The sequence below is a fragment of the Zingiber officinale genome, chromosome 1A (assembly GCF_018446385.1).
Source record: "Zingiber officinale cultivar Zhangliang chromosome 1A, Zo_v1.1, whole genome shotgun sequence".
Classification (NCBI taxonomy): Eukaryota; Viridiplantae; Streptophyta; class Magnoliopsida; order Zingiberales; family Zingiberaceae; genus Zingiber; species Zingiber officinale.
Window position 1 is genome coordinate 12,967,049 of NC_055987.1, and position 51,796 is coordinate 13,018,844.

Consider the following 51,796-nt stretch of genomic DNA (forward strand, 5'->3'; position numbering starts at 1 on the left):
TACCAGTTGAGTTTGAGATGCATCGAAGAACAATTGGGTTGTAGAAAAATGATAGAAAAAATCATCAACTGCTCTAAACAATAGGAATACTAAGCTTGATAGCCCCAAACACGTGATCCACAAAACATACAGCTAGATCATAATCAATTGTAAAGCATGCATAGACTTGGTAAGTTTACAATAAAGTTATATAAGAATTTTGTAATTATTAATAAACTTATTTTAATTTATAAAAATATTGTGTTTGCAGGTAGATACTTTAAACAGATCTCCCATTCATTGAGACATATTTCACAATACATACCAAAAACAGAATGACATTTTTGTTGATGCTTGATCAAAGACCATAGATGTAAAAATATAAACTTTATTACCGCTCACATTTAACCATGACTAACTTTATTAATTATATATTAGAAATTAATAATATGTTTTTATATAGGATGACTGATTGAGTTGCATAATTGTCTCGGGCTCCTATAAGGAAGAGGAGTTATAGACTCTATCACACGATGCTATAAATAATATATGATCCGGTGGTAAAGACGGGGGACCCTCATTGGCGGGAGGTCAACGACACGTGGAGGTCAATGGTCAAGAGGATCAACCCCAAGGTCGTGCCGAATGGACAAAGGTCGTGCCGAGCGGAGTAGCGGGCCGACCGAGCATCCAGCCGACCTGACATCCGGCCAGGAGTTTCCCGGACCGGACGAGAGACAGCCCGACCAGGGGTCGGGTTTCCGATGCTCAGGTAAAAAGAGTCTATGGGCCGAGCGGACAGGCCGCTCGGCCGAGCCGCAGGTCGATAAGGCGCAATTCCATCCGAGCACATAAGTAGGGATTCCCCACCTGGGGCGAGGTATGCACATTCCCGGAGGCCATGAGCGCCGAGCAGCTTGTCCGCTTGGCCCGGGAACAGGCAAGAGCACTAGGAGGCAAAAAGGACAACTGGTAACTTCATCCTCGAGACACCTGCCGCCGACAAACAGCATGGTCGGCGGTCGGAGCGGACAGAGTATCGTACGGTGGAAGTTTCCACCGTCACATCCGGGATATGCTCAGATGATTGCGGAATGGCGTCAGACATGCTTTTCTGACACAACCCTACTGAGGTATATTTGGGGAAGCGTGCACGCATCGAGAAGCGTGCTCGCACCTCCCCGGGGGTCCTATATAAGGACCCCCAGACTTCGACGAAGGTATGCAATCTTGATCACTGTAGCCACAGTAACGTTGCCTTCTTCTTCTTCTTCGCTGCCTGACTTGAGCGTCGGAGGGTCGTCGTTGGGAAACCCCTCCCGGCTCAGCTTCTTTGCAGGTTCGCCGGAGATCTACATCACCAGTCGAAGACAGCGGAGAGCGCCACGTCCCCAGTGTCCATCGACTCAGCGCTCGGACAGGATCAATATATATTATGAGGTTGTCGGTGGAAATAAAAAAAACTCCCTCTATGGCTTTAGTTCCAAGTCAAAAGTTGTATATGATTATGTGCTAACTCCTAGACTCAAGGATCATCCCAGTTCTTCATCTACTGAAGTGCAAGCGTTAAGACAAGAAATCAAGAATTAAAGCATTATGTGATGGCATTAGAGAAGTTGATAGAAGATCGAGTCAGTCAGTACTCGATGAAAGATCGGGCCAAGACTGTAGTAGAGTGGCAAATGCAAGAATTCATATCTCGATAGAGTTCTGCTTTTCTAACAGCGCATGGTTTTGACTCACAAGAGATTCGAGATCCGAACATTACTGATAACTAGCTCATAATAATAACATTTCTTCTAAGGTGCATTGACCTTCAAATTTGTTTTTTTTTGTTTATCACTCATAAAACATAAAAATTAGTTTTGTTAATTTTTGATACTATATGCATCTTTAATTGTATTACATCTTTTTAGAAATAATATAATAAAAGATCAACACTTGAACATCTAGATTTGAGACTATATTCTATCACAATGAGTGGATATCCAAACTCTCATTAAGATATATTTTTTAAAAAAAAATATGTTAAACTTGTGTTTATCAATTTGTGCATTTTTCTAATAAGTAGTTTTGCCCTTGAGTAATCTATGTTATCCAACTAATATGTAGCTTAACTTTAAATTCATATATAAGGTTGTCTCAAAATAGAAAATATAGTGTTAAACCTATCATGTTATTTTTGTTTAACTAAATTTGAACCATGCATGTGCTTATTTTTGTTAAACTTATCCTATTGTACTTACTGTAGGATGAGATAATTAAAAAGATGAAGCTAAAGAAGTGAGGAGTGTATTTGTTGTTTAATAGAATGTGATGTGACGAAACAAAAATGATTTAATTATTTTTGTGATGAATAAGTGTATTTGAATGTTAAATGTTGTTTTGTCTTGTTAAATGTTATTTTCTAATGTTGAACAAATGTTGTTGTGCGATGAATATGTTAAATGTTGAATGTTGTTAGCATTATAAGATTTGAATCAATTTTAGGAGGTTTTATGTCAAAATTTTTGGTAAATTTAATGATGGGAATTTATTTCCATCGATAAAATTTAGCAATGTAATTTTGATTTCCATCACTAGGTGGAATTTTGAGTTGTCGCTAATCTAATGACAAAAATCAAAATTACGTTGCTAAATGAATTCGTGATGAAAATTGTGACGATCGAATATTTTTGTTATTAATCAGTTACTAAATGTATTTAGCGACCGATTAGTGGATGGAAATTTTGGTGGCCAATAGTTGTATTTCTTGTGGTGATATTTGAAAAAGTGAAGCTTAATTTGAATAGAATATTATTACCATGTTGAATTGCAACATTTTGTGAACTTCGCCCCAATTTCCAAATCTCACCCACACTTTTTTGAATTTTAAAAGGCAGAAAATGGTCTTTTCTCTCGTATGTTACATTAGACCCAAAATATTCTTAGCCTTCCAAAATTAATATATCCTTTGTCTAATCTATTAAAGCTAAAATTTAATATTTTAGACCATGAAAGATACTAATAAATTTAAGACTACCCATTAATTGATGCTGTGAACGACTAATAGATCAGATGGATAAATCTAATTTGAAACTAACCAATCAAGCTAAACTAATTTTTTAATTTTATAAATTTTTTTTCAAGTTATTGATTTGGTTTGAAGCTTTCATAATTGATCCACCCTGAGATTGCCAAATTAATCCTTCTCAAGTAATACTTAAAACTTCAAATTACTTTATCATTTATATTCGTAAAGCATTATGCTTCGGAACATATATAGATTTGCACGCTATTACAGATCCGGCTTATTCCACTGTGGCCACGCAGATAATACTACGACGACATGCATATAAATTTGACATAGTTTTTGGATCTACTGAACCAACTTGAAAACAGAGGGGGTGAGATTGGTGATCCCACCAAGAATTCCACCGAGAAATCCGTTGTTGGAGAGCAGTTGCAGGGGCGATTGAAGGAACCCGGTGGACGGCAACATCGGGCTACAAGCGGAGAGTGGCGTCGGGACGACGAGCTTGCAAACTTCCAACAACGAGGACAGCAACTGCGTCAACGGGTTGGTGCCCGTCAGGATCGAGAATGCTCCATTGCTGTTAGTGACCGTGCTGGCGATGATGGATTGACCGCATTGCAGTAACACAGTGGCATCTGCGAGACAAACCGAGATAATTTGTTAGATATATATAGAGACCACTGCATGTCAGAGTATTTAATTTGTGGTTACAATACTTGGAAAAACTGATGTTGTTGGGGTGATAGCAGTGGTGTCGGTGGTGCATGGCACAGTGCCGCTGATCAAGATGTTGCTGATCAGCCCCCCAAGCAGCTGGGCGGCCGCTGGCGGCGCAGCTACTGTGACAATCAACAGCGCCATCACAGCAAGAACGGTCGTCAGAGCCATGCTAGTTCTGGTGGATGCTTAGCTTGTTGAATTTGCGTCCGGTTTGGATGGAATTTATAGGCAACAGTAACGTGGAGAGTGATGCACTATCGTCGGAGTGTAGGATATGGACCAAGCGAGCAGAAGCCTACTGCATGCGCCGTGGTTGCGTTTCTAGACGATGGACCAAGCAAGCAGAGCCCTACCTACGTAAAGAAGTTTTGCACAATTTTTCTTTTGACCTTATTTTAAAAAGATTAGTTTGTCGTTATCAATTTGTTCCGGCTTGGGCAATAATTAAATAGTAAGAGACCAATTCAGAATGGAATTTTGGCACATACATGCATGCAAAGGCTCTCTTCTTCGCATGCTCTGTTTCTTGTCAGTCTACAACTTGCAACTGAAAGTAACACAATTCAAACAAATGCACGCACTCTTGATCATCAACTTGTAGAAGAAAGCATGCTTATTTGTTTGTTTGTTGGCTTGTGTTTGTTTTTTAAACAAGAGGGTAAAAAAAGAGGATTATTTGCTCTTCAATGTCCTCTAGCGCCAATGCAAGTAAACATTATTTTCCATTTTGTGGATTGAACTTGTTTTGAGCATATGTTGCAGTCTTGTAGATCCTCACGCTGTTGAAATATCTCTCACATTGAACGGATTACCGTTCTGAAAAATACTTTGGGTTCTTTTAATTAAAACCCTGCCAAGTCAGTCCTGGACCAGAAAAACTCTTTATCTGTTTGAAGTGGAACACCATCATGAGATTCTTAATGAACATCTAAGATATATAAAAAATGTGGAGATTAGTTGGAGGAAAAAATTGATGAAATGACATCCAATCTTACAGGACAATAATATGTGACTAAACGCTTATTGTACTTCTAAGCGTGGCTTGAATCCTAGTAATAGCAATGATGACTTAGGATTCATAATTGATCATCGAAGCCAATAATGGTCGACTACCTCAGTGCTGATGTTGAATCTGAGATAGTAACCGCCTTGATAACTCTCGGGCAACTGTTAGTCACATAAGGGGCTAAATTTCAATACAGACGCATGCACAAAAGCATTAGATTAAATAATATTGTAGAACAATAGAAGTAAACAGGATCCCATCAAAATGACAACATGGGATGGATCATGATCCACTATAGAATAAATTACTAATATGTTCCTTTCCGGTGCAAAAGCCATTAATTCCATGCGCACCGTTGAAATTACAAGCAGCGACTAGTCTTGACTAAGAATTTTAACCCTTTGGCTGAAACAACTCTCGGATGCATAGTTGATAATATAAATACTGGTGTCAATCTACAGAAGCCAAAACAGCTGTGCCTGTAAAATTAATCAATATCTAAAACAAATAACAGTTGCGTGAAACCAAAAGAGAGCTTGGTGCCCCACCCTTAGGTCGAGGTTGCATTTGAATTGCAGATGCAAAGCAGAGTTAGGGTAGAGCAGCAGTGCAAGCACTGCTGGGTGCAGCTTGGACCATTTTCGTTGCAGAGCTGCACTTCATGGTGACAAACCTGACAATGAATTGAAACAATGTTTCATTCTGAAAAGATAACCTTCAACAGCATAGTAGAAGCATATTCAGGGTTCATGGGACAACAAATAAATTTCAAGCAGGTTTTTAAAGTATTGCTATTTTGAAACATTAAGGAGTAACATGTTTATACAATTTGATAAAGGCTTAAACAGCTCAGCGAGGTAGAATCTTTTGATCATGAGAGAAACTTTCTGAATAGCTTGGATGAATAAAAAGGAGGTGAGGGGAGGGGAAGGGAAGAAAGAAACACATGGATAAACATATTCTCTTATCCTTCACTTCCCTCCTATTCATCCACCACCCAAGTAAACGAGGTCATAAGCTTGAAAAAAATTTGTATCACCATGTTTATCTAAGATTAGAAATCAATTGTAAGAATTTAAAAGAAATGAAGGCAAATCTATTTGGATAGGAACAACTTATGCATACATACCTAATACATATTCAGTAACTTAATCAATATATGTTCTGTAGTAAAAGAAGAAATTCATTACAGTGAAAGGTGTCAACAGTGGAGGAGATCAAACAAAATTAGTTCGTATGATTAAAAATGATTCAAAAGTTTTAAGATTACTAATGAAATAGTGTTGAATAGAGTTCAATGAAAAAAATAAGATTTATATAGACTATGTCAAATAGTAGGGAGAATCAAGCTTGATCATGATACCTAAAACAGCCCAGATAAGTGTAAATAAAAGGAATATTTTCAGATGTGTACTACCTGAAGAAATCCCTCCATAACAGTTCGAACATCAACCAGTTCCCACCTCCATCTGCTGAATCAGGACTATTATTCCGTGATGAAGCAGCAGAAATAGTCCTGTAAGCCAAACAGATATCACATCTATTACACAAAGTGCACAAGAAAAGACATTGCAAATATCTACATATTTATTCTTAGATTTCATTTGCCTGCTTAGTATGGTAGCAAAGAGAGAGTCTTTTTTATCCAACACAATATTACCTACTCTTCAACTCCTCAAATATAAAGCGCGGAGAAAGGCATCCTGTTGATAGCCATGGTGAGATTTTGCATGAGAAATTAGCACCATATATACTATCTATGTTGGAAATCTTTGCTTTTCTCGGTTGTGCTTGCCATTCAGAAGCAAACTTCTTCAATCTCTCTAGTGCTTCAGTTTCCCCGCCAACAGGAGTGCTGAAGCAAGGCTTGCTATCCTGTGATACACGAAAAATAGAATTTGATAACCTGCTACAAAAATGTAGATATATGATTTAATCGCCAATTGCTTCATATCCTATCAAAAGAGCGCAGAACACTGTCTAATATTGAAACAATACCAAATGTAATTACACCCTCATATGATATCAAAAGATCTCAGCTTTAGTTCTGATATTTTATGGTACTTTCATGTTGAAGATTGCTTTTATGAATGGTGCTAACTAACCTTGGATTGCTTTCAAAACAAATGAATAATCACAAAAGGAGGAAATATATACCCTTAAGATACTCTGATCACTATCAAAACAAATGCATAAAGAAAAAAAAAATCCAATAAAATAATTGACTCATCAAAGAGTAGGGAAAAATTACACAGATTCAGCAAAACCAACTCATTCAATACATTCTATATGTTGAAAGTTCCAAATGCTTCATAATCTAAACCATCCTGTCTTGTCAACAATCTCTAGTATAAGAATTAGGATTGAAGATATAAGGGAAAGCCTCCTCAAATTACACATGGAGCTCCATCATTTATTTACATCTTTTAGACATCCAAATAATTGGACTCCTAGTGAACAAGACTCACTGAGAAAGGAAATAGTTTAATTTACTACAGATCACATCCCAGTCTATATTAAAGTTCTATAAATATTAGGATGGACGACCAGTTAATATTTTGTCCTAACAAAATCAATTAAAGTTTCTTAACAGGTCTTACAACACAAGGTTGGATAATCTAAATGATTCCACATAAATTGGTTGAAGTCGAGTAAAATGAATAGTCTTAAACTTAATATATGTCAATCTGTCTATAAAAATGTAGCATTATCTAAGATGGCAGATTACATGAGAATTTTTTTTTAAAAGAAAGGAAAAACGAATGAAGAAGAGTGAGAAAAGAAAAAGAAGAAAGATTCACTGTTCCCTTCAACTATGAGCCTAAAAAGGAACAGTCATGTACCTGTTGATTGTTCTGAAAGAAGAGTTAATCTTCAGAGGGATAAGATCTATTTAGCCAACCCAAAATAATTGGCATCTAACACAAATTGATGGTGGCAGTGATGACAGCAGCAGAAGTGGTAGAAAAAGACAATCCCATTGCCACTTTAGTCTTATTTGGGGGATTTTTGCAAATGCAAGAAGGTCAAATTGAAAAAAATCAGTACATGAACCTGGATTAAAGATAGAGGAACAAGGACTTAAAAGCAGAAAGTGCATGCTAGTCCAGTCTTACTAAACAGATAAGCAAATCATATCCAATCAAGTATAGGAATTTGTCTTTATCAACTATATTTGTACAGGAGCCAATCAAACTTCTTAACAAATTACAAAGAGATCCACATAAGGTGTCCAAGGTATGAAAAAAAAAATGGAAAAGTGAGTGTACCCCATAGGTTGCACAGGTTACAAACACATTAGACTATACTTGCTAAGAAAAAGACTTGTTGGAGCATAGTAGTATACTAAACCATCGGATCCAGCCAATCACAGCAAAAATAAGGTCACTTGGTCAGATATAAATGACATAATAAAGTTTCTGTGAGAATTTGGTAACAGTTTGGACAACATGACAACTCCTGAATTACCACCCAACTAAGATGTGTAAAATAAAAAATGTAGCTTACTTTTAATCAATTTCTAGAATCTTACTTTCCAGAAGAATTATATCACAATTTGAAATAAAAACAAAATTTGTCGGAGCTCTATTGTTGACACCTTAAGAAATCATCTCAAAAGCTTTTAAATCTTTTTTTATATCTTTTTATTATTTCACCAATTGAATAAAAATATCCATGTAGCTTTAGAGGTTTATACAACATTTGTTCATTTGTTTGGTTCATTCTCAATGGTTAATTGGAAGGTAGCAGCAATACAGAACCAAGTCTGAACATGATAGATGCCAAAAATGATGGAAATGGTAGGCTAAGAAAGGAGATTATACTTTGGTTAAAGAACAAGGAACAAGAGAAAGCATGAATGATTTTTTGGTTGTCAACTAATCTTTGTTGAAATGAAAGATGAGTGCTTTCTATAAAATAAGAATAGAATATCCAAGGTATTAAGGCAAGTAAGGCATCTTTTATCTGTCCATCTACTTTTTGATGACCAATTTGCATAATCTCGAAAATACAATCTTTTATATGTCAGAAGGCTTGCACACAAAGAAACTTGAAACATTCTCAATTTTAAACAAATGGAAAAAAAAAATGATAAAAACTTATAATCTGAAATGACATGTTATGTAACCCAAACTTTTCACTTTTGGCAAGAGCAAAAACCATCTCAATGAGGAAAAACTGAGAGAATTTAAAAAAAAAAACTTAATAACAAATAACATGTATTCTTTTTCCACGAGGTATAGTGATGTCCAAGGTTTTAAATCTTGTACCATGTCAAGTGATATAGTGGAAACATACTGTTCCAATAATTAGCAAGAGTAAATACTACTTGTCACCGGTAATCTATTATATGTCATTGTGTCAATCATGTCGATGAGTATTGTGTCATACTACATTGAATACCCTTCAACATGCTACAAAATGAATGAAGATGAATAAAAATATTGTTTGATATTTTTTTATAGCTTATGTCGATAAAATACAATTTTAAAACTGCATCATTCTAGATGGACCATGATTCCAAAGTTAGATACATAATTGTATTCTCTTTTTGTGTTCATCTTTTTTCTCTTTCCCACTCCAATTCTCTACCGGCATCATATGTTGAAACGTGGGCATAGTACTAAAATGGTATCATTGCAGTCAAAGTCCGAAATTCTGGCACGGCTTGATATTTTGTACCCTAGTGATGCAAATTTAAAATTGTTGTTGAATTTCATGAAGACAGACTTCTTCATGCAAGGGCTTTTGATGATCACAGGAAGACTTCTTACCAATTTTTCAGAAACAAAATATAAATTGTTCAAGTAGTAGATCATGATTCAGTGATAGAGTATAAATGAACACCAATGATGAATATTCCACCTTATGAACGTTTACCAAAAAAACAAATACTGTTTTCTCCCCAGAATTAAAATGTTGCTATTGGAAGCACTAAGCACGGACATTTATCCTTAGAAATTAGTAGCAGTTGTTTGTTTAGGATGGCAAAGCCAGATAAATCAGCTAAGGTAAAACTATCTCATTAGCATTTTTTAGCTACCGTTGGCTCATGAAATTCCAGTTCTCTTTACAACAATCCTTTTCCCTTGTTTAAGCCATGTAAAATTTCCTTTAGGATTCAAAAGATTATTAATTTCTTTTGTAAGAGTAAAAAAACTATGATCTTGGCTGATATGGACGACTATAGGTCTTAGAACAGTGAAAATTCAGAGATGACCTGTGACATGGTTGGTGCCTGATTGAACCCAAGGTCTTGCAAGCTAGGGATCTCCCCAGGCTCGACACCTCCTCTTGATGGCATTCTATTAAGCTTCTCCGGTGCCTCAATCGCTTTCCTTACCTTCACGCCCGTCACCTTCTCCCTAAACCCTCCATAACTGGTGGGCAGTTGCTCCAGCTGGAACGGTAAATCCTCAATGTGGTGCAACGTGCTCCCCCAAAAATACTTCACCTCGATCCCCTCGTCCTCCATCGCCTTTCCAACTCGCTCCTCCGCGCGCACCTCATCATGGGAGACCTCCCGGTGAGCGTACACCGCATCGGCGCCCACTCCGCGCGCGAGCTCCAGCAGCACCACCTCTGGGCAGCCGATCCTCACCACGAGATCGGATCCGAGGCGGCGCAGCCCGGCACGGAGGTCAGCCACAGAGTCGAGAAGGAAGCGAGCGCGGCGGAGGCCGGTCCGATCGAATCCGCCCGCGGAGCGCCCGAAATCCCGGGAGTCGAAGACGAAGACCGGGAGGAGGGAGAGGGAGTCGTCGTTTGCGGCCGAAAGGACTTCGTGGTCGTGGAGGCGGAGATCAGCGCGGAACCAGACGATGGCGCAGCGGCGGGCGCCGGCGGCTACGAGGGGGTCGGCGGGGCGGCTGCGGAAGAGGGAGAAGCGGGAAAGAGAGAGAGAGCTGGAGAATTTCGACGGGGTGGAGAGGGAGGAAAAGGAGGGGGAGTGAAAGAGGGCGAGGGAGAGTGAGGTGATCTGAGAAGGGATCTTGAGGCGGAAAGGGATGGGAGCGAGCAAAGAGGAGGGAGAGGAAGAAGAAGAGAGATGAGGGGAGAAGAGAGAGAGAGAAAAGGAGGCAAATGGGAGTGGAGTTTGGTTGCCATCTTGTTGGGAGGAAGAAGAGGGCGAGCGTTGGTGGTCTTCCATTGGGGGTGAAGGAAGGGAGGACGTGAAGGAAAGTGGGAGCGAGACTGAAAGACAACCGTAGCAGGGTTTTAAAAATATGGAACCCCAAAATCAGCGGGCCCTGGAATCGATATTATAAATATTGAAGGAGATAAATATAAAAAATGTATGATAAAGATATTAGTAAATAATAATTCTTAAACTAACTCGTGAAATTTAAGAAAGGGTAATGTTAAATGATCAGAACAAGTTAGAATTCATGTATGCATATATAAAAATATTTGTATATATTAATTATATGTATGTATTATAATTAAAAGATAAAAAATTTTAACTGATCAGATTTTAACCAACAAGATTTACTCTATTATCAATCTCGTCTATTGTTTACCACGAGTTAGATCCACCTACTACCAACACCAATGCACCACCAACCCCCTACCCTGCTTATGTTTTCATGGATGCAGCAATAAGAAGACAAGTGACGATTGCTTTCATTATCATCAGTGAGGTTTCAAATCCTCTCCTGGAAACTTCCCCTTGATTTCCTTGCATGCATTAGAAACTTCATTTTGGCATCCAATATAAAACTTCTTTCATTCTTCTTCTTGAGAAGAATATGGAGTGAGAAGGAAAAATGGAACTCACATGTTTCGAACGTTAATTAGTCTGGTATTTTATGGACATAATATTTAGTTTTTACTCATCAATTGATAGATAAAAATCCCCTTCGCCCGTTTACTCAGACAGCGCATTGGTGCTGAAGTTCCGCCGGAGCTTCCGCAGCTCCGCTTGCGCACCTGTGCAGCTCTGCCATTGTGACATTTGATTCGCCTTAATGTCACTGTTGTCTGTTCAGATTTGACTGACGCCAACTTGATAGTCAAAATGGAAGTCGATTAGGTCTATTGATAAACCTCCCAATCCTCCTTTCCGTCCATGTATCACGATGAAGATGAGAAATGATCCTCTGAGAAAGGGGCAGCAGCTCTGAATAATAAATTTTCCATTTCTTTTGTTGATTCACCCAAACATGGGCGTCGCCCGTTGCTTGAAACTTTTAGTGGCTAAACAAATAATAACTCGTACCGCAGAACAAGTTCCATCGTGCAAAATGTTTTCAGGCCTGAATAGGGCACCATCTCAGAGGATCTAATGACACTCATCCATTATCCTACCATTGATAAACAGACCTCTAGCAGCAAAACCCATAAGCTCAGATGGATCCATAAAACCGCGAATTCTTGAGACAATCCCACCTTCATCAACCAGCTTAATACTCCGAGAAAAATTGGACTTAGGAGACTGCTCAAGAACTTGTATTGGATGATTATGTGTTGCCCTACTAGTTGTCCCTGCTGGTTCCTCTAGTATGTTTTGCATGCCAAATGCTTCCCAATCAACCTGCTGCCAAATTCTAGTTGCGCAATCTCTATTATCTACATCCCTGATTTCTAATTCTTGTTCAGCTGCTAATCGATCAACTTGAGCTTTTAGCTCCTGGAGTTGTTGTTCAATCCTGGTCGAGACAGCATCGTATAGGATGCCAGTGGAGACATGTTGGGAATCATCCTTATACACGACCAAATCGTCCAGGAAAAGTGGATCCCCTATGAGCACTGTGACCTGCTTGTAAATCGAGTTATGTAATAAATACAATAAAGCATTCAAATAGGTAGTGAACTGTAAAAGGATATGAAAACAATGAACGGTAAGTGTTGCATAAAGGAAACAGAAACGTACATTTTTCCCTATCTTTGGGAAATGTGTTCCTATAGGCATAATTTCTTGCATTCCAGCGTGAACAAAGGGAATAACGATAGGAGTTGTATCTGCATCTATCACTAATCTGTGAAAACAGGAATATAAGCAAGGTTAAATCGACAAATTGCTGAATCAACTGGACCACAGGTTAAATCAACAAATCAGCACATGAATGAATACAGTATATCATTGAATCTCTTTTTGAATTCTTTTTAGTGTTCTCTCTGCCACTTGGTCCCTGGCTTGGGCCATTGAAAATATAAGGTGCAACAATTGGCCCTCCAGGAAATTGAATTGCTTTCGTGGAGACCAACAAAATTAGGCAAAGTAAGCAGGTTTTATTATAATCTCTTCAACTCATCTAACTACAAAACTCATGTTCATATGATCATATAATCCTAATCTACTTTCTCTCTTTATAAGAACCATTAGATTTACATTTATTTACTCTGATAGCAATTTTTCTAATAATCTCACATACCTTTCTTAGTTTTTTCATTTCTGGTACACTAACAGAAAAAAATAATTGGTCAACGCCGCTATCAGAAATATTATGGTATGTCATGTGGCACTCAGGTTCAATTTATTATTCATTAACTTTGATCTTCCATATCCATGTTGCCATAACACAACCATAGTAAGAATATATTCACACTTGAGATCTTATCCAAACCATGTTCAAATGTTTGAGTTCAACAACAATATAATACCCATGTTTCACACTCAAACTTGAGTTCAAATAACATGGCGTGTAGTCCTGGGATAATTTAGCTACAATGTCCATATGCTCCAGCCTTGTGATTGATTATTCAGACTCACATCAAGATTAAAAAAAAAAAATCTTCATTCATATCTTACCTTCCAACCCCTCTCTTAGCAGCAGCCATAGTTCTACCTCCATCCCGAGAGCGACTTCCTTCAGGAAATATATGGACCCATCCACCATTGTTCAGCTTGGATAGAGCACTATCCATTCCCTAGGAAAAACAAATACAAGTGTTAACTTTGTGGAATAAAATTGAAGAGCATAAAAGAGCATAAAAAGCAATAACTCATACATGACATGAAAATATTATAAAGATTAAGCAAGAATCCAGATCTAATAGAGTTGTGTGTGTGTGTGAGAGAGAGAGAGAGGGAGAGAGAGAGAGATCTAATGTCAATGAAGCGAGAAACCTGCTAGCTAGAGTAAAGAACCTTTTAAAGTAGTAGTGGTGGAAAATAATCAAATATGTTTGAAAAGACTTTGCATATTGGATTAAGCATGCAATGCATAAGACATAATGAAGTATCAACCAACAACGGAACCAAGGGAAATATCCAAAACAACAAAGTAGGCCCTTCTCACACTTCCATGCCCATGAAAAATTAGATCAAAGAAATAAGTCATAGCACCGGTAAAACCAAGTTTCATAAAGATTGCCTATAATCCACCTTTGAGTTATTTTGAGGTTCTTGATTTTAACTAAAGCAATTGCAAATTTGAAATTTCATCTTGCTGTTGTGGTCGATTTGTGAATAAGAAAATATACTTCAATAACAAAAGTGTTATTTAAACAACGGAATTATGACCAGTAACATCCAGGTGGGCATTGAGGGTGAAATGTTTAGATTAAGATATACACATACACACAATACAAGTTCCTTCCAATTTAAATAAACCTTAATTCATAGTTAAACAATCTGATGGAAGCAATAATGGCATTGTACCTTCTGGTAAACACCATCACCACGTGAAACTGGTAGAACCTTGAGACAATGGAAAAATGCAGACAGCAACGGATTCCTAAAACAACGATCAGTTGCACAGAGAGTCCATCTTAGATCATGAGCATTCAACAAACTACTTGGTGGAAGCAAAGAAGCTATCACAAGTGGGTCATCAACAGCTGCAACATGATTACTAACCTGGGAAGAATGAAAAGTTAAGATGACAACTACAACTGAATCCTAATATTCACATATAAACTAATTGACAAGGCTCAATGATGGCTATGACATACAACAATCAATTTGAAAACACATTAAAAAAAACAATGGTGGTAACCACTGAAAAGTCAATCAAAGTGTTTTGAAAAAAATAAATCTGGTAATGATCTTTTAATGGTGAAAGTCAAAAATTAAAGAACATGAATGGATTCCTAGGATCATCATGAATACAATGGCCATCTCATATTGTCATTTTAACCATTGGAAAGGTGATCAAGATGATTTTGAGATAACACCTTTATGTTTTCTTATATACAAATATATTGATGGTCTTGCAGTGGTCAAAATGAAAATTTGCATTTGCAAAACAATAAGAGCACTGATAATATAGAACAAGGTTCATCACAGGGAGGTCTACAATAGGAATATCATAAAAGGACAGTCCGATGCACAAAGCTCCAGCCAATGTGGCGTCCTGGAAAGTGTCTATTGTACATAAATGAGTCAAAACGTAGCAAGTTCATTAAGGTGGATTTAGAAATTGATTAAGGCATACCGTTAGTAAGGGCTTGCCTTCAGGTCTTTGCTTAAAAGCCTGGTGTAATTTTTCCACACCATATATCTGCATCCCAGGAGACAAAAGACCATGTAAGATAAATGATTATAAGGTTTCAGGAAAAAATTAATCAAGCTAAACCATACCTGGACATGATTAAGGCCATGCATAAATACATAACAAGCATTACCAATAACAGGGACAGCCAAAGCTTGAACCATACGAACTAAGATTGATTCATCATTTATGGCTTTGCCAACTGCAGTTGAATTGGAGAACAAGCTAGTAATTGTTCCCTTATCTTTGCTCTCAACAAGCCATATCATGTTTTGAGAAGAATACATAACAAATGAAAGAGAAGTATGTAAGACAAATAATATCCACGAGTTGGTTAAATGTAGTACAAAGTACTAACAAGACGCAAAACTTTACCTAGGCTTTGTTTAACTGAGAGGCCAGAAAGGAGGACGGAGAAGATACAAAAAAGAAAGAAAGTGCCAACCATTGATCGAGTTTAATTTTTCCAACATGTGGTTTACCTTGTGATGATGGGAAACTACTTTAGTGTCCAGAATAATCCTGTATACTTGGGGGGAGATTAGAGGGATAGAAACATAAATTTACTATAATTGCATCAACAATCTTAATCCAATGAAAGATGACAATAGTCCAATCAACACCTAGGAGAAGATGTATGAGGAGAACTCAAGGTGCCACTCGGAAAGAACAAAAGTGTTTGTGGCATGGCAGGAAGTTGTATATGCCTAAAGTAATCCTATCCATATGTGGTGTAGTTCAACCCAAACAGAAGGGCAGTTTAATCTTTTGATTCATGCCTTCAATTCACTTCATTTCTTTCAACGAAATTAAAACCTAAAAGCATGTGGTTATTCCACACATTATCGCAATATTCGACTTGGTTTTCCATTCCAGATATCTCCCTAACTTATATTAACATTTTTTTAATGGTAGCCCTATTTGAGGGAGAAAGAACTTGTCATAAACATGAAGGACAATTTGTCTATTCTAGCACTAGAAATCAGACAGAATGAAAATGTAAGCATCTCCAAATCTTTTTACAATTTCATACTAGAGTACATAGATAATTTCCACACTAATTGAGCATGACACATCAGTTAAAATAACTATAATAGAGGAAATAGTTAAGAAAATTGTAGCCTTAATGGATTGGAAAACTAACAAAGATCAAAAATTGAACTTGGATGCAACAGTCCTTATGTCATTTTTATCCAAACATTCTAGAGAAAAGGATTTTACATTTACGGTCCATGAGAGGGCGATCATGTTAAGAAATCATTGCTCCATTTATGAAAGTCTTTATTTTACCTCAAAACTAGTGAATAGTAACTAAAATTAATAGTTCAACAATGACAAAACAAGCAGCAGTCATTAAAAACCTCTATGCCTTGGTGCAAGAAGAACAATTTACTCACAGTTGAGTTAGTTTCAAAATACAGTCTTAATATAAATTATACCTCTACTTCTTTCAAGCATGTCATGATTAACAAAACAAACAATACCTTTTACTAAATGGCATGGCATGGCATGGCATGGACATTTAAAAACTTGTCTTCTGTTACTAAAATTATATCCATCAACAATATGATTGAAGGAACAAGAATATATATATATATATATATATATATATATATATATATATGAGCAATGATATGCTCAAGTAAAAAAACTCAAGGAAAAGCTCAAAGATAGACACATAAAGTCATTGCCCGCCATTTCACTTTTTGTGAGCCCCATCACTTTATGTGTCTATCCTTGAGCTTTTACTTGAGTTTTTTTCCTTGAACATATCATTTTTCTATATATATATATCGGGTTAGGAACACCAGGTTCAAGATTTTCTTTTTTTTTCCCTTTTTGTGATATCACAAATAGCTTCACAAACAATGTCGACAAACAAGAACTAAAAATCTCAGGAAACAGAACCGCAAAAAAGAATAATAATAATAATGATACACATTAAAGAAGGTTGCAAACTTACAAAAGCAAACCTTTTTTACGATAGAACCTCATCGACGAGGTTGGAGTGTCAGGAGCCGGATTCACAACCCACATGTTCCGGAGGCGGTGGAGCCAGCGCTTCACGGGGCTCGAGTAGTCCGACTCCACAAGACGGTGCCGTCGGCGAACGACCGCCACACGGAATCGGTTCCGAATGCGCAGTTGCAGCTCCCGAACTTGGTCCCTCCAGGGACCAGCCCCGCGCTCCATCCACTCCCCCGCCCTCATAGATAATCGTCCCGATCGGAAGAACAAAGACAGGCAGCCTGTATTTCACTTTTCAATTGCTGATCCATAAACGTTCCAAAGGCCAAAAAGGGGAAGGACGAAGGCTGGCTCCTTAAGACTAGGGTTCGAGCGTATCAAGGCAACGAGGAACAGATACAGAAGATTGAAGGCGAGGAGGGGAGAAGGCGCCGTGGAGCTCGGGATCGGACCGGGATCGAGCGTGATCTCCGGCTCATCAAATGACAAATAGAGGCGTGGCGGTATGGCAGGCCGCGAGTGGGTAGTTGATTTTGAGGGTTCGATAGGACGATGACGATTGGGGCATCCAAATGAATTTTTAAAAAATAAAATAAAATTCTTCAAAGCAAAATAAACAGAGGATCAACGGGTAATAAAAGAAACATTAATATTGTCGTTCCAGAGCAATAATTTATAAAATAAATTCTCTTTTTTTTCAAAAATAATTAAGTTTCAGATGAACGTGATTACGTGAATTAGATTGTTGTTTATAATTTATCGACTAGCACTGTGGTACTTAGTAGATCATTAAATTAATGGACACTGAAACAACGAGACTAATTATAAGTCTCAACAAATTGTTATCTCAATATAAATTTAATAAACCTTCTACGAACATTATTATGATTTTAAAATTGCAATTTTGCTAGATAGCGAAGGGTCGAAGAATAAGAAATTCAAAAGTTGAATTGACGAAATTTAAAAAAAAATAGAATTAGCTATTCTAGTCCTACTCCTATTTTCTACTAAGAATATTTTAATTTCTTTTAAATTAGATCGTGTTTTTTCAATTCTTACTCTGTTTTTTCAAAATATATATATATATATAAATAATACCCTACATAATGATGCATAATGGTGGGCAACCCCATATGTGGATCATATGATGTGACCAAAATTTTTTTATTTTATTTTCTCTCTCATCTGCCTGTAATGTTTGTCTCTCTCATGCATGCAAGATGATGATGGTCTTTAAAGATTATCACCAACATTGATTTGAAACTAGCTAGCACTATGTTGGTGCTAGTCTTGAAAGACCGTAACCGCCCCGAAGGCATAATGTAAACGGTGGATGCATGACATCTCTAGTGTAATGGTCAAGGGTTGATTCTCAGATACTAACGATTGAGATTTACCTCACCATGCGCCTAACGCATGTGTATTTGCATGTACTTCCCTCCAGTCTTGCGACCGTGAGTGCGCCTGTGGCAGGAGCACCCAGGGCACCACCTAACGAGGGAGATTCTGGGATTTATTTGTGATGTGATTTGTGGTTACACAACGAGGACGTTGTGTCTTTAAGTGAGGGTAATTGTAATACCTCGGTTCTAAGATTCTGGTTAAGTATGGCTTAAAAGGTTAGATGGTAGTATCCATATCACCAAGGTGCACCTTCCTTTTCGGAAGCCCAAACTTAAGAACTCCAAAGTTAAGCGTGCTTGGCTTGGAGAAATCTGAGGATGAGTGACCTCCTGGGAAATTTTCCAGGGTGCGTGCGAGTGAGAACAAAACACGCTGAAAGGACCTCCGGTGGTCTGTGTTGGAGCAATCTAGTGACCCTAGGTTTTGATGTTTGGGCAAAGGTTTAAGTTAGTTTTATTGTTGTATTTGATATGCATTGTGAGTGTGCAGGATACAAGTACAACAAGGAAGTCCAAGTGTGATCTTGGCAAAGGAGGAAAGTCCAAGGATGAGTCTTGGCGGTGTAAGTCCAAGCATGTAGTCTTGGCAACGTAAGTCCAAGTGTAACTTGGCAATGGATGAAGTCCCGGAGGCGCGACCTCTTGGCAAAGGAAGACCCGACAACAATGACAAGGCCGATGGAAGCTCTAGAAGGCAAGACGTGAAGGATGGGGAGACATCCGAGGGACGCAAGGCTGATGGAGGAGGCTAGAATGCTAGGTCTAGGTTGGTCGGGCAGGGACGAGTGCTGAGAGATTGTACTCAGAGTAAAATATAAGAATTAGGGTTTACTGTAGCAGTACTGTAGCGTTACTGTAGCAGTACTGTAGCAATCGACTGCATGTTTTCGCTAGAATGTGTGAAATCGAGCCGTTGGGGTGTAACGGTCGAATTTCCACAGAGGGCAGTCGACTGCATGTTTTAGCAGTCGACTGGTAGGCGGGGTTTTCAACCCGCGGGCTATAAAACCAAAGCTTGGGAGCTTGGTTTGAGTTGACGAAATTAGACTTGGTTAAGGTCTAATTAGTAGTCTACAAGCGCTCAAGAGTTTTCCTTGTGTCCAAGAGGTCTTGGTGAGTTTGTGGTGAGGTTTCTCCACCCACAAGGAGTTTGAGCTAGCTGAAGGTCTTCCGGGGAGTAATCCACCGACGGATAGGGATCGTCCACCTTACGGACACGCCGTGGAGTAGGAGCTTTATCTCCGAACCACGTAAATGATCGTGTAGCTTGGTTTGCATTCTTTCTTGTCTTGTATTTTGTTTAGCTTGTTTATTTTTGTATTATTCCGCTGCGCAAGCTAACAACGTAGGAAGCAAACGATTTGGGTGAGCCGCTATTCACCCCCCTCTAGCGGACGTCAAGGTCCCAACAGTCTGTGGAGCTAATCATCAAACCGATAGGTAATTCTGGTGTCGTTCCTGGTTCGGTCCGGGTGAGGCCCGCCGGTTGACACTAGGAGGGGTAGTTAATGTAGCGGATATATATTTTTTTTTTGAAAGATCATAACCAACGTGGTGCTGGTTTCAAGCCAGCATTAGTGTTAGTCTTTAAAGACTAACACCAACGTTAAAGATCAACACCAACACTAGTTTAAAATTAGCACCAGCCAGAACCACATTGGTGGTGGTCTTGAAAAACCAATATCAGCGCTAATTTAAAATCAGCACCAAACAGTTGGTGCTAGTCTTCAAGCATCTTGGTGTTGGTCTTCAAGACCAGCATCGTGTTGGTATTGGTCTATCAAAATCAGCACCAACGTGATGTTGGCTGGTGCTGATTTCAAACTAGCATTGGTGCTTGTCTGTAAAGACCAGTACCAACGTGGTACTGGCTAATGATGATTTAAAACTAGTGTAAGTACTTAAAGACTAGCACCAACAAAGTGCTAGTTTCAAACCAACGTTGGTATTGGTCTTTAAAGACCGGCACCAATATGATGCTAGTCTTTAACGTTAGTACTGGTCTTTAAAGACTAGTAACAATACTGGTTTAAAATCAACACCAGGCAATATCACATTGGTATTGGTCTTTCAAGATCAGCACCAACTGGTGCTGTTTCAAACTAGCGCTAGTGCTATTCTTGAAAGAGCAACACCTAAACCAGCATTGGTGCTAGGTGTTGATCTTTAAAGATTAGCGCCACCTTACATGTAGGAGAGAGACTTGTATGTAGGAGAGAGAAAAGTGTTGCATGCAGATAAAGGAGTGAATAGAAAACATGAGTTTTGGTCATATTAAATGATCAACGTCTACTGTCACCCATCGTTGTATAGAGTAAGTTGTGTAAGGTATTATTTTTATATAGAGAGAGGGGAGAGGGAAGAATAATATATTGCTCATTTTATGTTGCACATTCTATGCACACTTAGGGCATGCTTGGTAGAGTGGAATGGGGTGGGAATGGAATAGGCATTCTCAACCCCATTCTAATTCTAATACTTGTTTCTATAAAAATGAAAATTCCCATTCATATGGAGTGTTGATTCCTAATTGAATGGGAATAGTGATTCTCTTGGAGATACGAAGTAATCACCATTTCATTTCATGCTCTATCTTCCTTTTTTGATATTTGTTAAAATTATCCCCTATATTCATTTTTTTTTTTTACATGATAAAACCAAATCTTCTCCCTTTTCATCTCTATCGTTTTTGCGCCATCTTGCCTCTCCACTCGATTTTCAGTCTCTTTCCTCCACTCTATTTGTCCTCACATCCTACAAAAGTATTTTCATATAGCCAAATCCCATAAGTAAATTGAAGTGTTTTTTAGCATGACTAGAGAAGAAAAAGTGCTTTTCGTTAAAGTTATTATCAATGGTGATGTCTAAAGTTTTTGAATAAGTAAAAAAATAATAGTTTGATTAATATTGTTGGTCATATTTGGATGACGATTAAAATTATTTAAAATTTATATTTTTTTTTAGAAGTCAACACTATATTATATTGGTTATTTGATATATAATTTGAATTGTTTGGATTATTATCGAATTGAATATTTATTTAAACACATTTTGAGAATATATTTTACCATTTGTTATTAAAAAAATTAATAAAATTAGAATAAAGTAAATATTTATTTATTTTTATTTAAAGGATAATTTTATAATACAAATAATATCATTTCATTCCTATTGTTTATTTTAGAATTACCAATCATAAGATTAGAATCAAATGAGTAAATAAGCATTACATTCTCAACCCGATATCAACCATTGGAATGAAATATCTATTTCATTTCATTCCACGTATGATTTCATTCCCACCATATTCCATTCATGTCTATCAAGTGTCCCTTAGTTTTTTTTTTTTTTTTTACTTCGTAAACGCTAAATATTACCATAAATTTTAAACCCAAAGTTTTTTTTATACTAGAAGTGCGGCATAAGATGGATAACATATTAAAATCTTAGATATATAGAGAGAGTTGATATGCTCCCCGATTCACTGTTTACATCATTGGTCCAATTGAGGTCAAGGCGTCCGAAAGTAATTCGGGCGTACTGAGTGCATTCACTTTGGGCGCGTAAATCACTTATAGGCATCCCAACCTCTCAGTCACGGATGAATGATATAGACAACAAATCAAGGAGCATATCATCACTGTGTATATATATACAAAGATGATATGTTGTTTGATGCCTCCTGTGCAATCATGAGTGTCGTGCTTACATAGCATTGCAAGCTCGATTTCTTTACATTACTATTTTTTTTTTATTCTCTCTGTCCTCTTTTCAAAACCTATGGCTTGATTTTTTTTCTGAAATCTAAATTTCCTTCGCTCTCACTCCTTCCTTCGGCATAGTCTTCCGCTCTTGCATGGAAGCAAAACAAAGGCACTACAAGCTAAGCACAACTTACAACCGCATACCTGTTCTTAAGCTAGTTGGAAGCTCCCCAAACTGTCATTACAAATAAAGTCAATGTTGCTTTGCTTAGCACCACTCTCCATTCTCGATCGTAAACATATCTACTCTACTGTCTATTTTTCAACACTGTACAATTTTTTTATTAAAATTTATGCTACAACATACAAGTCCTAGTTGCTACAACGTCCAACAACTACTTGTATAGTTTGTTGCTTTAATGTGTAGCAGCTACAACGTACGAGTCATAGCTACTATAACGTATGCAACTACTTGGGCAGCCCAAAAAATCTTTTTTTGATAAATCTTAGTATTTTTAGTTATAAAATTTATAGAAAACTTGTTAAGCATCATTTCTCATATTCCATAACCAATGATAAGTCATTTCATTTTTAAGTTATAATTCACTCTAATCCTAATATATTATTTATACATGATTCGAAATGATCTATTTAATATAGGAAAAAATATATGTTATTTTTATTGAATGTCAGCCTAGTGTTTATGATATCTAGATAAAAGTAACAAGCTTTTGAAGTCTACAACATACATTCTTACAATATTAATAATCTTTTTTAATAAAATTTAGTTTTTTTTTTGTTATATAATTTGCAAAAAACTTATCAAACATCATTTCCCACAATTTATTCGATTGTAAGTTATTTAAATTAAGTTGTAATTCACTCTAATCTTAATATATTATTAGGATTTATGCAACAATGTAAAAGCCCTAATCGTCACAACGTGTAGCAGCTAAATATCCAAGTAGTTGCTACAATGTGTAGCAACAACTTAGACAGTCCAAACAACAATTTATTACAATTTTTTTTATTATATAATTTACAAGAAACTTTTCAAACATCATTTCCCATAATTGATTTGATGAGCAACAACTTAGATAGTCCAAACAACAATTTCTTACATTTTTTTGTTATATAATTTACAAGAAATTTTCCAAATATTATTTCCCATAATTGATTTGATGATAAGTCGTTTCAATTTAAATTGTAATTCTCTCTAATCTTAATATATTGTTTATACATGATTCTAAATGATTTATTTAATATAGGAGAAAATATATGTTATCTTTATTGGGCATCAGCCAAGTGTTTATGACACCAATCCTTCAAGAGTAAACGGGATGTAACAAAAGCTTTTGAAGTCCTCAGAGCAACATCTCAACGGGGCACCCTTGCTAGCCCAAGGTGGTCCAAGCGCTTGGACAAGTCCAGCTGTTCTGGTCGCTTGGGTGATTCTCCAACTATTCAGAGTTGAGCTCACCTGAACCTAACTCCAGCATTCTCCTCGAACAAACTTCCTCCCCGACTTCTTATCCCTCAGAAGTGTCGCACACGTCATTCTCGTCCGTCGGTGTACTCTTCTACAGTTTCTCGTCCCTCAGATGCATCGAGTCCATCAACTCGCTTCCCGTGTCATCCTTCTCGTCAGCTGCGTCTTTCGTTCGACTTCTTGTATTCTTAAATCCCTGCACACTTAGACAAAAGACATCAAATAACGCAGAGTCTAACTTAACTTAGTTGATTATATCAAAATCAACCCAAAGTATTTACAATAAACACTTGGTTGATGCCCAATAAAAAAATATATATTTTTATCCTATATTAAATAGATCATTTAGAATTATATATAAATAATATATTAGAATTAGGGAAAAAATATAACTTAAAATAAATTATTTACCATTGGTCATGAAAGATGAGACATGATGTTTGACAAATTTTCTATAAATTTCATAATTAAAAAATTTAAGATTTATCAAAAAAAAAAGGTTTTTTAAACGGTCCAATTAACTACTACACATTATAAAAGATAGATCCGCTATCTTAGCGATCCTCGTAGTACCGACCCCATGGATATGAAGGGAGGTTCATGCAGGTACATAAGTCATAAACGCATGACGAGGTAAAAACTACTACACATTATAACAACTATGGCTCGTACATTATAGTTATTACATGTTAAAGCAACTAATTGTCCAAATAGTTGCTACACATAACAACTAAGTGGCAAAAGGCAACTACGCTCGTCCTCAGCGTCCCCGCCAACCCGTCTAAGACCAACACGGAAAAAGTAAATCACAGATGACTACTAGCCTTTAGAATAGTGACTAGCGCATAAAGAAGACATTTACCTCAACTAAATCGATATTCGAACCTCAAACCTCATGATGACAGCACTTCATACGCTAATCACTAGACCGTCCCATGGGATTACACATAGCAACTAGGACTTCTACGATGTAATATAAATCTTAATAAAAAAGAAAGGAGCGAGAGCGAGAGAAATTTAGATTTGAAAAAAAAATCGAGCCATAAGTTTTGAATAGAAAACAAAAGGGGAGAGAGTACTAAAAAAAATTAATAATATAAAAAATTATCGTGCGCGCGCGCTTATTTAAAATGTGAGCTATAACTAACCTTTCTGTACAAGTTAAATACGCTAAAGAGCATGAATTAAGCTCAAGATCATGAAAAGTGAGCTATAGAAACTCTGCACATGAAAGGAGTAAGAGTCAAATATTGGATGGAACGTTAAGGACCCTACAGTTCTGATTATGGAGTATAAAAGATCAAACTAAACAAAAATAACATACGACAGTTAAGAAAAGTTTTTCACTTATGCACAAAGACATTCTGGCAACTGGAGAAGCAGCAGCTTCTTTACCTCTTTTCATTATGAATGTAGCCTGACTTGTTACGAAAAATATCACCTAGGGAGCATCAGGCAGTCATTTGTACCGAAGGCAAAGTACAAGTGCAGAGTTTCACCAACGATCTCAGAATCTTTAAAGCCTCTTAGATGTGTTAGAAGAGACTACGAACCAGGAAAGTTCAACAAAGAAGGCTATAAAATCGACTGACTGAAATTGATTATTAAATACGCTGAAGTCGTGTTAAGGTTTCTTCAAAAGAATATGTTAGAAGAGAAAAAGGCGTGTGAAAATTAATTATATTTCACTTCAAAGGTAATATGCCTTTCATTGAGCATCCAAAATGGAGGGTGAAGTACCGACTTACGCAAGGTCAAGGTGCCAACAGAGATTTAAGTAACAGAACACCTTATAATTAGAAGACGAGTAAAAAAGGAGATCAAACTAAACAAAAATAAATATCTGAATATTAAAAGAATTTCTTCCCTTCGACACAAGGCATTCTGGAAACTGTGAAGAAGCAACTTCTTACCTCCTTTCATGAGGAAACTAACATGACTTGCTACCAGAATTATCATCTAGAGAGCATATGCAATCACTTATACCAAAGAATAAACACAGATGATGATAAATGTAATAGCATGTCAAACCACAAAATTAGCTATCCGTGAATAGTCTGCTATCTCTCTAAGACTTAAAGAATAAACACAGATGATGATCATTGACAAATATCTCAAGTTTTAAAATATCTGAATGAACAGTAGGTAGAAAAAAAAATATGTTTCATCAAGCCAATCATCATTATGATTAAGCCTTGTTGATTGTAAGAATTAGAACAAATATTGTTCCAATTCCTGTAGTGAGGTTTCAACAAGATAAGAGCATAAAGTGCATTTATTTGATGTTCAACAAAATAGCAGATTCAGATAAAATAAAATTGACCAAACTAAACCATAATGAGCTTCAAGAATTCAAAACTTGCGATAAACTTGGTGCTCAACGACCACTCTACCAATTACCAAATAGAAGTTAGTGAGCCAAAAATGACTCACCAGCCCAGAAACTCCTGAATAGTGACACCAGAGTTGGAACTAAAGCAAGTAGTGCCATCTGTAGCTGCTCTGAGGTACTTGTCTTGATGGTAATCTGCCCACTGAGCTTGTTGTTAAGCCCAACACGAATAGCCATCTTTGAGTTTCTTCCAATGGAAAACTGAGATTGCAGATTTGTTCCCAATGCCAGGTCACCATGCCACTTCATCAGGGATAAACCCAAAGTAGAAAGGGACTGTCCAATTGGATAATCTTTGTCTCTAAGCCGTGCCTCAAGGTTGGCCCCAAGGGCCACATCACCTTGAGCACGAATAGCACCTGTGCTTGCAACCAGATTCACCCTCTTTCCAATTGTAATCTGGTCTTCAACTTTCAAACCAGTAGCTATGGTTTCTCCCAAGAACGTTACAGATATTCCACCAGCAGTTTTATTCTTCTTGAAGTTTTTGAATTTGGTTTCACCCCTGAGTATGTAAGCAAGCTGTCTTCCAACAGATTGGATGTCAAAGCCAGCAAGAGTTGAACCATTTTCTCCATGCTTGGCACAAATGGAGGAATCTAACTGAATGCTGAATTCTTTCTTGTCTTTAGTGACCTGGATAGCAATGGCTCCAGGAAAGTAATTAGCAAGAGCAAGAGATTGTTCAATGCTGACACCATCGTATCCACAGTCATGATCCCAACCATGTGTGTCTAAAACAGGCCTAGTCAAAAGCTGCGACGTTGGCTCCAGGAAACGGTATCGATGTACTGGGTTATCACAGTCAAAAGAAGGCGGCAAAGCCATATCAGGTAAAGGTACTGGCACAGCTGCAGGTGAACCCTCCTGATCATCTTCACCCATATCTCCATAACCATAACCAAGATCATCTTGCTTGATTTTTCCTCTCTTCTTCATCTCTTTGATTCTTCTTAGTTCTTCCTTCCATTGCTTTTTCTGAATAAGTTTAACCCGGTAATCATATTCGTCAAAGTAGGCATTGCGTTGCTCCTTAGTAAGCTTAGCAAGCTGAGCCTTTTTAAGGGGTTTAAAGGGTGGAAGTTGATCGTATTCATCTTCTTCTTCGTTTACATCCAATAAATCATCCAAATCAATATCCGAATCATCATTTTCACCACCCTGTTCAGCAGATAACTTTGGGTGTGTTCTGGACTGCAGAAGTGATGACAGCAAATATGGAAGAGGTGGAGATCGAAACCTGAAATTAAAGAGCTTCCCAGAAGAAGAATCTTGAAGTTTCAGAAGGGAATTAGCTTCAGATAATATCTTTGAAGAGTAACACAAAAGGAGCATCTCTGTTCTCCAACTTTTCCCATTAGGTAATACCCTTTCACCCTCTTTGTTTCTTCGACAAGAAGGATGGTTCTCAACCAGAGCAACCGGGTTCATCAAGCGCATGTCTCCAGCTGCTTGACGAATACATTGTTGAACAACATGTGACCTCTGAGCTACAACCATCTCATAGCTAAGAGCAGAACCATTTGGCCCTTCTGGCGGAGCAGAGGCAGCATGTGTGAGAGCAACAATAGCATTAAACCAGATGGAGGAACCCAATATACTAGTAATCGAGCGTAACAGAGGCAAATCATTCAGATTACGCGTCTGCGTATCAAGGCGATCTACATAAAGAACAATGTCAGGCGGGCATCTTTTGATAAATTTCTTTATCGAGATGAGTATCTTTCTGTTTGATGATTGTTCTATTGCAGAAGTACTGAGTCCTGGAGTATCAACAACTCTAATTTTAATCCCTTCTAAAGTTCCTGAAATCTCTCTCAAATAAGTTGTGGCTGGCTTAAATGCATTTGTCTTAGTCTTCAGATCGCCAAAAATAGAATTAATAGTAGCACTCTTGCCCACCCCAGTCTTTCCAAGGACAAGAATATTACAAGAGAAGTCCAAATCCTCCTTGCCATCAACCTCTAGCTGCATTGCCTTTCTCTTGGCACTTTCAGCACTAAATGCACGACCAGTTTGCCTCGCACGTTTCATGCCTTCTGCAAGACCAAGACGATGAAGAACTTGAGCAGCAACAATATCATCAGGAGAATGCCCTAGCCTCAGAACAAGGCGAAGGAATTTCACCCTTATCTGCTCAACCTTATCGTGAAGTTTCCTTTCTGCCTCATCCATTATCTCATCATCTCCAACTACTGACAAATCCGCGGGAGTAAAAATGCTTGACCGTAAAGAACGCTGTGGTGTTGGCTTTAAGGACGAAACTGAAGAACCTAGTCCAGCAGGGGGGTCAGCCGAGAAGAACTTACTAGCACCTTGGGAGCTTAGAGTAATATTGCCATCAGGTGACACACCAGCAGCTGCTTTAAGTAGAGCAGTCAGTGCAGCAGAATCAAATATCTCTTCCCCATTGCCATCCTCATCAGTATCAACCTCATCATCAGATTCAACAACAATTTCCCCATCCCCATCATGCATGAATTCTGAGCTACCATTTCTGCTGGAAAAATCTTTATCCATGTCTTGTATAATCTGTTTGGCTGTTTCTGAGCTTTCTATGATTGCCACCCTAGCAGGGACATCAGAACCAAAACCTTCCTCTAGTTCATCTGCCTCTACCTCATAAACCCCCACGATGCCATCAGCAGGAGCTGTCTGAGTGGCAGCATCAAAAAATTCCTCTTCTTCATCCAAAACAAGTACTGACTCACCATTTTCTCCAGCGATTGATGGATCAAGAGCATTAGCTTCGAGGTAGCTACTCTTCAAGTCTTCAATGACATTACATGATGTTGCATCGTCAGAAATTTGATTGATATGAGCAACACGAATTTTTCCAGCTTCGGTACCAGTATCCAGAGGCTTCTCAGCCACCTCAAGGCTTCCTGTTGCCTCAATTTCTTCAGCACCTTCAATCTTCTCATCCTTTTCATCAGCTTCAATCTTCTCATCGTTTACTTCAGCACCCTGAGTGTTTATAGCATCAACACCAATAGCCAGAGGCTTCTCAACCTTGTCGAGGTTTATCGCTGCGTCAATTACTTCACCAGCTTCAATCTTCTGGTCCTTTGCATGCGTTGATTGAAAAACCACAGGTTTAGAATCTTCCTCTACTGCAGAAGAAGGCGACTCCATCTCGTTAGAAGCCTCATAATTTTCATTTGGATAACTCACAAACAAATTATCCTGCATTCCATCAACAATAAAAACCTCGATCGACTCACCTCCAAGAGCCTTCTTCTCTGCACTGTCCTCCGATATGGCATGAATTGCATCCTCAGACAACCCACCATCCGGAATCCCATCTTTCTCCTCGCTTTGAACAGAACCCAAGGATGAAGGCTCTTTCCCTTCAACTTTTCCCCCAACGGCGCATCCATCGGGGGAATTCTCAGTGCTAGAAACCTGCAGCCCCCCGTCACCAACTTGGGTAAGGCCCGATACTTCATCAGCGGAGATAGATTTCGCATCTCCATCGACGGAAGAAGGAACTGCGCCACCGGAAGAGATTTGCCCTACCCCGCCATCAGGCAATGGAGTGTTGGGCACGGCATCGTCCGGAGTAAGAATCTTCTCTCGAAAATCGACGGAGACGCCGTCTGCAACATCCGGAGGTCTAGATTCGACCTGAGAAAGCTCGTCTCCGCCCGTCGGGGTCTCCACCTCGGGCACAACGTCGCCACCGTCCTCAGGGATGGAGACCGTTGATTGCTCAGGAACCAGAGTCGGCGCCAGAGGCGCTGCATCCGAGGCCTGAAGCGGCGACAGTGGGACGGAATCGGAGGAGGCCATGGCGGATAGAGAGGACGAAAGGGTAAGGGAGAGGGTTTATCTTCTCCGCAGGGAATTGTACAACCGTAGAATGGATGATAAGGTTTCCCCCATATTTATCTAAAGAAGAAGAAAAATTTATTCCATCCTCACCCTATAATTTACGGGAATATCAAGATCGGTCCAGACTCCGGTCGAATGTTTTTTGCGTTGCACCTCTTTTTTTTATTTATTTGCAAAAAAAACTTTTTTATCTTAATACATACTTTTGTATTAATAATCTTTATCATATCTTTCTCATTCTATACGTCTTAATTTCTAAAAGAAAATTTAATTTAATTCTGAAAAAACTACTAAATCTTAAATTCAAATCAATACAGATAAATCCGAGCACAATTCAAACCTAAACCAACCTGAATCTTCGATCTGACCCAAATCCAAAAACCTATCAAACTAATCAAATGTATTTCAAATCGACTAGAGTCGGATTGACGGATCAAGCCATTTTTTACGCCCCTAAAAATTTATATATCTTACATTTAAAAAATATTTTATTGATATCTTTGATTTATTATACGTTAAAACATGAAATATCTTTAATTTTATAAAACATTTGAACATTTACGCTATCTCTAACTAACAATCACTTTATTAGAGATTTTAATAAACTCTTTCAACTATTTTTATCTTTGTAGTTGTTAAAATAGACAGATTGGTGCTTCGAACAATGTTCCTGTACCAAATCAAGATAGAAAAAATATGAGCTTCAGTGAACAATCACTTTACCGTTCTTAAAGCATTAGCTCATTAATCTAATAAGAAAGAGCAAGAGCAGTTATAAGAAGGTAACAAATAAGAAAAAATAAATGATGAAATCAAATTCTGACCATTTCTAGAATAAGATTAAATCAAGAAAAAATAAGAATTATTACATTCAAGGCCTGCACGAGTGTACTTCAGCAGAATGCAACAGGAGTTCTCAGTAATGGACTACGTAAATTTACACAGGTTGAGCACTCGCAAAATATTTGGTATGAGACTTTGAGAGTTTTACAAACCTGGCCAGCACAAAAAACAACTCTGTTACAATGGATCTAATGAATCCAAGATCTGGGAAGGAGTTACTGCTATGTTAGGACCAGTCCCATCCTGGATTTGTGGAGAAATATCCTGATCCAGATAAATTCACATGTAAGTAATAGTTCCGAGGAAGCACTGCACATGACATTTTTCGTTCTAGCCGCATTACCTGGGACTGCATGAGCTGCTGCTGTGACTGCATGTCTTGTTGCAGCACGAATGGCTGCGGTTGAGATAACCGATAATATGGCTCTTTGAGATCGAGTTTACATGAAGATGTCTGCAGTATTCCACCTTGCTCGGCGCCAGGTCCCCACATTTTAGCTTTTAGAGAGATTGAGGAAATAGAGATGTGAGCACAGTGTAGTAGCAGCTAAGGATTAGGAAATTGACCGACCTGACATAGTCAAGTAAATTGTGTAACTTTGAGCACTGTGGGAGACCAGGTGAAGGCGTCCGGTGATTTCTTGACCAGCCATGACGTATATCGGTTGGGCAAGGACACACCGCAGTTGGTACCAATGGGTTGTGGGAGCGCCGGGAGCTGTCGTAAGCCATCTTTGCACAGAACTGCATGATATGCCCGAACATAACGTGAGAGCTCTTAGAAACCAAAATACCCAAATTGCAACTCTTCGAGTTGAAAAGAAAGGTTACAACAAGATATAGCCCTAGAAAAGATGTTAGGGCGTATGAATTGAATATATGCAGATTGCCAATTTTTCATGCGTAAAGGTTCGTTCACTTTCACAAACTGTTGAAGTAGAATTGTTCGACAAATACAAAAGAGGGATGCACGAGAAAAAATTCAGATTAGAGCAAACAGAAGAAACTAGCATTTCTCCTACCACCTTCTCCCTGGTTATAGATAGACTAACCACCAATCTTAAAAACAAATCCATTTCCAACTCATGTAGTATGCTAAGAACTGATTCACAAAAGAATAATTTGCTATTTCATGTTAAAAAGGTTTATTTAGTTCATAAATGCTTACTGCCGTGAAAAGGTTGAACAATATAGCAGGGACATACAATAGAAGATATGGGGCACAATCATATGAGAAAAATGATCGATGGGTGAGTATTAGTTCCCCTTGCTTCCTTAATAAGATTACTAATAAAATAAATGTTTTATCTAACTACAAATATGATAAAGCAATGAATATTAACCAAGTTCCATAGCAATCTGACTAAACAAACTAAACTTTATCTATTCTTGATGTTCCTGAAAATGATAAATGATAAAAATGAAATCACTTAATTCTGCCTCCATTATGCATTTAATTTACAGGGAAAAAAACAACAAACGACAGCTAGGAAGAAAAGGAAAACATGTAACGATGATAACATTTTTAGGAAGAAATTTTGTGCATCAGACTTAAGTTCCAAAATATGCAGTAACTACCACAAGTGCTAAAAGCATGTGTAAGATTACCTCCCATCAAACAATACATCAAACCAACAAGCTAGGCCATGCACCCGTGTGCCAACAGATGAGATAAAACTTAGAGGAATATCAATTTCATAGAGCTCCTCTTCCTTGATAACAAAAAATAGTGAATTTTAAGAGAGTACATGGAAAAATGAATAACTACGGTTAATGAATGAATAACAGAGTATAGGTAGGAAAAATGAATACATGTGCAACATCATTCCCTCCAACCTTTTACTTGATAAATGAATCATACTTTAATTTTTCATTTATTTTATGTTGTAATCATATTTAGTATTATTAAATGAATAAATAAACAAAACAAGGTGTTAGAGCAGGGAAGATAACAGCTTCATAGAGCTCGCCTTCAATAAAAAAAAAAGTGAATTTTAAGAGTGTATAATGAATAACTAGGAACAACATCATTTGCTCTGCATAAATGAAGATTATAAAGTGTCTCAGCTTTTTTACACAACCAGCACAATATTTCTCTCTCCCTCGTACAAAAAACTAGATGCTATCCTCTCTTTTGTTATGAACTGGAACTTACAAAAGTTGCAGCTAGGAAAGCAACTCTTATAACTCCTCTGTTACCACCTCAGCAACATCTGTGTTTTTGTACTACAGAAATATTGAAGAAAAATAGATCTAAACAAACAATTCCTAATTACAGTTGTTCATTTTTTACTGATCCGAGTTTATTTACCACCACAAGTTTATTCACTGATTAGCCAATTCCAATAGATACTGAGATAACTAAAATTTACAGTAATTTCTCAGACAAAATCATATCTGTCCTGGACAATAAGTATCCAACTCAACCTATTCATGAAAACAAGTTCCAAAAATATTAGTAAACTTCTACCTTCATGGAAGAGAAATTTAGCGGGTGGATGATAGGAGGAGAGACGAGTAACCTTGGATCAAATGCATCAACCACAGGCTGTTTAACAAAAATAGGATAGGAAAAAACATAAGCTATATACAGAATGCAAAACCAAAAAAAAAAAAAACAGTGTGATATCAACAGTATCCCTGAACAAAATGAATATGGTGCATTAATACTCAAGAAAAGTTTAAGTTCAACAAATGTCATAAAAATGGCACATGGCAGGAAGAAGTAAGTCTTGGCATCATACTCAAGAAAAATAAGATTTCAATGAAAAAATGTACATAGAAAAGTATCAAAAGTTATATTCAGGAATCAGGATGACTCTCCATGGTGTGTGTTACTTGTAGACTAAATTTCAGCTAAAGTGCAACTAAGATAAAATGTTTGTGTAATATTGACAAATAAAAGAATATATGAATACGTAGAGTCAATCAAGCAAATAAGTTAACGCCAGTTAGCAAAAAGTTTAGTCATTCTAGCAAGATATAGTCTATGGATAATTAGTCATTCAAGCAAACACGTAATTTAATATCATATAGCAAAACATTTGTAGCGAAATAGTAATATTGGATTTTGCTTCCAAGTCAGTTATGTCTGTGTGTCAACTAGGTTAGTTCCCTAAAAGTTGATAAAATCTGAATATGCATATATTTTGCATAGTAGAAGGAAGACAAATAAAAACAAGTTCACCTGAGAAAAATATCCCTGGAAAGCAGATCCATATAAAGGTGTAAGATCAACACCATAATAGTTATGCTGCTGCCAGAATAGTGCCTATACAAGTCAAATTAAACCATATTTTTTGGTTATTTATTCTCATAACAATTTCATAAAAGCAAGTGTTAAAACATGTTTTTGTAAGTGCAGAAGAATATGAAAAACACGCTAATCGCAAGCTAGAGTACACCAGACACAAGAAGCTTATTTAAAGTGACCAAGTTGGAATCTTTGCAGGGTCAGAAATACACTTTCCTATTTTGATAAGCAGACAATAAATCAATGCATGAGTGTGATTTTAAAAGAATTAGTCAATTTGGTTCTCCTAATCCTTATTTAGTAGTACCCGTGTTTGGTGTAACTTGCCATTATTAATGGAATATTGTCAATCCATTTTTGTATCTATCTTCCTTTGCAAACAACCAAATTGAATATTATCAATTTATGGTTAACTAAGTTATCAAGCAAGACTAAGGGACCCACACTACTCTAAACCATTTAACATGAATTTCTATTAAAACAGAGCATATAAGAGTAATGCTCAGTCACCATCAGGTTAATATCAAGCTCCAAGAAATCCTAATCCATAAAACAGATTCAGTGCAAGCCTTTTGGTCACAGATTGTGAAGTTGGCGAAGTGTATAGCCAAGCAATTTTCTTATAAAGATCATTGAACCTTCTCGTACTAGAGAGTCACTTCAAGGTTGTCAAAATTGAGGCAGTAACCATGAATCAATTAAGGTTAAATCAGAAAGTGTTAAGTAGGTTCCATCCCCACCATCTACTTGAGTCTCAATGGTATCAATGTAATAGAAGAGAGGAAGAGGAAGACAATCACGTTATGTCAACAAAGTGGAAGATGACCTTGTTGTGGTCTCTTCTATCACAAATAATTCCATCCTTGTTTAGAGTTGAACCAAACTTATTTTTGTTGAACTGGTTTAGATGTATATTTTCCGTTAAATTGGTTAGTTTTGAATTGAGTTCCCTTTTAATTCCCTTCTCTTTCCCTCATCATCATAACTCACTTGAATGTTGCAAAAGGCGAAGTCCGTCACCCAGGCATTCTGAGGTAGGTCCTCTTTCTATACCCAAGCTCTCTTTCCCTCCTGATCTCTCACGTAACTTCTTCCCAAGCAACGATCAGCAGCCAATCACTCTATGGCGGCATCCTCTTCCATCCAGAAACCTGAGCAGGTCCTTTCCTCACCTGATCCAATCACAATGAGTGTCTCATTCATTTCCCTCTTGATTGTTGTGACTGTATCCCGATCTGAGCATTCTGAACCTTCCTCATTATCTTACTGAAGTTGTCACCAGTAATTAAACAAATATTTACTCTGAGCATTCTGAACTTCTAAAGAAAAGAAGATTAACAGGCATGCTATACTGGTGATCATATCCATGTAATACACCTTAAATTCCGATAATAAATCCTTTATACAAATTAACATCCTACTGATTTTGATTTAGTAGCCAAAAAATAACAAAAACAGTTTTCAACCAGCCAATATACAAAGAAGAAACAAGTTTAGACACAGGTACATTTTATAATATATAATGATATGTGTAATCATAACTCGTAATACACAGAAATAACAAATACATACTCGAAAAGAGAAAATGCTAATTTACAACAGCTACCTTATTTGCAATTTCAACAAAGAGATACTCATCGCTAAATGGTGCCATGTGAATCCTACACAAATTGGCAATGAGAGAGATAATTTGAAGTTGATAATTATATAAGAATGTAAAACAAAATAAAAGTGGAAAAATGAAGTATTTCCAAGTTGCAGATCAAGAAAAAAAAAATCTCATAGAAATGATATGAACTTTCTTTAATCAAAGATAATTCCAAGAACCATATTTCAGGAATTTTAATTTAAACCAGCAATTTGAATTCTAAACATAGATTTTGACAGAATAGTAATTTATTATGGTACAATTAACTGCCAAGAGTAATAATTTCAAGGTATTGAGTTCTGGCTGCTCCTCCAGAAAAACTTAGCAATAAAATTTACAGAAAAGGAACCAGTAAAGGTCAGGACAGCAACAACACAGCCAGAATAGGATAAATAAAATGTTTACTTTAGTAGATAAAAATGATTTAATTGACTTGAATATTGAATAGAATTTGTGACATATGACTTGAGTTCAATAGAGGGATAAGATCAATCTAGCCAACTCCAAACAGTTGGAACAAACACAGCTTGTTTGTAACTTGCATAGTGTCCGATATAAAATTACTTCTGACTAGTTAATATGAATTCAATGAACTATTTCTAGGATCCATTGAGTCAAGACAAGTATTTAAAGATTCAAACTTGACGCTATCATTGCCAATGAATAAACACAGCTATCAAGGGGAGGTGATTATCATATACCATACTAAAATCAACAAACAGCCTACTACTAAGGAAGGTAACACAGATATTATTTGTCTGTGGAAAAGTTCTTTCATTTTTGTGTTTACCAAAAGCGAAATATCATATACTATACTACACAAAATAAATATTTGCATTATCATACAATGTTGATTTGATAAGATTCGTTAACATTGAATCTAGTTAATCTTATTTGTTCGGACATGAAGAAATAAAGAAACCATCACAATTGTCAAAAGCACCAAGCCTGAGAAAAGTACAAAAATGGAGGTAGGTTGAAGTGTGTCATAGAATAGATGCCTCAATTTACTATTTCTATCTAAAAGGATATACTCTTATGCTTATTTATGATATGTCTCTCATAAGTAGTATCAAGTTATTACTATATTGTTAAAAATGTGATTTATAAGTAATAAATAATATCAACTATAATTCTAGTAGTTATATGATTAGATAGAAAGTATAAGATTGTAAAACTTAAATAATATTTAATATTTCAATATATACTTAATATATTAAAATTTTAAAATTAAAAATAATGAATAATATCATATTAAGTTAAATTAATAATTAATAGAATTTTAATATTTTAAATAAATAATTATAAATAAAAAAGAAAACAAAAGAAAAATATAATTATATGAAACCTCTATATCTATCTGCAAGGAGAACTTATGTGATCTAGGAAAAAATATATATTTTTTCTTTTAACTATGATTATGATGAATTAGATATTCATATTTATTTGCTAAAAATAAAATAAGTAAAACTAGTGGCATACTTTATTTTTGGAACTTTTCTTCGTGGGAGAGAAGTGGTGGATTTGAAATAACTCACAAAGAACACCCTTTAAAAGATCACCTAGTACTATTAGGGCAAATAAACCTTTTTCGTACTTATAGATACTGAGATATCTGTGAAGCTGAGATATCTGTGAAGCCTTGGGTAGGGTCGTATTTAATGTTTGTGAACCCTCATGTCAAATAAACCTTTAGGGCAATGACACCATGATGCTGAATTCTGGCCTATTATTGTATTACCTTGTTTTTTCAAGGAAAATGAAAGGAAGAAAAATGATTCAATGTGTTCAGTCAAGAGAATAATTAAGTCTTCTGCTGATCTCTGACCACGAACAACGATTCTTGACAGAACTTTACTCATGACTAGGACATTTGTGCCTATGTACCAAACCGACAGGCTGATAGCTATAGAGGTAATATGGTAAAACAAAAACATTACTAAATGAGTAAATTTAGCATCATTTTCAGGCATCACAAGCTGCAAAGAATTTAAGTCCCTCATGTAGAAAGGTGTGACGAACAAGTTTAAGTACCTTCCTAAAGATGGAAACATCTTCCCATCAGATGCAAGGAATCGATCCCTTGCAATTACATACGTCTCTAGCATTCTTTCATTGACTAACAAGGTACCTGAAATTTTTTAGAAAAGCAAACATCAAGAGAGGTCATTCTCCAATAGTTTGGATGGAACCTATACTAAGTACTAACATCATAACAAAAGAACATTGATGCAATCAAAATCATGATAAAACCAAAAACAGAAGAAGGCTATTTCAACACTATCAAATTATGCACTTGTAAGGTTAGAAAATGAGAAACAGACTACCAATTGTCTAGTGTCATTCAGTAGTAAAGCCCATTGAGTAACAAGCTTATCTGCTATGCAGAAGAAAAGGTACAAAAACATCCAAAAGTAACTTAACTAATACCAAGATGAAGAGGCATTGAGAAAACTGAAAGAGCATGTCAGGTTCCAAAAATGAATGCAACAGACACATTATTAAGGAAAAAAAATTACTGTCTAATCATACTAAGCAGACAAAAATAATATGTAATAGCATAGGTTAGCTAAATTTCCTTTAAAATAAATTAAGTTAATCAAGCTGATGAGTTTGGGAAAAGGCTGCACCAAATAGGATTTGGATCTGCATTACAAATATATTCCCTACAGTACAAGCTTCGTACAGATCAGGAAACTTGTATCTCTTAGCAATTCTATAAAGAACCAAAGACTACATTACTTTAGTAGATATGTTGAGATTTTGACTATAATTTTTTAAAAAAAAGGTTTAATATAATTATGAATTTGGTGCTGTTGAGGCCTCCAATGCAGTTCAAATAAAAAAGCTTCAGATGCTATCTCAGATTAAAACTTGTACTTGGAAGAAACGAGACCAGAATGGTAACCAAGATGGCTCGTGTAGAGTCCTATGGAAAGACACATTCCCATGACCAATAAAAGAAGAATTAACTTTCCTCTTAGTAGTCCATCGTTGTCATATTCAAATGACGACCTGATAATAGCATGACAAGAATTATTATGTCGACTCTGTAGAACTACATAAGGAAGACATACAATCCTCCCATGATGAGCATTAGTCAGAACACTTGTTCTTATTTCCCATTTGCTGCTTAGTCATTCAAGGTCCCCTAATCTATAAAAAATTGGCACTTCTTAATGCTGCATGGGGTACTCCAACAGGAAAGTAAATAATTTAACATTAGATAGTCTCATTCCAAGAGATTGCCTATCTTGAAACTCATGAAATTATCTTGTTAGTTGTAGTTTTTTGCCAACAAGATCCCAAGGAAAACTAAAGGGCATTGATACCGGAAAAGTAGGCAAACCCAAAATAAATAAATCCTACAATACAACAAAAATTTTCGATGTACTTCAGATAGTAGACAAATATCATACAACCAACATAATAAGCAGGTAGTATAGTTAGAGTGAGAATAGAAGATTGATCAAAAATATGAGAAATACTAGGTTGGTGAGAAAATTTTAAAATTTAATCAAGCAGCACTTAAATTCAACAGGAAAACACAAAGAAAGAGAAAATAAACAGTAATATAATTCAATAAGAAAGAGAAACAGTGCAATAGACAACTGCCACTGTTTGCAGAGGAAAATTCACACAGCCTTGAACTTTTACAGTGGCCAACAAGTTGTTATGAATACTGATCCAAATAATTGCATACCAACTAAATGCTCTATTTATAACTTCTCGTCACATTCAATGTGTTAGATCCTAAACCTAAATTCTGCACCAATCTCCATTTTTTCACTCATACTCCTTGAGTGATTTGTAGTTTCAAGTTAAAATCATTATCCAAATATGTACCCTCATTTGTAGCGAAAGTTCAGAGAGATGAAATGTTATTATTTGTTTAAGAGAACTTATATAACATATTGGACTCAACTTAATACCGTATAACTAAAACACCAAATGCAGAACTATTAAATTCACAGCATATATAAGCAAGTTCAGTAATCTGATAACTCTTACACTATCTCTCAAGGTAAAGCATAGATACTATCTATGTTCAAGTTTCATAGCTAGAAAAAGATCTTTAAAAAAAGTAATGTGTCAAAGACACTTGACGACAATGAAGACACGCGTAATAGCAATGCAGCAGTGGGGAAGTATAATGGTATGACATGCTAAATTCACCCTCTGAGTTAGAAGCTGAGGTTCATGACAATCTTCTCCGTATCATCTTCTAACTCTACTCCCCTCAAACTAAAGATATTGCAAGATTCTGAACTTACGAGAGTAGATCTAACAACTCCGATTCTCTAACAACAATAAGCAAAAAGAAAATGAAAAGCTACAAATAATTGTCATCGATATCCAATGTAAAGCAAAAGGAACTCACCCATTGGCTCAGAAATAAGGATATCTGCTTTTTCTGGTAGTTCCACTTCTTCAATTTTACCTTTAATGACCTACTCAAGTCAAAATATAATCAGATTCAAGAACTAAAGAAAAGTCATACATTTCAATTTCAGACAATAAATACAAGTAAAATCAAACCGTGATCCGCTGTCCAAGAGATGGATTTCCGGCAATAAGCCTGCGTGCATACTCCACCATGTCAGATGCCTCTACAGCATAAACATGCTTAGCTCCAGCCTGGAAATAAAATGCAAGTTTAATACATCAATCAAGAGAAAACTAGATAAGTAATAAACCAGGGTTGGGTACCTGAGCAGCAAACAGTGAAAGAATGCCACTACCAGCACCAACATCAACCACAATGCGACCATGAAAATCAACACGGTTTTCAATTATTGCAGCATAATATGTTCCTGAAATTTGAATAAATTGCGTAAGCATAAAATATAATATTTTACTATTCATATAGCCTTCGGATAGCAAGATAAGATCCACATAGCCACTTCAAATATTTGGAATGTGGCTCAGAGTTGTTGAGATAATAGTAAGATGTTTTGGGCATTCTTTAAGAAAATTGAATTTGTGCCTACCAAATCCTGAGACATAATACAGGCCTGAAAGACTAGAAATGAAAATGCTCTTACATTACAGACCTGTTCTTACATAGTCTTGGAGCATATTTTGCTGGTGTACTAACTGCCCATAATAATGGAAGTACATCTTGGAAGATGTGGAATCGATTTTGTTATCGAATTTGCTTTTAGAAACTACTATAGTTCCATTCTCCAAAGGTCCATCTGAAACAAAAACAGAAAAAATAGGAAACACAACTAATGAATTGTAATCAAACTAAGTTCTCTAGAGCAGAAGCAGATACTTGTGTAATATTATATACATAACCATTAACTACAAGCAAATTAACATACACAACAAATCACATTTTGTTTATCATGTTAAGATTTTTCAAACTCAGTTGTTTTTCTTTTCCAACAATGAGCCACTCATACTATGAACCTGTTAAAGCATCCAAAGTCAATCATGCAAAGGTATACAGCATCCAAAAGTCTCTTACAAACATCCACTTGGTCATTTAGAACCTGGTTGGAGGATTTTTCAAGGCATACAGCCATGATATATATCATCTTGAATCCTTGATACCACATCGATCATCACCATCTTCTATCTTGAATCTAAACTAGATCCTTGATTAAGGGAGTCTTCAATTTTCTTGTATGTGAGATGTGTTAGCAAAATAGGGTCATACTGCCTACCAAATTCTTGCCAATAATAGGGTGAGGCCCAGCAAAATAAAGTCATACTACCTACCTAATTCTTGCCAATAATAGGGTGAGGTCCACTTTTGAGTTGATGCATTTTGATAGTTTAGGTCCATTTTCAAATTTATATTATATTAAAATTCCAATTTCTTCTCCAAGCATATCCTTTCTCTAGTAGCAACAATCAAAACAGAAGCCGCAGGAGGCAAGCAGGCAATGGAGAGTTTAAAAAATCAAATAAATAATACTTCAAACAGCATACTAAGGTCTCTATCACAATACTTTGATTACTAAAGTTCATGATCGATATTGCACAGCATAGATCGTGGCATATTTTATGATGCTTATAACCTCAAAGGAAAAAAAAAATCGCAAAAGCACTTTCGAAATGATCTAGCAACATTGAAACTGTGGTTTGACTAATTGATTTTGTTACTTCAATCTCTAGTTTAAGAAAATCCTAATCACACAAAGATATAGACACTAGTGAGAGCAAAACATCTAGGAACAATATCATAAACAATGCCCTAGTAAACCATTGTGCACAAATTGAACAAATGATACCAGTTTTTGCATCAACTCCTCCAAGTTTCCACTTTTCAAAAGCCAAAATGAAAGCTTTGCTTTCATCCTTTGTTTTAAAATCAATCTTATATGCTCTTGAAAAAGATTCCTGTTTCGGCAAATTAGCAAAGAAGTTATTAAGGGGAAAATTAGATAAACAATTTTGATTGCAGGGGTAACATACTGATGATCCATTATAGTAGTCAGAAAATCATATGTAAATTTTTCAATGAAATAATGACTAGGAAAATCATACACTCATTATTACCATGCAGATACAAAATGCTTTGAGAAAAGAATAAGTCTATTAAAGGATTCTCCTCCTCCAAAAGAGTCTTAAGAAAATCAAACAAATGTCAGGTCATACCATAGAACAGCTCATTACGCAGCTAGGAAAAATTTTCTTTTGTTTATGCAAATGAAGGCACAACACCATCAAAAAATGTGGCACGGGATCGTATTTTGATGCTGGACTAATAAGGCAATGAAAATTTTTTCCTCAATCTAGTAATCCAACATCAAAAAGTTGTGACTTCTAATGTAAAGAAGAAGGAATAAGATGAATGGGTGGCTCGGAAATTGAAGAACCCAAAAGATCCAGCGAAGGAAATAGCAATATAAGCATTAAAAATTTCTACAAAGTTAGAATTGTACTGAATCTAGAGCATTTAAAGTTTCCAATGAGCTATACTAAAAAGTAACAAGACCTTTTCTTCCTCGTCGTCATCTGCTTCCTCACCCACGCATAGCAACTCCAGATGACCCAACACGAAGATCTGGACAAAGCACCATTCAGAGAAAAAAATAAATTAAAAAATGCCGACAAGACCATTACACTCTTCAAGACAATAACTTGCAGCGTACGAAAGCGAATAAGAAGCGGGAGGCGCTCGAAAACCTGAATCTTCCGGAGATCGAGGTCGAGATCGGGGACGAAAGAGCTCGGCTGGTAGAACCGAAGCCGAGGGCGGTCGGCCTGGTCGTAGGCGAAGGAAGGGAAGACAGAGAGTACGGCGGAAGGGGCGGAGGACGAGAGATGGGATAGAGAGATGGAGGGGAACTCCTGCGATGGCTGTTGACTCTGCTGCCCTAGAGGAGCCTCCATTACTTGGCCTCCCCGACGAGAACTAGGGCTTAGCTTCGGAGGGCGGACGAGAGATTAGGGTTTTAGAGTGAGAGGGAGGGCGTAGAACGGCGGGCGAAAGGGAAGAGGAATGAGCTCGAGCAGCCGCCACACCGAGCGGTCGCTCTCTTCGACATGCTTGTGGTATTTAATCGGCGTTCGACGCTGGCTTCGAAATTAGAAATTGCGATTTGGTATGAATTTGTAACTCAATTAGTTTTTGCGATCTTTTTTTTTACCGTTTTGTCAAAATCTAACTAGATTTAGTCCATAAATAGTTATTTTCGCATTTCTTCCGGATTTTTTTTATTTTATTATTTTTTTTTTTTTTTTGAAAGTATCCAAATTTTACCCGGACAATGAAAAATTCCTTCATCCCAGATTGGCCTAATTCCAACTTTCTCGAATGCATTATGACAAAATATTTTTGTCAATAATCAATTTTTTTCACTAAAACAATATGATATTTTATATCAAAATTGCAGTAAAATTCACCCAAACACTTGCTCATTTAGCGTTCATAAATTAAAATTTCGAATTTTTTTATTGTTGTTATTGTTATAATGGATAACTATTACTCCTACTAATACGATACACCAGCAAGATGCTTCAATAACTCCAAGTATACATGATTTATCTTAATAGTCTTTAATATTAATCGATTTATATATATATAACTGGAGTTTGATTTAGGCATTTTTTAAATAGTGTGTTTCATAATTTAGTCTGGATGCTTTTTATGGGCCGACTTTTAATTTTTAAATGAAACTAACTTCGTACTGTAACAATTATAGTAATTATTCCCATCATAGTACTGCTTCAATTATAATAAATTTAATTATAATTATTTTAATTCTATTTAATTATTTTTTTTAATGAAGTTAGCCTAATTCTGATGATCCACCTAACATCTACCTAAATCCGAGATCGTTGCCCTCGATGTAATGTGCAATTATTAGGTCTTTTAATGAATAATAAGAGATTTAAGATTCAAATCTTAATTATGGAATAGTGCATGAGATTTTTTGTTCCGTTATGATGCACTGCATGAGATTTTCCTTTCGATAAGAAACGGATCTAAGAATGTTGGCCGTGGATAGGCATGTCTCCCGATTTAGTCTGATGATCATTAGAAAACTTTCATACCGCTGAATCAATCATCCAAAAATTAATCGGTTGAAAAAAACATCTATTAAAAAAATCTAAAATCATAGCAACGGCAAGTAAAGTGATCAAGAGGTGTTGGAATCAGCTACTTTTGTATTTACTGACTTTTTTTTTGTTAATACCGACAACAAAAGGTAAAATAATCTATCGAAGGATTCAATGTTATCTTAGAATTATGGTACAATGGAAGGACACTCAGTAGTCATAAAGGCACTCATGATTCGATTATCAATTACGACGTATTTATAGAATTTTTTTTTATTTTCTTTTAATTTTTTTAAAATTTTTTTTTGAAAGTATCCAAATCTTATCGGACAATGAAAAATTGTTCATCCGAGATTGACCTAATTCCAACTTTCTCGAATGCATTATGACAAAATATTTTTGTCGATAATCAAATTTTTTTCACTAAAACAATATGATACTTTATATCAAAATTACAGTAAAGTTCACCCAAACACTTGCTCGTTTATAGTTCATAAATTAAAATTTTGAATTTTTCGTATTGTTTTTTTTAATGAAACTAACTTCATACTATAACAATTATAGTAATTATTCCAATCATAGTACTGCTTCAATTATAATAAATTTAATTACAATTATTTTAATTTTATTTAATTAATTATTTTTTTAATGAAGTTGGACTAATTTTGATGATTCACCTAACATCTATCTAAATTTGAGATCGTTGCCCTCGATGTAATAATGGTGAAATTATTAGGTTTTTTAATGGATAACTAAGAAATTTAAGATTCAAAATGAGATTTTTCGTTAGATTTTTTGTTTCGTTATGGTGCACTGCATGAGATTTTCCTTCCAGTAAAAAACAAATCTAAGTATGTTGGCCGTGGGCAAGCATGTTTCCCGATTTAATAAGATAGTCATTAGAAAACTTTCATGGCGCTGAATCAATCATCCAAAAATTAATCGGTTGGAAAAAACATCTACTAAAAAAATCCGAGATCATAGCAACAGGAGGTAAAGTGATCAAGAGGTGTTGGGATCAGCTTCTTTTGTGTTTGCTGACTTCTTTGTTGATGTCGACAACGAGAGGTAAAATAATCTATCAAAGGATTCAATGTTGTCCTTGGAGCTATGATGCAGTGGAAGGATATTCAGTTATCATACAGGTACCTATGATTCGATTATAAGTTACGACACATTTATAAGGATTTTTTTCTCTAAATAGGACGCACAACAAGGGACATTGGGCTTCTGGGTCGCTCGTCGTGAGCACTTCTTGATTTATTCTGACGACCGATGGCAACTTCCGTGAGGTCAGATTGATCATCCCAGATTCGACATTCTCTGACTTGGTTAATTTATTTTTTTTATCAATGGATTCAGTGTTACCTCGTTCATTATATTTTTATCAAAGACCGATATGGTGTCAAATGGCATCACCTTTGCAGCCTCCAGTCAGTTCGGATCTCTTGTCCCGAAAAGCTTTTGTTCCCGTGTCTCATTCCCTAAACGACAGAAAATTGAATAGTAAAACAACATGTGCAAAATGTGTGACGCTAGCCGAAAACAAAAAACGTGTTTTGCCCTCCCAAAAGCTCGTCCTTTGCCTTAAAATCTTTCCTCCCAAAATCGACAACTCCCTCCGTCAACAATCGCCAACAGCTCCATCCCCTCCCTTCGTCGAAGATCATAAGCAGCTCCAGCTTCGTCCCCACCCTTCATCGACAATCGACAGTAAGCTCCAGCTCCATCCCCTCCCTTCATCATCGACAACAACTCCAGTTCTGTCAACTTCACCATCTCCAACAACAGTTAGCTATAGACATCACTCCAGGTCCCGACATAAGGTGCCCTAAATGATGGTTCTTGTAAAAACCTAAGCCACATGAATTCTAGATAATTAAAATAAGAATTCGAATAGGAAAACCAAGAACATATGAGCATGGATCTTTGTTTCGTCGAGAACATGACATAAGTAAGTAAACACTGTAATTACAAAGAACCTGAATGCAGCTGAATTGTCATTGTTCTTCGTGTAGAGTTCGTTAATCCAACAATCCTGTGGAAGAAGAAGAATGAGAAGAAGGTTGGTCTTCCGGAGGAGTTAGGGTTAACGGCGCCGAATCCTCTTCATCAATGGGGAACGAAGAGACGTCTCAAAGATGTCCTAATCCTTTGGGGACTAAACCCATTATATAGTGTACATCTATTATAAGTCCATAGATAATCATAGATGTGGAACTATAAGTCCATATATATACTGAACATCTATTATCAGCATATAGATGATAATAGATGTGGGACTAAAGGTTCTACACATACATGGTCTACATCCAATAACCAAACCCAGCATAAGTTAGATCACTTTAAAGAGTTCAAATCATATTCACATATGCAACTTACAAATAAGCTCACATAATAGGGATAATTATATTCAACAATTTTCCACTTGGACTATATGTGAGTTGTATGTGGAATACAAGTAAAACATTAGTTGATATCAAACTTTATGGGTATAAGATACCCCTGCAAACAATCTGGTCCATTAACTTCATTAATATAGGACTAAAGAGGTCATAGCTACTGTATATGATCATAACAAGCCCCAACAGTAATCACAATACCAATGTCATTAATGACATAGATCAAGATCTATAGTGAAAATTACATGAAATGTAATCAGTACATGTCAATTTTCAACTGGTCCAAAGATGACCTCAAAAAAGGTCAGATCATATTTGTAAAATATTTTATGTTAAACTGTAATAGTAAATCATGATCCACTTTATGATTCCAAAAGGAATCTGTATCATATTTACAAATACTAAATGCTAAACAGCAGTAGTAAATAATGATATCAAAGTTAGAGTGTAAAACAAATATATAAATTTCCATTAATGTTTTGAATGTTAAGTACGTATAATAATCAAAATAAAATGTTTGTCTTTATTATCAAATATAGACCAATAAGATAAATACAAACTCCCACTAGATGAGTTCTTCTTCCATAAGGACTCCCATATCCACAACATGCACATGAAATACCTTAGGCACCAAGCCTTTGGTGAGTGGATCGATCAACATGGAATCTGTACTGATGTGCTCTACCATAATCTGACAACTCTGAACTCATTCTTTAACCGCTAGAAACTTGATGTTGATGTGCTTGTACTTTGACGAACTGTGGTTGGTCTTGGCATAAAGTTCTACAACTTTATTATCACAGTAGATCCTCAGTGGCCTGTCAATGTCATCAACGATCTGTAATGTTGTGATAAAGTTTTATAGCTAAATCTCGTGATTGGATACTTTATAGCATGTTACCAATTCTGCCTCTGTAGTAGATGTGGCTACTAGCATCTGTTTGACGCTCTTCCAAGATATAGCCCCTTCAGCAAGCATGAAAATATAGCCTAAAGTAGACCTTCTGCTATCCAAGCATCCAGCAAAATTGGAGTTTGAATATCCAATCACCTCCAGATGATCTGATCTCTGATACATGAGCATATGCCCTTTAGTTCTTTGCAAATATCGCATCACTCTCTTTACCGCTTTCTAGTGTGACGGTTCTGGGTTACTAACATATATGCCTAACATCCCCACTATAAATGTTATATCTGGTCGAGTTCAAACTTGTGCATACATGAGACTTCCCACTGCTGACGCATATGGGAATTGTTCCAGCTCCTTTATTTCAAGTTCAAGTCGTGGGCACTGTTGCAAGCTGAACTTGTCACCTCTTGACATAGGTGTGTCATCGGATGTACAATTCTGCATACCATACCTTATAAGCACTTTTTCAATATAGGTCTGTTGTGAAAGTCTAAGAATACCTCTTGAACGATCACGATAGATCTATGTGCCTAAAACAAAGGATGCTTCACCAAGATATTTCATTTCAAAATTATCAGATAGAAATGACTTAGTTTGAAGCAGCAGATCCCTATTATTACTCGCAGGTAATATGTCGTCCACATACAAAATAAGTATAACAAACTTGCTCCTACTAAACTTGACATATATGCACTGATCAATGAGGTTCTCTTTAAATCCAAATAAGGTAGCCACTTGATCAAATTTCTAGTATCATTGATGGGATGCCTATTTTAAACCATAAATAGACTTTTTTAATCTACATACTTGATGTTTTGAGTCTTTAGACTTAAAGTTCTCTGGTTGCACCATATATATAGACTCCTCTATGTCTCCATTAAGAAATGCAGTCTTTACATCCATTTGATGTAGCTCCAAATCATAATGAGCTACAGGTGTCATTTGTCACGCCAAAGGGCATGACTACGAACTCATAATATCCGTATCTAGTCCTAAAAGTTGTCTTGGGTATATCACCTTCTTTAACTCTCACCTGACGATATCCCGATCTGAGGTCTATTTTGGAGAACACTGCTGCTCCTTTTAGCTGATCTAACAGGTCATCTATCTTGGGAAGAGGATACCTGTTCTTAATTATGACTTGGTTTAGTGCTCGGTAGTCTATACACAGGCGCATACTCCCGTCCTTCTTCTTCACGAACAATACAGGTGCTCCCCATGGTGAGTGACTAGAGCGTATGAAGCTCTTGTCGAGTAGCTCCTGTAGTTGCTCCTGAAGTTCCTTCAGTTCTGCTGGAGCAATGCGGTAGGGTGCCTTGGAGATAGGATTTGTACCGGGGATAAGTTTTATCTCAAATTCAATCTCCCTGTCTGGTGCTAGTCCTGGTAACTCCTCAGGGAAGACTGCTGGGTAGTCACATACAACTCAGACCTCCTCTAGCTTTTGGTCCTTGTCCTGACTGGTACTGACTACATGTGCTAGGAATCCCGTACATCCTGAATCAAGTACTTTCTGTCCTTTCAGAGCTGAGAGAAACTTCTTGACCTTCCTCTTTGGTTCTCCGATGTACCCAAACTGCACTCCTGCTTCGGGTTGGAATACCACTCTCTATTTACGACACTCTATGGAGGCACCGTACTTGATCAGAAAGTCCATTCCCAAGATGACATCATAATCAGCCATATCTAGCATGATCAGATCACTAAAGAGTTCTCTGTCCGCTATAATGACTGGCACCCTAAGAAAGTCTTTCGTCGACATAGGTGAGAAAGTCTTCTTGTAATTAATGTCTTATATCTGAGTAAATCCCTTGGCAACAAGACAAACCTTTGTTGGAGTGTATACTAAAAGCCTAACTTTTGTAAACATTTATTTTTGAAATAAAAGAATCACATTGGTCAAATGTCTATATTTATTTGTTAAATATAGTTGTTCAATTAATTTATAAAGTAGATAACATTGTGTGTGGTGTCACACACAGAAGATCATGTTATCAGCTCTTTATAAATTATAAACAGTTGCTCATGACTAAGATGGAAAGGAACAAACTATTGGTATAGTCGTAGTGTAATTAGATATTAGTTTATCTTGACTAATAAATTACACTAGTACACTCTAAGTGTATTGAGTAGGACCATTTTAGATAAATTCTTTTTATAATGACTTAATAAAAGAACTAGACCTTAGTTATTATGGAAGTGTGTACTCTTAATCCTAATATAATAACAAGCATATATATTTAGTATCTATTTCTTTAACTTATCAAAGGGTGAGATTTAGCTTGATAAATCAATAGGCCCGATAAGTTGGGAAATGATATTACTTATAGTGTGTGGTGTTGATTATAGAAGGAAACTGTGTCCTAGTTATCTAGGTTGAGAATGCCCCCAAGAGTAGCTCATAAGGATTGTCATGTTAAACCCTGCAGGTGGACTTAGTCCGATATGACAATGAAGTTGAGTGGTACTACTCTTGGAGCTAGATATTAATTAAGTGAGTTGTCAGTAACTTACTTAATTAGTGGACTTTCGTTATCTTAAACACAGGGAGACTAACACACTCATTGTAAGAATGAGCTCATAATATAATTTGGGATTGGTGCGGTAGTGCAACAATAACGCTCTAGTAGAATGAGTTATTGTTGATGAACTTGAGTTGTGTGTTCGGGGTGAATACGGGATACTCAAGCTCATCGGAATGCCAAAATCAATTTCTGCTCTAGGTTCCTGTCGTAGCCTTATTAGTGCCTTATAAATCACTTATTAAAAGACCTTCTTGGTGTCAAAGAAAGGAGGCCAGCCCATTACTTGGTGACCAAGCAATGACCGACCACCATCTCCTTAAGAGGCTCGACCCTCTTGCTTGGTGACCAAGCAAGTAGGGGTCGGCCATAATAAATTCAAATATGAGGGGTGTTTTGAATTTTTAAAATATTCTCTTTGTAGAAAACTATAAGTTTTAAAAAAGAGATTTTAATTTTTTTTAAAAAACTTTCTTTATTTGAATTAGGCCACATGGTTTAATAGAGAGTTTCAAAAGTTTTAAAACTTTCCTTTTTTAACCATCCTCATAGTTTTAGAAAAAAAGGAAGAGAAGTTTTAAAAATTAAAATTTTCTATTCATGTTAAAAAAGGAAATTTTTTAAGAGATGTTTTAAATTTTAAAACATGGTTTTAATTTTTAAAACTTTCCTTTTTAACATCCACTTTAAGAAATTAAAAGAGAGCTTGTAAAATTGTATAAAGGCTTGTAAAATTTTTACAAAAATTATTTTTTTCTTTCCTAATAGTGGTCGGCCACCCTTGCTTCATGCCCAAGCAAGGGGTCGGCCAAGATTAAATCAAATCAATCATTGATTTGGTGATTGATTCAATCAAGAAGAAAGAAAAGAAAAAATAAAAAGGGAAAAGGAAAAACTAGAGGAAGATTTTAATTTTTGTAAAAATTCTTCCCTTATTTGCCTTTGGCAAGTAATATAAAAGAAGGGGTGAGGAGGCCTCATGAGATAACAATTCTTATTCTCTTGCTTGGTGATCCTCTTGGTGTGGCTGACCCTCTCTCTTCTCCCTTTCCCTTTGCTATCTTTTGTTCTTTGTTGGTGGTGGCCGAATATTAGAAGAAGGAGAAGAAGGCTTTGGGTGGTGTTCATCTTGGAGGATCGTCGCTCACACGACGTCCAAGATGAGGCGAGGAATACGACAGAAGATCTTGAGGTCATTAGCTTGCAAAGAAAAGGTATAACTAGTAATTTTCTTCCGCATCATGCTAGTTATTTTCTTTGTATGAATTCCAAACACAAGAGACATTAGATCTAGTTTTTCGAATTAGTAATTCATGTTTGTGTTTTTTTTCTTTGTTTTTCGAATTTGTGATTCGATTGTTCTTTTTGGTTAAACCTAGAGTTATATAAGGAAATTAAATATTAGCTTTCCTTAAAAGGCTTTGTCTAGGCGGTGGTGAATGCTCTCATACCCAAGAAGGTCATGTGCCTCATCATAAACTCCTGAAAGCCAATTTTAGAAATTAATATTTAATTAAATTTATAACGTAGGTGGATTTTGATCAATAGTGTTAAGTTCCGCTTGCGATCCAAGTCTAAACCATTAAGAACAGATAAGTTATATTTGGAATCAATAATGTTAAGTTCCAGACCTATGTCAAAAGCATGCTCTTAAAGATAAACATAATCACGAGAATTCATGGTTCTCCGCTCCCTTATGGATCACCTTAAACGCACTTGTGTTTGAGGTGGTTAAGGTACTTGCTCATCAATAT

The 51,796-nt window shown here is 36.5% G+C and overlaps 5 protein-coding genes across 7 annotated transcripts; all 5 read right to left on the reverse strand.

The window, feature by feature from the left end:
• Positions 1-3,175: 3,175 nt before the first annotated feature.
• LOC122000069 (phylloplanin-like) lies at positions 3,176-3,918 on the reverse strand. The gene is made up of 2 exons (XM_042554630.1): positions 3,712-3,918; positions 3,176-3,630 (listed from the first exon to the last, which is right to left on the reverse strand). The coding sequence occupies exons 1-2, from the start codon at positions 3,881-3,883 to the stop codon at positions 3,338-3,340; spliced, it is 465 nt and encodes a 154-aa protein (XP_042410564.1). The 5' UTR covers positions 3,884-3,918; the 3' UTR covers positions 3,176-3,337.
• Positions 3,919-4,922: 1,004 nt separating this feature from the next.
• On the reverse strand, positions 4,923-10,952 carry LOC122019251 (blue-light photoreceptor PHR2-like). 3 transcript variants are annotated; one of them, XM_042576744.1, is made up of 5 exons: positions 9,943-10,952; positions 6,382-6,596; positions 6,139-6,237; positions 5,270-5,394; positions 4,923-5,176 (listed from the first exon to the last, which is right to left on the reverse strand). In XM_042576744.1, exons 1-4 carry the CDS (start codon positions 10,870-10,872, stop codon positions 5,313-5,315), a joined length of 1,326 nt encoding a protein of 441 aa, XP_042432678.1. In that variant the 5' UTR covers positions 10,873-10,952; the 3' UTR covers positions 4,923-5,176; positions 5,270-5,312. The 3 variants fall into 3 exon arrangements, with proteins under 3 accessions (XP_042432678.1, XP_042432686.1, XP_042432684.1); XM_042576752.1 differs by having other exon boundaries at positions 4,923-5,194; XM_042576750.1 differs by having other exon boundaries at positions 4,923-5,200.
• Positions 10,953-11,476: 524 nt separating this feature from the next.
• LOC122019269 (tafazzin-like) lies at positions 11,477-17,647 on the reverse strand. The gene is made up of 7 exons (XM_042576760.1): positions 17,131-17,647; positions 15,247-15,359; positions 15,101-15,166; positions 14,326-14,523; positions 13,474-13,592; positions 12,595-12,700; positions 11,477-12,477 (listed from the first exon to the last, which is right to left on the reverse strand). The coding sequence occupies exons 1-7, from the start codon at positions 17,366-17,368 to the stop codon at positions 12,004-12,006; spliced, it is 1,314 nt and encodes a 437-aa protein (XP_042432694.1). The 5' UTR covers positions 17,369-17,647; the 3' UTR covers positions 11,477-12,003.
• An 8,222-nt stretch (positions 17,648-25,869) lies between these two features.
• LOC122019280 (translocase of chloroplast 101, chloroplastic-like) lies at positions 25,870-29,979 on the reverse strand. The gene is made up of 2 exons (XM_042576765.1): positions 29,338-29,979; positions 25,870-29,226 (listed from the first exon to the last, which is right to left on the reverse strand). The coding sequence occupies exons 1-2, from the start codon at positions 29,903-29,905 to the stop codon at positions 26,132-26,134; spliced, it is 3,663 nt and encodes a 1,220-aa protein (XP_042432699.1). The 5' UTR covers positions 29,906-29,979; the 3' UTR covers positions 25,870-26,131.
• Positions 29,980-30,754: 775 nt separating this feature from the next.
• Positions 30,755-43,234, reverse strand: LOC122019285 (probable histone-arginine methyltransferase CARM1). The gene is made up of 15 exons (XM_042576770.1): positions 42,832-43,234; positions 42,641-42,709; positions 41,934-42,042; positions 40,746-40,889; positions 40,402-40,505; positions 40,231-40,329; positions 40,073-40,142; positions 37,726-37,822; positions 35,650-35,704; positions 33,978-34,061; positions 33,261-33,338; positions 32,399-32,502; positions 31,362-31,534; positions 31,134-31,288; positions 30,755-31,054 (listed from the first exon to the last, which is right to left on the reverse strand). Exons 1-15 carry the CDS (start codon positions 43,036-43,038, stop codon positions 30,968-30,970), a joined length of 1,635 nt encoding a protein of 544 aa, XP_042432704.1. The 5' UTR covers positions 43,039-43,234; the 3' UTR covers positions 30,755-30,967.
• Between the last annotated feature and the right edge of the window lie 8,562 nt (positions 43,235-51,796).

Excerpts from the sequence above, each read along its gene's own strand:
- LOC122019285 (XM_042576770.1), bottom strand. The coding sequence starts at position 43,038 with ATGGAGGCTCCTCTAGGGCAGCAGAGTCAACAGCCATCGCAGGAGTTC. Across the intron at positions 40,330-40,401 it reads TTTCACTGTTTGCTGCTCAG|GCTGGAGCTAAGCATGTTTA; the intron begins GTACCCAACCCT and ends TTTTATTTCCAG. Across the intron at positions 31,535-32,398 it reads GATGTATTGTTTGATGGGAG|TTCTGTGCAAAGATGGCTTA; the intron begins GTAATCTTACAC and ends CATATCATGCAG.
- LOC122000069 (XM_042554630.1), bottom strand. The coding sequence starts at position 3,883 with ATGGCTCTGACGACCGTTCTTGCTGTGATGGCGCTGTTGATTGTCACA. Across the intron at positions 3,631-3,711 it reads AACAACATCAGTTTTTCCAA|ATGCCACTGTGTTACTGCAA; the intron begins GTATTGTAACCA and ends TTTGTCTCGCAG.
- LOC122019280 (XM_042576765.1), bottom strand. The coding sequence starts at position 29,905 with ATGGCCTCCTCCGATTCCGTCCCACTGTCGCCGCTTCAGGCCTCGGAT. Across the intron at positions 29,227-29,337 it reads AGAGAAGAAGGCTCTTGGAG|TAGAGGAAGATTCTAAACCT; the intron begins GTGAGTCGATCG and ends CTTCTTCTGCAG.
- LOC122019269 (XM_042576760.1), bottom strand. The coding sequence starts at position 17,368 with ATGAGGGCGGGGGAGTGGATGGAGCGCGGGGCTGGTCCCTGGAGGGAC. Across the intron at positions 14,524-15,100 it reads AAGGCAAGCCCTTACTAACG|GTTAGTAATCATGTTGCAGC; the intron begins GTATGCCTTAAT and ends CATTCTTCCCAG. Across the intron at positions 12,478-12,594 it reads TCCCAAAGATAGGGAAAAAT|GTCACAGTGCTCATAGGGGA; the intron begins GTACGTTTCTGT and ends ATTTACAAGCAG.
- LOC122019251 (XM_042576744.1), bottom strand. The coding sequence starts at position 10,872 with ATGGAAGACCACCAACGCTCGCCCTCTTCTTCCTCCCAACAAGATGGC. Across the intron at positions 6,597-9,942 it reads AGGCACCAACCATGTCACAG|GATAGCAAGCCTTGCTTCAG; the intron begins GTCATCTCTGAA and ends CGTGTATCACAG. Across the intron at positions 6,238-6,381 it reads TTTGAGGAGTTGAAGAGTAG|GACTATTTCTGCTGCTTCAT; the intron begins GTAATATTGTGT and ends TTTGGCTTACAG.